The sequence below is a fragment of the Triplophysa rosa genome, linkage group LG10 (assembly GCF_024868665.1).
Source record: "Triplophysa rosa linkage group LG10, Trosa_1v2, whole genome shotgun sequence".
Classification (NCBI taxonomy): Eukaryota; Metazoa; Chordata; class Actinopteri; order Cypriniformes; family Nemacheilidae; genus Triplophysa; species Triplophysa rosa.
The window spans coordinates 9,508,133-9,580,221 of NC_079899.1; the positions used below are offsets into that span (position 1 = coordinate 9,508,133).

The following is a 72,089-nucleotide window of genomic DNA, read 5'->3' on the forward strand; positions in this document are numbered from 1 at the left end:
AAGTGACCAAACAAACCCCCAAAATACTTAAAGATAAACATAAAACACACAAACAGAATGTGACCATCTCCCTAAACACATGGAAAATGTTGGTATTTGGAATACCAGTTGGACATTTTGGAAACTTTTTAGTTCTTATTTGTTTAAATCAAATAAAAACAATTCACAACTTTATGTAGGACATGATGTGTAAATCAGATAAAATGGAAAACTCCAAGGGGGGTGAATGCTTTCACAAGGTACTGTATATTTTGCTTTTATTAGCAAATGGTTATGTCTGGACAAGTTGATACATGTTATTATATACTTCTGTACAACAAAAATAGCTGTTTTATTGAATTAACCCAATTTGCTGCAATCTGTTATTACTGCATGGATTTTGGATGTAGTCAACCATTAAAAGTATGCATGTCATCTTAAAAAACAAACAGCATTAGTTAGAAGTCATCCTGAAGCTTTAATTGTTCGCTCTAGAGAGGGATCTCGGATACTTAACATATGAGGCTTAGTAACTATAAGAATTGTACAGTGTTTTTTTTCAAATACTTGATTTTGGGGCATGTTGTCACAAAAGGTCTATTAGATTTAAATGACCTGCATCTTTTTCAGCTAATTTCAAGCCAAGACTTTGAGGTTACCAAGACAGAAATTGACTTTCAAAAATAAATCTGATATATTCACTGGAGTAAAAAGTGTGACAACTGGCCCCAGTGTCCCCAATCTGTGTTATAATAAGTCTGCTGAATGTACTGTACAATGGACAGACAAATGTTTTCACCCACTAAAGTATTTTTTTTCTTGATACTGGAATTGGTTTTCATCAAAATGAAACTTATTTTTGAACTGTTTACTGTTCGTGTTTACTGTTATGCCAAGAATTAGTGAGACTTCCCGAATTGTCGTGAGTGGTTTCACATTCTGCTAGTACAGAGAGGGGACCTGTCTGAGCCCACAAGAGCCGGAGAGACACACTGAGGCGCTAAGCCTGGATTGAAGATGGCAGCTCTTCCCGATTTGATGAGAAACATACGGTCTGGATGCCATTACAACAGACATCAGGCACACACACACACAAACTACAAGATTGGGCAAGTTCTCAGTTGGGACACTGCCCTGGGCAGACAAACCAAATATGTATAAAATATTTTCCTCTTTGATAGACACAGTTGTCCCTTGAGAGCATTCAAAGACAAATCCTAAATTTGACTGATTTTCCACAAATAGAATTTACAAATAATTAAATTCACAATATTCACAATTAATTCCAAAGTGCAAAAGTGCACTTTTTTTTTATCCCAGATCAATTCTTTATTGACTAGGCGTGTCCAGTCCTGTTCCTAGAGGGCTACAGTACTGCAGAGTTTAACTCCAACCCTAATCAAACCTGCCCGAATCAATGTTTTCAAGATTGTATTTGATTTGGGTTGGAGTGAAACTATATAAAAAGTCTAGAAAGTTTTATTTTCAGGAGAACTTGGAAGGTCTGTGTGGGTTTGTCTAATTAGCTCCTATCAGAAAACACATTATACTGAAAGTAGTGTCATTTGTCATGAATGTATGCAAAAATAGCTTCTAGCTTCCTATATTTTGGTATATACAAGAATATATTATCATAGATGACAGGCTAATAAAGCATTCAAAAAATTCAGAAATAATAGAGAAGATGGTTTTGTAGAAAATCTCAGTAACGTTTTTATGAAGATGATGTGCTGGGACGGAGATTACGTGGTAAAGATAAAACAATGTTAGGTTATACAATGTACTAGCCTATGTGGATGGTAAAACTGAACAGAAAAACACATAGAGAGAATATTTCCACACCTAAACGCATACTCCGGAACTCAGGGGTGCTGTGGGTGTTTTTAAAAAATCTGTTCAGCATTTTTCTTTATCTTCTTCTCTCACTAAGTGTAACTGTATAATTAGCATACCTCTGTCAAATATGTGTAAATATCTTTTTACTTCTGCATGTGAAATGAACAAATTGCTTTGCTTCACTTTGCGTGCTGTGGGTATGATGTCGAGTTTAATCATGTTTATATTGTCCCAGTAGTTGCACTCTGCAAAATCTGTATAATGTTGCACTTTTTTTTTATTATGTAATCTTTACCTACCCTCTTGTCATTTTAAACCTTTATGACTTTCTTCCGCACACAAAATATATTTTGAAGAAAGTTGGTAACCGAACAGCACTGGACTCCATTCACTTTTATTGTGTGGACCAGGGGCATCTAGACCCTTTTTACTGGGGCACGTGCCCCAGTATAAATCTGCTGTATTTTTAACAATTAACAACAGTGAAATCATTTACATTGATAATAGCTGCAAAAAAAACAAATATATATATGCAACGTAGTAACCTAATTCATGCTTGTAAAAGTCGCGCATTTTAATGGGTCCGAAAACACAAACTCGTGCCGTACTTTCACGCAGAAATCCATGTCCGCGCACGTTTGTGTGTTTCCTTGCCACAACTGCAGCACAAAGCTGCGCAATGCGCACGCAAGTGCACAAGGGTGAGGACACGCGACTGAGGTAGACTATGAAAACATGATTAAACTAAAGTAAGTTTCTAAATAATATCGATCATCGTAATCTGACTCGATCATTTATAGCCCCTGCAGATGGACAACAAAATTTGTTTGTGCAAAGCAGGGAAATGGAAGCAGAAAGGAGATGATGAGTTTGAGGGTGGTAAGACTTGATAAACAAACTACTGTACATCCCCGGCAGTCAGGTCTCAGACAGAGTAAAATGTCTCAGGAAAACCTTTGTCAAGTCTGTAAGATTGTATTGTTACTTAGAAAAACATTTGTGTTCTGTACCTTCAGAAATGAAATTAATATTTAATTCACTAGCTCTAGTTTAGGACAATACATAAAAAGTTGAGATAACTATGTGATATTATAGGCAGTACAGTTCAATGCAGTACAGTTGGTTCAAAAAAATGAAGCAACTTTCTTTGGACTTGGCTGTGAAACCAAAACATTTTTTTTTAGATAAAACGACTGGTTTCTTGACATGTTGTAATTGTAAATTCTTAATGTAAAATTCTTAATTGTTGTCATTGTGTAATGAATGCAGATGTGCAAGAACAATTTCTCTCTGCTTTGATTATTTCCATACAGTGCATGCAAACATGTTAATTAATAAAGTTTATGTTAAGTATATTGACGACACTTAAATATTTTTAAATACATAAATGTTTACCTTCCCCAGTTTTGTTGCACTGAAGGAATAGTGGTTTAAGCAGGGAAGTTTGTTTAGTGCAGTGTTGCACATTTCTTGCAAGGTTTTCAAGAAAAAAGTGGATGGTAAGCCCCAGTGGAGCTTTAGGTCTAGCAACGCCGCTGGTGTGGACACAAAAGCGATGCAAGTGAATGGGGTCCAGTTAACAACATTTTCTAAAATATCTTGCTTTGTGTCGTGCGGAGGAAAGAAAGTCATACAGGTTTGAAATGACAAAAGGTTGAGTAAATTAATTTTCATTTACTTTTCCTGTAAGTATCATATATCTAGACTAGACAAGAATGATGAATTGATTCAACCTGATAAAGTTCAGGGGAGAATGTTTGTGAAATCAGTCTGCCTTTGTAATATCAATATCAATTTTTAAATATTGGTGATAAAACTTCTTTTATAAAAAGTATAAAGCTATTAACATGTTTTTTACAAGGTCATAAATCTGTCATATACACTCGCCCTCTCCAGCGTCAACCTTCAGCTTTTTGTTTAGGAATCTCATTCATATTCATCTTTCTTACTGCATATTCCCTTTTTTTGGCTACGCACAAAAACACACATTTCCCCACAGAATGATCTCTTGTCATTCACACCCTCAGCTGAAGGAGCTATACACTTTGAGTACGGCGATAGCACACAAAATGTTCCAAATCATAAAGAACACGAAATGGCACAATCATCACAGCATGGATGCTCAAGCATACCATAAAAAGCAAGCGAACCTTTAGCAATTACATACTCCTCAAACATGCTCTCTCCCAATTAATGATAACTGTGGTATCTCAACAGCCTCCGCATTCTCAATTATAAACAGTCATAACAAAGCCACACTGTGGTAAATGGAACCCAGTCGGGCGTGCGCGAGGCATAATTGTTACAATGTTGAAAGTCACAGTTAATTAAAGGTCACCTAAGCTGCTGCAAACATGCCGGAATAGTGATGAATGGTACAAATTCGGGGCGGCGGTGTCCAGGAGAGGCTGTGATGTCATGCTATGTGTCAGAAGAGCAGTGCGGGACAGCGGGTTGATAATTTACTATGAAGTCTTTGCCTCGTACTAATGGATAATTCCTAGCTTCTGCAATGAGCGTATTTTAATGAGCTTCTGGAATGATAGGGGTAAATTACGCTGCGTTGGCCATTGTGATGCCAGGTCGGGTTTTGCTGGCTCATCATCACAGTCTGTTCATCCACTCGATGCGTGCCTCTTAAATACCCTTGCACACCTCATCCCGGAAGACTTATTCATACTGGACCGATTGTCGTGGCATCTGATAAGATCTGCTCAGGCCTGTTGTGTCGCTCTCAGGAGGGCTGTCCTTCAGATGCAATCAATTGAAAGTTTATAGCAACAATTACCTGATAAGGGTTTCTTGATGAAATGTATAGACTTTAATCTCCATTTCATAGACATGCCCCTTTGTGCTCTGACCTGACAGGTACCTAAATTAAAAAAAGAGAAATGTGAAGTACAGAGATTGCATTCATAAAACAGTGGTAGATTGAGAAAGACATTTTGAACTTCACGTTGATGTATTGCAGTATGGCTTCGATGTTAAAGAACTGTAGTAGCATTTTAATTTGATTTTTTTGCTGGAATGTAAAGGTAATGTTCATGTTGCATTTTCAAATATCAACAATTTCATGTAAAATTATCGAATACAATCCTCCCTACAAATATGCGTTTGCTTCTAAGTGAGCTGAAATTTCTATGAACTTAACATTGCTGAAGTCTGTGTCAGAATCTAAATCTAAGTTATTGTCTCTCGCAAACATTCAAAGAAGAGAAGTAAATCTATTTTATTTCTCTTCAAATCTAGTTAATTCTTTTCCAAAGTCTGTTTTTATGTCTTAATAATCTGAATTCGGTGTTTTCCATTTTTAATATACAATAGTAATTGAATTGTCCATGAATTTTTTTTACTATATCCTACTGTAAATACTGTACTGTTTTTCAACCTTGCTGTAGTAAATAAGTATAATAAAGTATTTCCTACAGTATACAGTATCAATTTACTATAGTGCAGAATGCAATACTATCTGTATAGTACATCTATTTTATGTACTCTATGTAAATGCTATAGTATAATTACGGTAATATACTACAGAATACTAAAATGTTCCATAGTAAATAATATAGTATACTACAGTATTTATTACTACTATAGTGTACTGTAAATTCACGTGTGTGTGATCTTTTAAGTTATCATTATATTTTGTTTTAGTTTGAAGGATTCTGTGATCCTGTCCACGTTCAAGGAAACGATGAATGGCAAACGGTTTCAAGTAAAAGATAACATTGGGCTAAACTTCACTGCGTACAAATGAGCGTGATTACAATATAAATTGTATGATTCTATTTATATTCAAGTCAAGAGAGTAAACGGTGTGAATCAATGTTATTTGACAAGATTGTACTGTACAATAAACTTGTACAGTGTACTGTACAATAAACTTAAAGTACTGTATGTGATATTTTAGTAAGTTATAAGCTGATCCAAAAGGGCCACTAGTTTAGATGACCTTCATCTTTTAAATTATATAAAAAAATAAGCTGAGAAGTTCGAAAAATCCCATGAGAAAGATTTACAATTTTAAACTTTTGACATTTTATATATGGTGACTTAAATACATGTGAGTTTGTTCCGAGGGTTTTGAGCTGGTAACTACATATCTAGTTCTAATAACACTATGTGACCTAAGAGTTGCTCGTGAGTATTTATTTGTCACAGATACTAATGCATTTGTCAGCACCGCTCAAGGCCAGATTATGATTTGGGAGTGAGAGCTTCCCCGGAGCTGATTCTCCACAAAATAAATTGTATTTGTCACACACTCGATGCCACCTAGTATGCGACACCAACATCACAGCAACATCACCAGCCGGGGGCATCTTTGTATCTCCTACCAAAATTTCACAAACTAATGCTTCGTCCCTCCAGGAATTGCACCCTTTTACTTAGAGCCATCATTAAAAGTTTTCTTTGAGGTTGAGTGAATCTGAGCCATTGGTTTTGCCCTCATAAGTATTCTGGAGCCTCTCTAATGCATGCAGGGCGAGGCCACGGCAGTTAAACTACTCCTCTGCATGTGAAAATGGATGATGGAGCCCGTGTCGTCGGCGCGTGGAGGAAAATGACATCGCTTTTCTGAACGCGCCCAGCAGGAGAACACCTCTTGCTTTTCTCCCCATGTCTGACTAATGGCCTGTGGTAAAGACATATCAGACCACAGAGGCCTCTGAGCTTTATTTCCTTTGATCTCTAAAAACAGATTTTATTTTCTTTCTTGCCTTTTTCACTCAGCCAGGGAATTCTTTAGTACCTGATGCACGGAAACCCAGTTCACTTTACACATGGGTTTACCATGGTGTAAAACAGTTGATGTGACTCTTTATGACAGGTCTATTTCACACATTTGACAGAATTAAACTGTTGGCTTTTAGGTTGGAGTTCTTGTATTACTTTTGGTTGCATCAGGTTGACGTTTATAATTAATGAAAAATAACTTAATTGATTAATAATAAATATTTTATGAATTAATTTACTGGAACTTGTTTGAGCAGACCTGTGACTTCAAGTCTCTCCTGCTAACAAGTTCTGTAATTGTAATTACAGTGTGACTTGAACATTTATGCTTTTTCGTGTACTGACAAACACAGGAAGCTTTTTAGTGCTAATGCAACAAAATGAAGAAGCACGTTATGCGTGTAATTGATGCTTTTTCTGTGTAATTTATTATGATGCTTGTGCTTGTGTTGACGTACAGTACAGTAAAAAATGTAATGTCTACGTATATCAAGCTGTTCTTCATCAGCAGAACACAAAATTCAAACAAACTGATTTGTACAGTTAACATACAGATAATTATGACCAATATTAACTTCCACTTGTAACCAACAGACATTGTACATTTCCACTTTGAAAACCATTTAAACAACTTTCAAAAGAACAGTTCATGAAGCACTTTTATTTGACCCATTTGTGTAGCCTAGTCGCTACAAAACAATTCCATGTGACAGCCCTGATCTCCCTTATAGCTTTAGTGCATTAAACATGGTATTAAAAACTCTAGTAACTACTACTACGGCGTTTTAAACAGGAAAAATGTATAATTCATATTATATCAAATACAGTCTCAGTCAGATCCACTCAGGCTAAAACAGCCTCACAGGAGTTCTAATGGTAAATGTTTTAAGTGGTGTTTTTCAATGAATTGAGGTTATGTTAAAGTCACAGATGCCTTATTGACAACTCTGAAAATGAGATGTCTGTTTGAAAAAACACATTTAAACAAATTGCTGTTCTTTTAAATGAATCCACTCAGATATTACATTGTACATTCCATCTGCTCATTCACAGGTCCACGCAAGGTCTCTCATCTTTCACAAAGTGTAATTTATTTAAGATAAGCAGTTCGCTTTGCTCTGGCAGCACATGCTGAGAACATTTACGTTTATTCACTTTGAAGAAGTCTTTATCTGATGCATTAAATAGTATAGTACAATACAAACCCATAAGGAGACATTTTAACATTTTAACATTTGAAATGCTGCAATTTAAAGTTTCATGGGTTATATTTGTATATTTTATTTTGTCAGTTTCCCTGGCTGTTTTGGCACCACTGTGCAGCAAATTCTTGGAAAATCGCCAGTACACAGTATGCTTACAATTATATTGTTCATTGTTAGATCATCTTAGCTAATGCATTAATGTTAACGAATTAGACTGTATCATGCAGTGTTTCTCAATTGTTATCTAAGAGGCTTTGAACTTTTTTCAGTTTGTTTGAGCTCAATCTCTGACTGTATCAGTGGGACATACAATACCAATTTTGGAACATTACTCACGTATTCATATTTTTCAACATTAATTTGATTTTTTTTAACTGTAGAAGAAAGCAAAAAGAAAAAAATCTAAACAAAAAATACAACTTTAAGATGTAAGACTTTAGTCTTGTAAGAATCTTCAGTGTAGTCACTATTTTTGCTTAGAATTCGTTAAATAAAATATTTTTTCAAGCAGCATCTTAGGGTTTCACCCTGAATTGCTTTTTAAACAATTTTATTCAGTCGAAGTCATCCATTTCAAAGATATTTTAGTAAATAACATTTTAATTTGTTATGAAAAAAGTTCATATAGTATATATTTTATTTTTGTCTACGAAACACATTTTAGACACTTATCGGTCCAGTGTGTAATTTTTTGAAGAATCTATTGACAGAAATGCAATATAATATACATAACTATGTCTTTAGAGGTGTATAAAGACCTTAGATAATGAAGTGTTATGTTTTTATTACCTTAAAATGAGCTATTTATACATACACCGCGGGTCCCCTTCCATGAAATCCACCATGTTGTTACTACAGTAGCACTAAATGGACAAATTGCTCTACAGTGCACGTTTCATAAATACGTTATCTCCTTCAGCAAATAAGCAAAAACAGATTACATCTTAGTCCTGTGTCAGCCTCCTTAGTGCTATGAAAGGGGTGAGCGGTGGAGTGAGCCGCTATTCGCGATCTCACCGCTATGCTTGACCGCAACAGTAGATGCCGCTAAATTTCATACACTGGACTTTTAAGCTTACACCTTCAGAATGATCAAAACCTTTTTAAGATCATGAGAAACATTTCACTCAGGTATTCTAAAGATTTTGACCGCTAGCGTATGCTCCACAATTCAACAAAAAGTAATGAGGTTAATTTTAGAAAAGCTAACACCAACCACTCGCGCAGAGTCTGGTCCTTGTCTGTTCGTGTTTGTTTATCAAGTACATGTGCCTGAGTAGAGTGCATCATTTATTGAGCTTCAGCGTGCATGCAGCAGCAAACATCATCGCAGCAGTTCTCAATCCACCCTAAGTGAATTCTAGCCAGTGGTGCTGCCTTAGGCGCCTGCTAAGAAGCTGCGATAGCACCATCCACCCTCCTGCTCTGCACTAACAGGGGCTTAAACATCAAACCGCAATAACGCATGTCATTACTTGCTGGTGTCACCGTAACCAGGTCAATGCGCTCTCTTCAGATCCAGCTTTACCAAAGCTATTGTCATGATCTCAGAAGGTGCCCATGAGTGAAGAAAACAGATTACTACACTCCTGTGGGCAACTACCAAATCCTCCCTCACGTTCAGCCTAACGGCAACAACACAGCTTGAAAGTTTGTGCATGAAAAACTCCTAGATTGGCTGCATTTTAGTTATATATGGTGGCCATCTTTCTATGGTTTCTCAGGAGTTGTGGTATCAATAAATTAGGACTTTTTCTAGATAGCAGTTTTCCCAGGCTTTACGGCACACAACGGCATCGGGACAGCCATGTTTATGGTCAGCATTATTCCAAGCAAACTGAAAAAAGACAAATTTGAGACAGAACAAGGCAACAAGAACTATGAGGTGGGTTTGGTTCTATGAAAAGACGCAAACACTGCTCTCGACTGATAACCCCATAGATGGATTACTTCATCAATCATGTGTCGCCAGGCTTCTATCGGTCTCCATATAGCACAAGGCAGCCATCGCATTTCGCCTTTTCATTCCATTGTCAACAATGAAAAGCAGCATAGCATCTAAGATTACTAGCTCAGCTCTATTTGCATAATATTTACATAGAGATAAAGAACCTTGTGTAATTCAACATTTTCCGAGGCACATTCTCGCGACATGATTGATAACCTGTTTGACTAACAAAAGGAAGAACTTAAAATATACTCATTTTGGTCCACGCAGTTCCGAAACTGTCACCGCAGCCAGAACGGAAAATAATGCTACATTCACATTTGTTTAAGATATCTTTAACGAGAATGTAAAACAGTGGGTATCAATGGTTGGTATGAGGCCAAACAAGTACTGAACAGGACTGTTCTGATAGATTTGTGGATTGCAGGGAAAAATAATGCTACATTCTGCTCTTTATTGTATACTAATTTATAAAATCATGTTATTCCTTTAAATGGATAGTTTATCCAAAAATAAAGGTTCTGGCTTCATTTATTCATCCTCTTGTCAATTTCAAACCTGTATGACTTTCTTCTGCATATGTTTTAAACAGTGTTGGTAACCGTACAACGGTGGTACCCATTGACTTGCATTGGTTTTGTGTCCATACAACATACGTTGTTCGGTTACCAACATTCTTCAAAATATCTTCTTTTGTTCTCTGCAAAAGAAAGAAAGTCATACAGGTTTGAAGTGACAAGAGGTTGAGTGAAGGATGACAGCTATTTTTTATTTTTGGGTGAACTATCCCTTTAATACTCATTAAAATGCCTCACATGGTGAAACCTCAAGAAGTTGCTTTTGATGAAATGCCAGGAGTAAATTTTTGCAAATTCTCAGCCAAGTTTGGCTACATTGAAGATGACACATAGGGCCTATAACTTTTAACATTTGGCAGACACTTTTATCCAAAGCGACTTGCAATGTATTCAATATATTTTCTAATCATGTTTGTTCCTCTGGGATAACAATATATCAAACCTTGTTACATTTATTTTAATTGACATTTGTTGGTTTTAATTTATAAAACAATTAAAATTATATTTATTATGTTTTATTAAACATCTAAAAAGGACCTTAGGACAGTGTCATGGTTCTGCCACAAGCGCAAGAAAGACATGTCGAGAAGAGGCAGAGCCATGACAGAACCCCATGTTTCATGTGGAGGGAGAGTTTTGGCCCTGTTGGCCTTCCATACCCTCTCTCTCCGGTCTCGTCTCTGTTCCCGCCCTTTCCTTGCCTCAATATTGCTTGTAATGATTTCATGCCCCACACCTGTTCCCTCTTGATTTGTCCCCTTATGTAATGCCAATGTGTCCTCTGTCTTGTGCTGGTTCATTGTGTGTGTGACTGTTTGGTGAGTTCCTGTGCTTTGTCAGTCTAGTCCAGTTTAGTTATTTGTAAATTATGTCAAGTGTTAATTTTAGTGTAGGTGTAGTCAGTTTTAGTCCAGTCCTGTCGTGTTTTCGTACTCCCCTGTTTTGTTATGTTACCCCCACGTGGGTCTTTGTTATGTATTTTTATTAATAAATGTCTTGTTAACCCCTTACCTGCTGTCTGTACTTGGGTCCTCAATTACATTCATACATTTTAAATGTGACTGCAGGATATCTCTTGTCATTTATTTATATTCATGCATTCGGCATATGCTAAAGTGACCCATCTTATGCAATAGACTGTGGAATACATGCAATATGTTCAGTAAATTCTATCATATAGCCTGTACCTACAGTATTGTCATAATTTTTCTGCACTTTCCCTGCCCTTTACTTCTGAGAATCAAACCCATGACCCTTCCATCACCTGCACTACCAGTTGAGCTACAGGAACACTAGTGCTACCTATGAGGTTTAGACTGTAAAGATATCAAATTTTAACCACAAAAAGAGGCTTTTTCATGAACATGACGACTCTGTACAGTTTGTTAACTTGAGTAGAGAGGTTGTCGTTTTTCTAGCTGCGGTGTAGGGAGCACATTAAAGTCAGCTCGAAGAGTAATAATGCAAAAACTAGCGCTGTAGGAGAACTCTTTAAAATTCTATGAGATAGATGTCATAATGGGCCAAGAGTCCTTGGTATCAGGAAGTTCTTTTTCATGTTCCCACACAAAACACGAGTCCCTCAGCACGTTTTGATGTTCATCTACATCACTTTAATCCGTACTCCTCTGAAGATGCGTTCTGCCTGCCCACCCCTGTATATTGTCTCTCTGTAACTCATCCTGTCCCATGGAAATTAGTACCAGTCATAATATCTAACATTCCCCCTGGATCATGTTCTCTTTGATATTTTTAACACTGATGCATTTAAACGCACACATTTAAACACATTTTTTTCTTGTTGGTATGCGCATGTCTCTTTAAACAATTTTCAGCATTTATGATAATTATGTGTTCGTGTGTGCAGGAGAACTCCAGGGATTTAAAGAAGTAAAATTTATCTTTTGGGATTTAGTCCTTTAGAGGCACGAATATGTCCAACGCTACAGTAAAAGATAACATAGCAAATGTGTCAGAATTTCAGAAATCATGTCTTGTAAATTTAGATTGATCACATTGATAAGCCGCCTAACTTGTTAAAGTGAAGGGCCCTGTTTTTCTTTTCATGTTTGACTAGCTGCTATTTTTTCTTTCTTTCTTCAAAATTCTGTTATCTGAATCAGTTATTTTATCTAAATCAAATAAAGTCAACACAGAACCTGTAGACTTCAGGCTCTGCTGGGAGATGGGATGTATCTTAGGTGACTATAGACTATGAAGATCATTTGTATGTTCGCTAGATTGAATCACCGTTTAAAATAACATAATAATCAGATGAGAGGGCTATTTTCTACCGACTACAGAGCTCTACAGACATTCTAGGTAACCATAAAAATTTCAACCACTTCCAACATAATTGATCACATCAACTATAGGAGCTAATACAAGCTTTGTATTTCAATTTGTGTGCGTCTGTGTCAGAAAATAATGGCGTGCTCAAGCTAAAACCTTGAGGAAACGGATAAAGCGATGTTTACAAATGTGTACGTATAGTGTAATTAGCCTTAATGTCAAACAATGTATCACCGTGTGGCAGTGACAACATTGCCGTTCTTTTGTTGTTTAATGTGACAAAGACACAAGCACGGTTTCATTAATCTGGCTGCCCTTATGTTTGATTGCCTTTCACCTGCACAGTCCGTGCTTTCCAAATTACCTTTGTGCAGGTACAACAGACAAAATAAGATGGTCTGAAAACTTGATTATTTCATTAAGGAATAGCTCATCCAAAAATTAGATTCAACACCCCTGTGACTTTTTGTCTTAAGTGCAGCACAAAAAGGTCTAGCAAAGTGTTAAGTGGCTTCTTATTCTTCATTATTTGGTGGACATTAATACTGTATGTTGGCACAATTATATATTTCTGCACATCATGAATTTCTGCACATATCCTTTTAGATCAAAAAGTTTCAACTTCAGTCTTGAGACAAATGAGCCTAAACTTATGGACACCTGAAATAGTGTAAGTTTTTATTTACTATTCCATGATATTTTTCTCTTCCATTGCAGCTCTAAAATCTTACTCACACTTTCAATTCTATGTGACATGTGAGAGTCTATGTAATTTTGGTATCATTTATATTGATCTACTCAAATATGAAGGAGATTTAGGGAAACCCCATTCACTTTCAGAAGGGGGAATAACATACACTTAACAGAATATTGAAATACAGAAGATTTACACAATGATACAACACAATAAATCATGGCAATACATACAAGTACATGTCACTTTTTTGTCTGGAGGGTAATTCAAGGTTCTATCTGCATTTGACCTGTTCCAAAAATCCCCATTTACAATTCTGAGAGGATTTATTGATTTGATGAATACTGTAGATTTAGAATACATTCAGGGACTTGCTCTATGAAATGCAAAAATGTTAATAATTATTAGTTTAATATCTCAAAACTGCTCAGAATGCAGATAAAACCTTATAATTCCAAGGTGACGATATTCTGGTTACTGTTCTTCTTTTGTTTTCCATGAAAGCAAGTCAGTTTGGAACAACATGCAGTTGAGTGTATGAATTTTCAATTTGCGTGAAGTAACCCTTTAAGAAGAACATTGCGGTCAAAGTGAAACAGGGAATTGCATCAAGCAGTGTGAGCGGTATAGGCACATCTATTCTATTCTCACTATATAATGTATTGTAAACAAACAGCAGTACATATTGATGTGCAATTGTCCTGAGGTGAACCCTTTGTCACTGTAAATGGCACTTCTCCCTGCTAATATATATTTATTTTTTAATCTTACCTCACACATAGAAATCAGTTAGAAAAAAGTGCAATTTCATGCCTCAAGGCACATGATGTGTAAACAAAATGGATCCCAATATCCTTGTGAAAGACATAACTTGCTGTTCATTCAAGTGGTAAAATCCTGAAGCGAACCAGCTAAAAACCACTGATGTAAGATCATCTCCATCGTAGCTCTCATATCTCTTTTGCGCTCCTGCATATTTGCTCATACCTGCCATGTATCAAACGGTCAAATGCCATAATATCCAATGGCAAATGATTATTAATAAATGTGCTTTTCAGTACCGGGGTGAAACCAAAGCAAGAAATTACATCAACAGTTTAAATTGGAAGATATATCTAGTTACTGATGTATGAAAATCAAACTGCAATACATACTGTACTGTGTTTAGGGCACCTTTAACCTGAGGTAAACCCTTTGCCACAGATAGCTGCAGTCATAATAAAGTCTTGGCAATTCTTCCCGCTAAAATATTCTTTCTGAGTCTATACCTCAATGTTTTATTGTAACCAGAAACATGAGGGAAAAGGCAATTTCATGCACCAAGACACATGATGTATAAACAAAATGGGTCCCGATATCCTTGTGAAAGCTATAATTTTTTGTAAGGTGCTCAGTGTAACTTAATTCTTCAGTGTTGATATGCAGGGAATGCTGAGATTAGCACAGTGCACTGGCTTGGGCAGGTAAACCGTTCTCGCAAGTTTTTCTAAAGAAAAAAACGCTGCCTCAAAATGGAGGGTGTAGAAAAGCTTGAGGGGATGCTATACAGTAGATTACGTTAACAGGCCAGTGATCTGAGCTGCAAAGATACTACACCTCTATTTCACTTGGTGCTCAAACTTTGGTCTCAGCCTCTGTAGGACTATACACAGTATAGGCATTAAAATGTGTATAAATCATGGCCTAAAAAAATGAGAATCATTTTGATTCATAACATACCATAATAAGACCAAAATTAACATACAGCTATTCGTTGATATCCTAGAATGTTCACAGTGTCACAGTTCTAAATGTCATTGCCATCATAATGAATTTTAGCATACCAGTTTAGCATTTCTATGAGTTGGTTTTAACCCTCAACCTTTAATGTCAACCTTTTTATTATTTTATTTTTGACTTCAAGGTCCACCCTAGTGTCCATAACAATATTTCAAGCCCTCTTACACTCACAATTTCTGCCCAATAAAATATTGTAGAGCTTGGCATCTAAACTAGAACAGTGTTTATTTATTATAAAAATATCCAAACGCTAAGTATACTGGTTTTAAGTATCCCCTAGTGAACTACAGTATAGACTTGGTCGGCACAGCTGTGAAAGTAAATGATTTAAAGTGGCTTATGTAAAATATTAATGCTTATATGGCTCATTGCAATACCGAACTGTTATTTTAAAATAAAGTTGATTAAAATAACCCTTATGCATACTTTTGTCTTCCCCACATATGTAAGCAGTTTCGTGGCTTACTACCAAAACAACGACCATGTATAATTATTAAATACATTTCTTTACCACTGATATCAAACATCAACATAATAACAGAAAATTCTGTGTTCTTAGTTTATTGCTGCCTTGAGCCACGTTAAGTTGTTTCCTTATAATGGACTTCTATGTGGGAAAACATTGCGTGCTACAGTCAAAACTGTGCATAAAAGGTATTCATTTAACATGTTAAGACATACTAGTCTTTTATATCATAGCTTTAATGAACATGGGATAAAAAATATAGACGATTGAATGACCCTGGGATACTGATATTACAGTGTCATGATCCCGCCTTCCTAGCAGCTGTATCTCTTGTTCTGGCTGACAGGATCATGACAGCCCCATTTCTTGTTTGTTTTGGAAGCACATGGCCATTGATTGTGCCTTGTGCTCTCCCGTCCTCCGCCTTTGCCCCGACCCCTCGTTTCTTTATTCATTATCCCATTATAAGTTCACGCCCTTCACCTGTTGCCCTCGTTATAAATCTTTTGTTCCTCTCCTATTTAATGCCCTTGTGTTTGCTGCCCTGTGATGGATCGTTTGTCTTTATGCCCGTCTTGTCCTGTTGCCCCTGGTCTCTTTAAGTTAATTTAAGTTTTGTTATGTAAAAGTATTTTGTTCTTGTTTTCCCCCTCGAGGGATTTTTGAGTTATGTTTTGTTCTGTCAATAAAGTATATTTTCTTGAGAGCTGTCTGCACTTGGGTTCTGTTTCATGTCAGTCTCCTGACATACAGTTGTTGCCTAGCTGGAGTCTCAATTAGGTAACAAAAAATTCGGCCATTCCGTTGGGTCGATTTTTTCAGTCACAGATACTGCACGGAGTCTTCCACCCAATACGGCTCAGTTTCTCTATGTATCTTGCTCTGTTGAACTGAAAAAGTGATTTTATGTAGACCATACTGGCTAACGCCATGCATTTCCAATGAGGGGGAAAAGAAAGTTGTTTTCCCCCAAGCCGACTCCGCTCCAGGCCGCGCCCCCAGCTATGACACAACACCGACCAAGTCTATGGCATTCACCATATACTGTAGGAAATATTAATGTGTGAACAAGCAGCAGATTTCAGATGTGGCTTCAACGTCTTTTAGGGGGTGGGATGCTTCAGATTCTAAAGAGCATTTTTGATCAAACACGTTTGAAAATAAACCAATAAATTTAAATGATTTGATTCTCAAGGGAAGTTGTTCACTCAACTGCGTTTTGATGTTGTCAATGTGTCGGTTTGTACATGGAATATGTTAGAAACACACTCGTACATATTAGGGGTTGCACAAACTAGTTGACTAGTTGACACAACATTTATAGCTTGATGTCGACTAGTCACGGGTCATGTGATTTTAAGAAGAGGCTGACTGTTCCAAGAGAGCTTGCGCATACAGATGTTTTTTCCACCGGCTTCAGCGGGAATCTGTCACACTGCCGGCACTAATGCTGCCTTCATGTGCTCTCGGAAATGTGATTATTCCCACTTCTGATGTCATGATTCCACGCTGGTTGTGTTCAGGTGCTTTGTTGTCGGAAAGAATGGAGGATGCCAGATTCATGGTTGCTTGTGTCTTGGGAAAATGTTATATGGTAATAGTTTTCAACCATACATCCTACTGTATAGTTTTACTAGTCAGCTTGCTGCCTATTCTGGAATATTGGTGAAATATTATATTTATATTCTATATATATTATTCATATATGTAAATATGTACTACTTTAACGACAAGACAAGGCAATGAAGATGTGGCGAAAAAAAACGAATAAATCATATCTGTCACAGAAGAAATCCTTCTCCCATCCGCCATGTTGATTGTGTAAGGCCCGCCCATCTCGGGAACTCGGGTACCAAAATTATTTCCCAACTTCCCAGTGGGAAACGCAACATCAAAGGCGTTCATGTGTTCATCAAATTTTACCTCGGAAACTCTTATTTCCGATAATTCCGAGAGCACATGAAGGCAGCATAATATATGTTATCTTGTCCTGCTTCCGCAAGAGTGCGCACACATCATTCACAATGTGTCCTCTTTTCATCCGCAACATTCACGATTTGTTCTGACGCTGCAAAAGCCCGCAGGTAACTTTAAAGCCTGACGTTACATAGATTTCAGTGCGATGTTCTTCTACACGCATATCTTTTAATATTATATTGGCTGCTGTGTCACTGAGGTGCTGCGTTTGTAAGTCCACTATGATAGAGCGTCTTCTGCATATACTGCATATACATAATACATATATTAACGTTGTTCTAAAGTCATAGGCCATCACAAACAATCTCAACACATTTGTCTGTTGTTTCATCTATTAGTGCACATGACCCTTTCAGTTGACTTGTTGTAAATGCAGGGGAAGTTTTTTTTTCTACACACGCTTCAGATCTGAAGTAACGTTAGGCTGCTGACTGTAGAGATCCACGTGCTGCTCTTTTACTGCACAGCCCCGCTACCACCGACCTCGTGCTTTAAAATTGATTTATTTAAAGTTGTTGTTGCTCTTGTGCAATAGATGAACAACAGTTTATTTGTACTTGGACACTATATATTTAGAGGCTATTTTGCGGGAGTGCGCAATTCTCCCTCAACCCGCGCACACGAGTTACTGCCCACACCCATCAAAGCTTGTTACAATACATTCCCTAGCTCTTATTTTATTTATTAATGACGCCATCGACGCGACTTTTATCACATTATAGTCGACTTCAAAAAATCTGAGGTCGTTCAACCCCTAGTAAAATACCTTTGAATACTAATGAGATCATGTTGGTAATCCAGAGAACCTGAGAATCAGTCTCTTTATAGTGCAGTTCAGTTCATTAGTCGTTTTAGTCATCAATCACCTGTTTTGCATTCCATTAGATCAACATAAAGGCTTCAAGGGCTTTGTGTGTCATTTGCATGCCAGAGCGTGTGGACATGTCACATAGCACCAATCATGTTCAAGACATGCCATTTTTCAGTGTGGGATCATGTACATGGCAAGCTCATGACATCATCTGTTCAATTTCTATCGGTGACATCTTAATGTTCTTGCAAGTTGATGTGTTAAAACTCTCAGTGTGTCAAACGATCACATCTGCTATATGAGTGAAATGAATAATTTACAAATTAACTACCTTAGTCAGTATATAGGCTGTGCAGACGAATCAGTCAAGTGAAAAAACATAAATTTGTGGCCTATGTAGCCATTTTTTCCATTCATTTCCATTCATTATCATCAATGACATTATAGAAGGACACTACATTTATGTTATTGGTAGATGTTTCTGTAATAAAATAACTTAGAAAAAAATACAAATGGTTTCTATGACAACTAAGGTTAAAGATCCAATACTTTGACTTACTGTCTCAGTGCTTATATTGTCTCATTAACTCTTCGACTCTATAACAATCTAAATAATTATAATACATTTTCAATGCTATATGAGGTTTTAAATCAAACTACACAGAAGGAACATATTTTTCTAGGAGTAAAACATAAGTATGTTTATATTTTTCACAGAAATTCATTATGATTTCAATCTGGTCTGAACCAAACTGTCTGTTATTGTGCGTATTACTGTAGTAAAAACCCTTCAGATTTACTTTGACCTTTGTTATACTGTAAAGGTTATACTAATTATATTAATTTTATATTTGTGTGCGTGTTTGTGTTTGTGTGCATAACAGAATATTTTTTATACTTCACACTAAAATTTCAATATTAGCATAATTTTGCAATAGCTGCTGGGTGCACAAGTGAACGCAATAGAACTGTAGAACCACACTAGCACAAGTGTTTAGCACCCCGCAATTTTAACTGCTATTTTTTTCTTAATGGAGAAAATAAAGCAAATGCTTAATAGCTTTGATTTTAAGGTGTGTGAATATATTTCGCAAATGCTGACTTGATGCAGCTCAGCATTAGCTCTAGTGTGGAGAAGCGAAGGTGAATTGCTCAGCTAAGATGACTTAGTTTTCATTCAACTGCTGGCAACACTTCTGTGACCTTCACATGAGATGGACACAATGAATGGGGGAGGTGTGAAAGAATAGGAAGGTCAGCGTTGTCCTTTACACAGCTGACTGCAGAGCAGAAAATCAAGTGCTGAATAAATGAAGTGTTTATATTATAGTCTCTGATCTATAAGTCATTCACAATTTAAGGCATCATTAGGAAGTCTAATGTGATTCAATTAGAGAGCATCTGCCCTGAGTGAATATCCAGGATGTCATTCTGCTCTCATCAATAAGCTTGATAGTAATTCTCTGCTTGAAACAAAAAAGCTGCAGTTTATTTATGTATGATTTCTCTATCGGTGGGAATTTTGGGTGTCTTTTGCCAATGTTTAATGATTTGCTATATACAAGCTCAAAATTTGTTAAAAGTTGCCCAATGCAACCCACAAATACAGCTAAAGCTACAGTCTAATTTATCACTTGGCTAGTTATCACTGGCTGAATGAAATAGGCAATTATGAAAGTCAGACTGAAACAATAAATTCTAGACGCGGCACAGTAAGGCCAGCAGATATATGAAGCGTAACGTATGAGAGTCTAAGCTGTACATGTTTATCCAGTGCTACTAGTGCTAGTTAATAAACTAACACTATTTTTGCATGTGTTTCTTAGTGGGCCTTTTTATGCAGAATTTGTATTTTTTTATTTAAATAGTTGTGTTATTAATAGATTTATATACTCACATTGCCATTACACAGGTCAATGGTTTTAAGTGGGTTAATAGAATATTAAATCCATATAACTAACCCATTAGTTTCTTGTTTATTGCATTGTTTTTACTCTTAAATTTAGTCTGTCTGGTTTATAATACGCTATTTGACAATTTTTCTATTGTGGTTTTAGTTTCTTAATTAAAATGAGTCCGTAAATAAAATCTCTAAGGTCATGTTTTTATTTTACAAATGTGGTTACAATAATCCTAAAAGTAAATATTTTCTGATTGTACCAACATTTTACACTCATCAGACGTAATTAACACTCATAATTAATTATGATTATCTAATTATTTTAAATATGCAAAAAAATGTGGAAAGTCATTCTGTTTTGCCATGAAAAAGTCACCAAGAAAATACATTTCTATGATAATAGCATGAAAATATGAAAATAAAAGTTATGTTTTCACTTTTCATATATTTTCGTATTTCATATTCATCTGTGCTTACCACTTCTAGATCTAGAGCTTGAATGGTGTGAGGTGTTTTTCTTTTGTATTGTGTTATGTTTTCTATTTGTTTTGTTTTGTTTTAAGCATCTATGACAATCAGCAAATTGGGGTTTCTGCAGGAACTCAATTCAGAGAACTCAGCAATCAAATGTACAAATTAAATATTTACAAATTAAAAAGTTATGCTTTGTCCTAATATTTTATTTCAATTATTTTAAAAATAAGTATGTGAGTAAAAAAGCAAATAACAATTTAAATGTGAGTAATTTATCATATATTATGATAAATAGTGTATGTGTGGTCACTATAACCCCACACGTTAATTCATTGCTAAAATGTGCACATAACAGGAGGGTTAATACACATCGTCCCCTATTAGTACAGATTTTTTTAGGTTATAGTGATGTATTACAGTATGTGTCCCTTTCATTGCTTGACATACAATGAAATGCATTGTAAATGCTTATACGTCAATAGTTTGTTTTATCAGTTTTCATAACCCTACTGTATATTTATTCAATACTAGTGCTGTCAGTTTAAGTACTGTATAGAAATGTATTGTATGGCTCTGCTTCAAACAGAGGAGTGTTATGGGAAGTTCTTTAAAATTACAAACCATGTGTCTTTTTTGCTGTCCATCTGAAGTCCATCTGAAGCATGTTATAAAACACTTCGAGATGAAAGCGATGAATTACATGTCAGGCATGATTGTCTTGAGTTTCTGGGTGTCAAGGTGGCAAAATTCTTCCTTCATTTCTCTCGCTTAGTTCTCTATAGCTCACTCTCTCCCTCTCTTCCGCCCTTCAGATTCAGAGGTATGATGGTAAATGCCTCACACAAGTATTTGATTTAATTCAGGGCCAAGGGGCCACAGCTTGAAGACTCTTTATGTGTTTGGCATTGGGGGAGAAAGTTTGAGCTGTACAGTATTAACCGTATGAATGCCTCCTCTGGAGAGAATCTGTTAACAACATTTCCAGTGGATTTCTTACCATGTGTGTAATGCTATTACTGACAACACACCAGGTCTTGAGAAAATTATTGGGAAATCGGTAGCGAACAAGTATAGTATAATAGCTCCACTTGCTTCAGATGCTTAAACTGTCTACTGCCATAACAGAAAGACATTTGAGGCTTAAAAACAACTACCCGATTAAATCATATATACTGTGGTACAGTATTTGTTTTTATGCCAGTTTTGGCCATGATTTTGCTGTCTGAAACAGTTTTCAGGAATCACAAAAGATTCTTTTGTTCTGGGGCTAAGTGTTCAGACCTAGATCACTGAGTGTGACACACTCAAAGATTAATAACGTTTGAAACGAATCAAAGTTCTGACAGTGTCTGAAATTGTGGGTCACAGAAGTGTGAGTGCTGTCATGATGGCTGAGCCAATAAGAGCACAACCACTGTGAGAGAGAGAGAGAGAGAGAGAGAGAGAGAGAGAGAGAGAGAGAGAGAGAGAGAGAGAGAGAGACAACTAAACATCAGCTTTGTAATATAGGATATATGGCACCTAAAACGAATGATGCTTTTCATTTTTTCGTTTATAAATTAGCCTATTTTTAATTCCTTTTAGCCAAATGGTGTCAAAGTGAGTTTGTGGTGTCAAAGTAGATGTGTGAAATCACTTCTGTATCATTACTGTATTGTGTTGTATGTTGTTTTGTAAAGGCCAACACTATAATTCTGTGATTCCAGATGAACAGTGTCATGATCAGAGCCAGGTGGGAAATGCCCCCCATACCTAGTCCTTGGGCCCCTCCAAAAACTGACATTTAAAATGTTTTTATATTTTTGCAATTTCTTTAAAAAAGTATAAATTTTTTTATGTATTTTTAATTGAATAAATTTTCTTATTTGTATTTTCTTGGGTGGTTGAATGATTAATCATGATTAATCGCATCCAGAATAACAGTTTGTGTTTACATAATATATGCCTGTGTACTGTGCATATTAATTTATTATTTATAAACACATACACACATACATGCATATATTTAAGAAAAATATAAAAATGAATAGATGTTTATATATGATTTTGGTAAATTTTGGTAAAAAAATACTAGATATTATATATATATATATATATATATATACACATGTATGTGTACATACATCGTTTGACAGCCCTAGTATTTTCTAATAAATAATGATCTGTCAGTTTAATCACAGAAAAATGTAAAATGTATGCAACTATGATTTTTTATTGGAAATCTTATGTATCACACAATTACAACATAAACCTCTTTTTAACTTTAGACAAACTTCAAAACAGCACTTTTCAATCTCTATGTTTTGACAAACACTATTGGCACAGAAACCTCCTGCGGTCAGCACTCCGGTGGTCAGTGATGCAATAAAGCTGTGCACGGTGTTCTGAACTTCCATCCAGTCATGCGGAATTGTATTGATCAGAGTAGCAATTAGGGAGAACTATAGAAAAATAATTTTCTATTCTTATACATAGATATTGCATTGAGAGATGCGTAGAGATTGAATGGGTTTTTCGACCGCTCCAGAATGTATGCCAGGCAATTAATGGCTTCTTTTATTTCTCATTACTGTGGATGTCAGCACCATCTTTACCCTGCGGCTCAAGGGCAGTTCAGTCTCCTGAAACACAAACAGAGAGCTTGGAGACCGGCGTTCTGCCCTGGGTTTATGATGTGTACATGCCAGTGGAGTGATTACCTTGGAAGTACAAAAAAACAGCGACTGAAAATAGAAGCTTTCACAATTCCAGTATGAATGGCTTTTGGAGGATGGCTTTGTCCAGTTGTTCAGTTTGAGCGTTTACTGAAACGGTCTTGATAAGTGTATCAGTCGGATAATTTAAATACAACGCAATTTAATTTTAGTCACGCTGCAGTGCAATGATTGGATTGATCTTGCTAGCGCTTGCATTAGATATACCAATGATAATTACAACTGATGGGAACCATTTACGCTGTGTGTATATCAGTGAGAGAGTGTGTGTGGCGGCTGCTAACAATTTTCATTTGTAATGAGATTCATTATGGGCGATGGTAGTTTGGGGAGCCATCGTCCTCTTACTGCTCGTATGCATTTAAGTGTGTGCATTGTTTGTGCGAATGTGGTAATGTGTGCATAGATGCGATCGCATGTGTCCAAGCATCTATGAGGCAGGAGGAAGCACAGCTGTTTAGGGGGCTTCCCAATTCTCCAACCAATCCCAATCAGACAATCAATATGAAGCACCCGCAAGACGACATTTTGCATCGTAACGCATGTTGTCTCTCTAGATCCCACTCATGATTACCAGAAAACAAGTCGATGAATTTTAAACGAGAAGAGATCAAAGAAATCAATCACCAAAAAATGAGTTACCTTTTGGTTCCTTCTGCTCACATTGTGTGGGAAAGAGCAGCATGGACCTTCTTCAAAACAACTTCTTATATGTTTCATGGAAAAGCAATATTATAAGGTTGGCAAATTATGACAGAATTCATTCTGATTAGTTTCGTGGAAAATGAATAATAAATAATTGTTTTTCATTATAAATTGACTTAAACATGAAATTAAAATGTACTGTTGTTGGTAGTCTTGCTGTGCGTGACTCATTGGCACACATTACTCTGTTGAAAACTGTGGTAATTATTCATCCCCATCACCATCCATCGTGGTATAACCTATTTCACTCTCATATGTCAAATTATGAAATAAAATAGGTTGCAAACAGTTTCATGTTGACAGGGTTGAATGCCAATGGAGCTGTGTTATAAACTTGTGTTATCTCTCTTGACACCCATTTCAAGTAAATATTTTGGGAGCGAGCTATGCATCGTTCCAAAAATTCCTAAGACAACTTCCCATTTAATCGTTTCTTCTATATTTAGGTTCTTCCCCAACAGACTACCTTTGATTGAAGTGTTGTGGTAGACTTCAGAGCCCATATGGTTTTCTGTCACTGAGATCTGAGATGAGGAGCTACAGAGAGGGATGTCTGTTGGCCCAGTTAATGGAGGATATGCTTTTAACGTACCTCTGCTTTCCATGATGGCATGCAGCGTATTTAATTTAAGAACCATTCCAGCATTCTTTTATGAAAGCCAAGAAGCTGTTGCGGTCTAATTGTGGTGAACGGCTTATCGGGAAGAACAATTTAAAGCAGCAATTCTCAATTACTTCCTCCAGTTCCGGAGCTGACCTTTCACCATTCTAATTTTATTAAGGGGTTATTAATTCTACCCTCCACACACCCAGTCAGACCGCAATCTATTTGAAAACATTGCCACTGAGCTCTGCTGTGTACTTCGACACGTTTATCTTAGACGGTGCCTCAGGCATTATACAATAACAGTCATTACATGATATGGTTCTGTAGTTTGGTATTTATTTAGAGGTACTTACATATATTACAAGAAATTGGTTTAAAGTGCATCTGGCAATTTCAACTGCATTCAATTTACATTTATGTAGGATCAAAATAAAAAAGGGTAGCTCTAAATTGTGCATTCAGTCTGAAATTATATCGTAAAAGTTGTCCTCAATTCACTTCTGAATGATGCACAACCCTTACGAAAACAACATATTTGGTTTACAAACAGCAGCTCTTAAGGACAAGGACATTTATATTGTGGTTTATACATGCTTATAGAAAACTGTACAATATCCAATTATGGATACACTTTGTACTTGAAGAGTAATCCAGTAGCAGACTATGTACTAAAGCACAAGGCGAGGCAGAGTGGTGGGCATCTCGCTAATCCACCTGTAAGCAAGAACAAAGACGCATGTAACTCACAAAAAGGGCATGTGCCAAAAATTCAAAGCAACTGAAACACTTTCATCACAATATACTTTCCTCTAGCTTTTTAAACAGCCTTTTCCAAGTTATTTAAAGAGATCGTTCAACCAAAAATGAAAATTCTGTCAGTATTTACCCTCAAGTTGTTCCAAACTCCATTCTTCTGCTAAACACAGAATTTTTGTAACCAAACAGTTCTGGGGTACTATTTACTTCCATGGTACAGAAACTATGGAAGAAACAATGGTGCCCCAGAACTGTTTAGTTACCACATTCTTCAAAATATCTTCCAAGAAACCAAGAAATGTATACAGGTTTGGAACAACTTGAGGGTGAGTAAATGATGACAGAACTTTCAATTTTGGGTAAACTATACCTTTAAACATGGTTTTAGTTGCATGCTATTTAAAATACATTTTGAGGGAAGAAATGTATCATTGTGGAAAAATATTATATGAGTAAATCAGGGTAGGCTTAGGAATAGCACCAGACCACCAGGTGTCATAAACAGGCCATTCATTATTCACAGCGAGGTTATGCGATGTCAAGGGCAGACTCGATTCCCTGATAGACCGTCCATCCTCTGCGGCCAAAACTGATATAAGTTTACTTTAGTATTTTACAATAGCTCCTGTGCAATTCTACCTCCATTCTAATAGTATCACCACAAAAACCCTTAATATTCCATTAGATTTAGATTTGACATTTCATTAATAACATAATGAAACTTTTTATGTTTTATATTCTAAATCGAATGTATGTGAAGTACTAACTGTTATATAATGTTTGTAAAGAAACGTATGACTGAAAAATGTATGTCGTCGCTGTTCTACTGAAACCTTGGATGTAGTTAAGTTTGGGCCACACAACGTGTCATGATTCTGCCTCATCATGTCATGTCTTTCTTGGTCTAGTGGCAGGATCATGACAGAGCCTCATGTTTAGTGTGAGAGAGACATGATATTGTTGTTATGCTGTACCATGCGCTCTCTCAGGTCTTGTCTTTATGTGCCTGGGTCCTCTGTCCCCTCACACCCCGATCATGACACAACGTTTGTTTAAGTTGCTGCCGCTAAAACCACCTATGCCGGTTAGAACAACCGGTGACTTCCACATTTAAAAAAATTATGTTTCACACTTTTATAAAAAAAAGATTTCACCAGTCTGATATATTCTGCATATTCAGTGCAATTCATAGCAACACCTGTCACATGTTAACATTATACTTTTATTGTAAATTCATTGATACTGACAATTCCTAAGCTAAATTTTACACTTTTATTCCAATTGTTGTTAGAGATATAGAGCATTTGCCAGAAAAATGCTTGATTGCTTTCAGTTTTACCTCATATAAAACTGTCACGACTTCATTTACTCACACTTTTTACTTTGTGTAGCCTTTTGAGTCAGTTCACTAATGTGAAAGAATTTGTTGTTGAATTTGTTATTCTGTGAAATTGCAGAGAACTGTTGAATAATGTTATTTATAATGAGCGGATCTGATTTGCCATGGTTCTGAATGTCTGCGTTCCTTAGAGGCTGTTGATTGAGTTTAACCTAAATCGAATCCAAATACTTTTGACAACAGCTTACGGAATTTGTCAGTTCCTTTATGCAAATCCATAATGAAGAGCCTTCTCAAATTCTGAGACACATTAATCCAATTCGATCTCAATTTCCAGCTAAAGTAGCCTATAGGTTTTCCAGACATGAGCGTATGAGACAGTTGAAAATAAATATTCTAAGCCATTCCCTCTGTTTGCGTAATCTCTGAAAGAGACACAATGCAGCCCTTGAATGACACTAATTAAAATGATTCTGCAGAAGGTTTGAGATACTGCAGGACAGCTAATTGTTGTTGTCAGACAGAGTGCAGGTGTATCACACTGCTCAGTCTGAATGCATTTGGCTTTGGCAGACAGTGAGACAGACATTCATTTCCATGCTTAATGATAGAGTACAGGTGCTGAGCAGCATTAGTTGGTCACTTGCATTGCTTTTGTCCTAAAGTTTTACTGAGCATTGCTTTCTGAGTAATGTAGAATCTCTATTTAATGTCAGTAATGACAAAACTGCAACAAAGAATTTCAGTTTCACACATTGGACATTACAAGGGCTCTTTCAATTAGTATGTTTCAATTGATCCTGTAAAAAAAAATTCAAATAGAGAAACATTCTTTTTTTAATTAATTTTAAATGAGTAATAATCATTTAATTTAATTTATTTATATAATATGAATATATATACAGTATATACTGTATATGCATTTGTATGTATAAATGCATACACATACTGTACATTGTATATATATATATATATATATAAAAACAAAAATATATATATACATTTCTATTTAAATATAATCACATTATGTATAAATATTAGGGCTGTCAAATGATTAATCGTGATTAATCGCATCCAGAATAAAAGTTTGTGTTTACATAATATATGCTGGTGTTCTGTGCATATTAATTTTGTATTTATAAACACATAAACATAAATGCATATATTTAAAAAATATATAAAATATAACTATTAATAAACTTTTATTTACAATTTCAATTATTGGTAAATATAAATTAATACATTTAAAATTTATAGACAAGTATGTGTATGTTTTGTCTTTATAAATACAAAATTAATATGCACAGTACACAGATATACTGTATATTATGTAAACACAAACCTTTATTCTGGATGCGATTAATCGCGATTGATCATTTGACAGCCCTAATAAATATATATTACTCATATTTCTTAAATATACACTACTCATATTTCTTAAATATACACATGTATGTTTGTTTCATTATATACATATACATATAAATATACACACAACAATTGCATATACAGTAAACACGAAGATTTATTTTGGAATCGATTAATCGATTTGACAGCACTAAATGAGTGATGTAATGTTCGAAAGATAAAATTGTTATCGTGCATCACTGTGTGTTTATTTCCACCCATCTACATATATCTTAATTACTATGCTGGCTTCACATTTCACTCAGGTTTACAGGTTCAGCCAAGTCACCGTGCCGGCAACTTGTTGTTTTGGCTGAGAAAAGGCATAATTATTCATGGTGAAAATAGAACAAGAGTCTAAACAAACAAACCAAATCTTCAGGGTCTTGCATATTTAAAGGCAGGCATGCAAAAGACCTTCGCTCTACATTCTAAATCTCACATGCCTCATCCTGCGTCTGTTGAATAAAGTCAAGAGAGCCATGAAACATGAATCCTACCAGCAGTTTGCAAAATGAAATGAATTACTGACATGAAAACGGTTGCATTACAAAACGTGAGATGCAGCATTGTGTATTTTGGCCTTGGCTATCACAAATCTCTTTATAATATCCAGACTGGAACGCCTGGTCATTATGGATTCACAGTGCAAACCAAGAGTTATTGTCATGGTGCCACCATGGTAACCAGACACACAATTTCATCTCAACAGTGTACTTCCCTCTAGGCTAACGGCAATAAACATTTCTCATGTAGAGCTGATAAATAAATAAACAATTAAACAAGAGGAATATATTTACTCCATGCACATTTTAGTTTGTTGCTGTACAATCAAGGTCTGGCTGGAGCAACAATAAATCCTGTCTGAATCATCACAGGAGTTTCAACTAAATGCCTACATGTCCAAACTGTCGATCAAATCTACATGAGACTATTTCAGGCTCGTACTGATCAATATTCTGAGCCTTTTTTCATAGGTTCATCAAAAAAGATGTTTATCATGTGCACATCCATCCAACACTTACACCTAGAATGGAACAGAACAGCTTTTTACTGTATGTGTATGTTTGCACATATGCAAGCACATTCATGTGAATGATGCGTGAAAAACCGTTCTCGGTGCACCCCTCTAAAATATGAATGTGAGAAAAACGCTTTCGCTAGTTTTCGCTTGGATGAGCAGCACAACATCTTGAGCAAATGCATAGCCAAATCCAGAATTCTGAATACATTTTACCTGATGTCTTACAATATGGATGGCTTAGAATCCATCTGTGCTACTGCACAGTATTTGCATTTATTCTATATATATATCTAAACTACAGAAAAATCCTTTTTACTTTCAACAGTGAATGTTACCTTCCTTTCCTGCAGCACAACGCTGCTGTTTGTAATATTTATACAATCCAATGTTTTCTCTGCTCTCATCACTACTATCCTCATTTTGCATCCTCATTGTGTCACGTGGCACTAGTTTAAACACTGTGTGTAAATAGTGCAGCTTTAGTTTCTCTGTTTGAGGAGATATGCGACTGGTGGGCAGTCGTGGCCTAATGGTTAGAGTCGGACTCGTGACCATAAGGTTGCCGGTTCGATTCTCAGGGCCGGTGGGTAACGACTGAGGTGCCCTTCAGCAAGGGACCTTACCCCCACTTTCACTTTCAATAACATTTGATAACAAGGCTGGCAATAAAGAGAAAAGGAAGGGGGCCTAAGTGCATAAATACAAGAAAAGAATGTTTGAAGATAGATTTAAAGAGACAACTCCTTCATAGTGGCGATTATTGTCTAGTATAATGAGAGAGGCTTTGATGAATGGATTAAGTCCCATTTTAAGTCTTGAGCCTTCAGCGTCCCTGTGTAAACTCTCATTTGAGTCAGTGGCACCACAGAGGCATGCTGTTATTCTCCAGCCCTGCTCTGTCATTACTTTTCTTTTATTCCCTTTTATTTCTCCTCAGGCACATCAATATTCCATAGGGTCAGGTATCATACACTCTGCAATTCCTTCTGTTTGACTGACATCCCCAGACACACACACACAAATGCACACACAGGAACAATTCACTAAGCAGCGTCACTTTTGCGTATATTGGATTTAAGTGCAAAAATCATCTTTTTCACTAGCCACCACAATACAGCTTAATTTCCAGGTGCTGCAAAGTGTCAGCATTAGCACTGTGACAATTAAAAGCGAGAAGTTAAAAACTAAAATAAAAGAATAATATTTGAAATGAAGTTGATTGTTGAAAGAAGGGCATTATAACAGGGAATTAATCCAAAGGAGTTGATGCACTTTCTGTATTTAAAAGAAATTGTTGCATATTATCGCAGATTAACCAAATATCTTAAAGGGATAGTTCATCCAAAAATTTAAAATTGATTCCGTCATCATTTACTCACCCTCATGTAATTTCATACCTGTATATTTGGTATTCCAAAAGATATTTGGAAGAATGTTAGTAATTTTCAGTTTCGGGACATCATTGACTACCATAGTAGGACAAATTAAATGGAAGTCAGAGGTGCCCCAGAACTGTTTGTTTTCCTAAATTCTTCAAAATATCTCATTTTGTGTTCAACTACAATATTTTTGTCCTACTATGGTAGTGGATGATGTCCTAGAACTGAAAATTGCTAACATTTCTTCCAAATATCTTTCTCTGTGTTCATCGGAACAAAGAAATGTAAACAGGTTTAAAAAAAACCTGAGGGTGAGTAAAAGATGACAGAATCTTTATTTTTGGGTGAACTATCCCTTTAAATGTTTTTCCTAGACAGCAATGATAAATGAAAGTTAATTAAGACTTCTGCTTTAATGTCCTCTTTTTCAGATTTTTTTTATAAGAAATAATACCTTACCTCTGCTTCATCTACATCATAATGTCTCAGAATTGTGCTCAGATGTACAAAATGTCAGAGATTTTGACATATAATTTAAAAAATCTCAGCAATACTTTCATTTACTCATCCTTTTGTCATTTCAAACCTGTATGACTTACTTTCTTCCGCAGACCACAAAAGAAGATATTTTGAAGAATGTTGGTAGCCGAACAACGGCGGTCGCCATTGACTTGCATTGGTTTTGTGTCCATACAATAGAAGAGAATGGGTACCACTGTTGTTCGGTTACCAACTTTCTCAAAATATCTTCTGAAAGAAAGTCATGCAGGTTTTGAAATGACAAGAGGAAGAGTAATGATGACAGGATTTTCATTTTTGGGTGAACTATCACTTTAAGTCTCTATGGAAACTATGGAAGAGCAACTTTCTTCATCTGCACCATTTCTATTGGAATAGTGTGTGTGAATAAACAACAGTGGACACTTGATTCTTGAATTCCTTCCACAGTTTCAATTATTCATAGACTGACTGGACAGAAATTAGACTGACGGCTGAGAAGGTAACATGGTGAGACCCTTGGCACTGATAGCAATGAACAAAACGACATGTACATATAATTTGTTTTCTCTGAAAAGCTTTTTCAGGTCGATTAGAGGGAAAATTCTGTCGAAAGTGAGTGACGGCAGGTTCAAACCCACATACTGCGCAGCTGTTTATCATTGCCGCTACATGACACGCTTAACGTTCACTCAATGCAGATACTGTTCGCATGTCAAAAAGCCAACGTTAAGGGCAGCAATTTGAGCTTTCACACAGCCTGCAATTTCTGATTGGACACGTATCACTTCCCAGCAATATAAGGGATTACATATGGATTAAGTATGTCTTTTTTTCTAAATTGTGCATTTAATTACAGGCTGCTGTGCACATGAAGGAAAGAGGACAAGAATCATGGGAAACTGCGACCCTGAGCGGGCATCGCCTCTGGGAACAGCCCATTAGATCTGTAATTACAGCCTGGGTGTGATAACTATGCTACACTTCACTACCCACCACATAGAGACATTATTGCAGGTGTGCATTACTTAATGCCTTCATTACCAAAGACAATCGCTTAATTATAGTCTGAGGAAGAACATCAAATGCCGTCAGAATCAATTTGAAGACTTGTAATGGAGGCTGGAAAGCCGTTTATTGCCAAACTGACAAGTGCGTCAGTTGGATCAAAGCTTTTCTAGGAATCCCGTGAAAGGCTTATTACTGAGATATTGCCTTATTGTGGATAGCTGCTTATCTTGTTTGATCAATGAACCAAAGATATTAGAGATAAAATGACAATCACATGGATTCAAACAGTAAACTCATATGAGTTTTAATATAGCTTTTGTTGTAAGTCAAGACTATTGACATTTTTGTACTTTTCCGTGACATTTATTTTACTTCTCAAAGGTTTATGAGAGTTGCTTTTTAGAGACAAACTAATTGTGCTTCCACTGGAATATATATTTAATAAAAAATGTGCAGTTATTAATCATTTCTATCCGAAATTACCCTTTGCGGTTTCTTTTGATTGTCATCAGAAATAATCTACAGGCACTCTATTGTTTGTGAATGTGGAAGTTCAGTTGGGGTCACAAAAATGCACATGCGCAGTAACGTTTGTTTATGTTGTTAAGATGAAGCCGTCTAAATAGCTTTGTGTACCGGGTTTAGTTAACTGAGACCAGTTTTACAGCGCTTACTCATTGTTGCCTTTTTGTTGATCTGATTGCTTCCGTTGTTTGCCTTATTATAAAAGTCGCTTTGGATGAAAGCATCTAAATGATTAAATGTAAATGTAGTGTAATCAATCTGATTCAGTTATATTAAATAATATTTTTTATTTGAATATAATTTACATGGTACCAACAGTCTGATGGCCAGATATTTTGAGGCTGATTGTAATGTGTTTGGGTGGACAAAGTTTATTGAGATAATTATGTAAAGAGGCAGGTTATCGGGCATGAAGAGCCATCACCACATATTTGTAATGTAGAAAGTGAAAATGGTCGAGAGAAACTCTACTGTAGACAGCCCTCTAATCTGACAGGTAACAGTATTTGATGATTAATAAAGAGCTATTTAACAGTCAGAGACCCTTACATCAGCAGTTCCACAGTGTTTTAAGAACATATTTTTCTTTTAAAATCCCTCCAAATCAAGCTTAACTTGTTTCAACTAAATTTTAGTCTTAGTTTGACCTAGTGCTGTTGATTATGCAGACAAAGGCTTTAATTCTTTTCAGATTTTACAAACAAACATGTTTCCCTAGTTTTGCATTACGAGTTGCATTTTTAAACACAAGAATGTGCTCTGTTTGAACAGCCCTTCGGGTTAAAAGACCCCAATGTTCTGTTCCATTGTGCTCCGTCTAGATGCTTGTGAATGCAAGAAAGTTGTGTCAATGACTTCAGACTCATTTTATGTTATGACATCAAATAGTTGTGGTTTGCATTGCCTGGAAATACTGTATACTGAGGATTCACAAAAACAAACAAAAAAACACGAAAGTGTCACTTTAAGCTTGAATTGTTCCTAATGAAGGAAAATCCCCTCATTAAAATGTCCCTCATTTTAATACAGTTATTTTTAATGATTATTTTTAGAACTGCACTAGTTTAAACAATGGAAGTGTGTTAAGATCACCAATCTTCCACTGAAAATGATAAAACACTCAAGAGATGGATCAATACCTAATTTGTCATCTTCAGTATTTTTCACTGAGAAATATGTACTTATGCGATACTGTTAGCACACAAAATGTTATGCTCTTCTCCATCCAAAGGAAAATGAAATCAATAGACTTCATAATTACATAGCAATTAAAACTTAAACAATGCCACACTAAATACAGGAGACACTCCCACCACTGTCAGAAAAGTATTTTGAGTTTACATCATTTGTTTACATCAGATTTTTGAAAAACTTTGTAGGTCAGTATATGTTGTAGCTTTTCTGAACAAACGATGCATTCATTTGCTATTACCTTAAAAACAAAAGTTCTAAGCAATTATCCTTAATACCAATGGTGCTATTAACATTAAAATTAGACCATAATTGTATCTCCTCTTGACCAAAAGAGTTACCATGCCAAAAATAATGTCACTATTGGGAATTGTGGAAGTCCTTACATAATCAATTATGATTTTCAATTAAAATATTATAAATTCATGGCAGAGCAGAGGTGGCCACTCTGTCACAGAGTTTTTCCCAAGAAATTCGTGATTGAACTGATAACAAGAATGATAATAGGTAGACCCAATTGCACTGAACAGTAAGTCACTATGAAAAGCGTCTACCTAAAGGTAGCACTTTTTTATTAATATGCTAAGGTAGCACTAACTTTAAAGGGACTTTATTGAAGGAACAGTTCACCCCAAAATAACAATTCTGTCTTCATTTACTCACATTTGAGTTGTTCCAAATCTGTGTAAATTAACAAAGACATTTTTCGTACTATGGTAATTTATACAGATTTGGAACAATTAGAGGGTTTTTGTTAGAACAAAATTGTAAAAAAAAATGCATAAAAATCAATTTTAGTGTAATCAGTTTATTAGTGTTTAAAATGCGTGTTCATTTAAAATAATGATAAACTTACTGTAAAAGAATGAGCACGATAAGCATGAAGGCAGCCATGATGATGAAGGGCATGCCAGGGAAGGTGGACAAGGTCAGAGGGTAGAGGCCATTAAAGATCGTGGAAGCAATAATAATGCAGGTTGCTTCCACTGAGGCAGAGAAAGAGAACATGGCACCTGAGGACATCAAAATTCAGGTCAATGAAAACATGAAACAGACGTACACAGAAATTCAGGTTGAACCAGGTTGAACCTGAAACTAAATATTTGAGTAAATTTATATTTCACAGTGGATTTTAGACATATAAATACCACAAAGCCGTTGTATTGTATTTTATTGTTTTCCATATTGTATTTCAGTTCTTGAGTTCTTTAAAATTGGTTCATCAAAGTAAAATGTAATAACAGAGATAGCAGAAAAAATTATGTTCAACAATGACCCTTAGCATGCATAAATTCAACATGACTGGTATGGTCATGGTATATCAGTTTGTGTTCCCTCGATCAAACCCATGCCCATGACCTTATTAATAACAATATTTCAATCTAAGCCGAGACAAAAATTAAACAACTTCAAATTGATAAAGTAATGCCAAACTTTGTAGGACAAAACTATCGCAGTGTCTTTAATATGCCGTGGCCGCACCTGAAATTCATAACCCGCGATTTTATCTGAATGAAAGAATAATGGCCGTGGAAAAACTGAGGTGTGTGCAGTTGATCGCTGGCATGAATAATGGCTTGATCCACTTTGATAAAATATCTCCCAGAGCTTCTCTGAACTTCGTGACTGCTCTGACTAACTGGAGCAGAATAAGCCAAGGAGCATCAAGGTAGCCGTTAAGGGCCTGAAACATGCAATACTTATTGATCTTAGCTGGATGTGGAAGTCGCCTGAGTGCCCCTGAATGAGTGCAAACAGCAGTACATTTAGTGACACGTGCAATCTGAGACTCAGATTGAGAAAATGGCTGTCGAAATGGAGAAGAAAACGTTGCGTTCACGCTTGGGCATAACCTGTCATCAATATGTCCATTCAGAGGCATGTCACTCTTGAATCAACAAGAAAATAAATAACATAAATGGAGAGAAAGATGCTTGTGTCCTCGAGCAAAGTGGATATTTCCTGTGAGTTTGGCTAACAGCTTCACGCTGTGTGAAAGGAGTCTGTGTGGTCCTGAATATGAAAGTCGTCTCAAGCTGTTGTTAATTTCTCTTGCATTGTTGCTCACTTAGCAGTTTGATAATTCAGTGATTTCTGAAAAGGCCTTCGATTCCCCAGTGAATTATACACTCTGTAACGCCTCTAGTTAAGTGTTTGTGAAAGGACAATGTAGATTAAAAATTTGGGCTTTTGCCTATGTTATCAAGCAGAAACAAATGTCAGAGAAAGTGAAGATTAAGTAGAAAAGCATGACTCAAATCTATTTGTCATAGTGAAGGTCAAAACACTTTGGTGCTTCCTGAAGGTATTTCAGCTCATTTCTGGCCCTGTAGATCAAACAGTAGGACAGTAAGTCATGATGTCATATAAACATTAAAGAATAGAGCACGACCTTCAAGAAACAGCACTGTTGTGGAAGCATGGTACAGTAATGATGTCAGATGTCAGAGCAATACCATAGTATATCAAAATATGCAAAAATACTGAATGCTTTGTATTTATATTCACTGCAGTTTGTACAGTATGTACAGTAAATAACATGGTACTACTATATTCATGGTATCCTTAAAACTCATGGTATTATCCTTGAAATTGATTTTTTAGAACATCATAGTATTACCAAGGAGTCATAACATAACCGTTCTTTGTTTTTCCAACCATTCTTCAGTGGTCCAAAATTGACTTTCTGTCAGAAAGGTCTAAACGTGTCCACGTGCACCAAAGGCAGTTCACCAAAAGTGAATTGTTTATAGAATGGACTGACACTACAGATCCTGGCCTTTGTTATTAGAGAAAAACCATAAATCATCTTTCAGAAATGAATGGCAGGGCTCTCTTCGTCAAGATCTCTGATGCGATTTGAAAGCTGGAGGTGTCACTCTCATCCTCTCTCTGTCACGGTTTTCTGACAGAACCCAGGCGCAGGCAGATGGAAGTAACAGAAAAGCTTCATTGATACAAAAACTGAAACAAAAACCCACGACGGGGAAAAATACTTATGAACACGAAACCAAAAACAAACACTTCCCTCAGGGGAGGGGCAAAACAAAGGAAGTTCAATAATAAACAATATTCCAAAACTGTAGGCAAGACAAGGTTAGGGAAACTAGGACGAAAGGGTAGACTCACTGGATCAATACACAATGGCACGACGAAAGTACAAAACAAACCGGCACTGGACAGAGGGAACTGGGGCTAAATATAGGGGAACACTAACGAGGGTTGATGACGTAATGTCAAATCAAACAGCCACGTGTCTCCACACAAGACATAACACACACAAGACATGGTACTGTCACGACCCTGTCCACCAAACTAGAAAACTCTGGACAAGAGGGACAGGATCATGACACTCTCACTTAAGCATTGCTTTCACTTTCTGTTATAGTATGTTTGAATGTTTTTTTGTTTGTGTGGTTTAATGTTTTACCTTGTTCGTCTGGTCCCACAATAGCAGAAGACAAAGAACGAATCACTGCTTGACTGATCCCAGCTGGAGCCCCAACCAAAGCCACTATAACAACACAGAATACACCACACCCTCAGAAACCCATATGCTGAGTACTACATTATTATAATAGAATATACAATGTGGTCAACTAATGGAAATTTCTATGTTCATTAATACAATTTTGGTTGCCAGCATAACAATTTGAGCAAAATTTAGATTGAAACATTAGCACGAATTTCATCCTTAGACATGCAATTCATGCACTTATAGTTGGCGTAGACTTCACATGCTTGTGTAAAACCTGATAATCCATGCACACTATGGGCCCTATTTTAATGAAATAAGCACATGGTCTAAAGCGCTTGTGCAGGTGCACTTAGCTTGTAACTTTTGGTAGTTAAACGACGGGAAAAATGGTCGGCGTGCCCAGCGCATGGTCTAAATGGGTTGTCCCTATTTTCTTAATGAGTAATGAGTATGTTATGGGCAAAACGTGCAGTAAATCAATCAGTCTCTCATCTCCCATTCCCTTTAAGAGACCGTTGCGTTCGCTCCATGGTCGGATTTGCTATTTACACTGCGGAATTTGCAAGAGCAAAGACTGGACGCTTCTCTAGCGAGGAAACGGCACACGTTATTATTGTGTACAAAAAGATAAAAATCCGACTTGTCCTGTAGATGGTCTGCTCAGGCGCTTTACCCTCGGATTTTTATGTACACAATAATAATATTTTTATTCTTCATATTTTATATCTTTTATCTTTTATATTGTCCTTTTGTTTTTAATATTTGGCTTGTTTGTGTGCTGCGTCCCTCTGTGTTGTATAGGCGCATATTACTAACGAGCTCTTTGAATAACCCCAAAAAATATTGCGCCCTTGACTTTAGACCAGGTTTTAGTTGGTCAATGGCATATTCTATTTCAGTGTCCTCAAAATAGCAAAGCGCCAACAATTGGGCTGAAACTAGCAAAAAAACACTTGCGTCGCGCCTGGTGCCGCATTGTGTCAGATGTATGATAGGGCCCTCGTTGCATCAAACTCCACCTTGATTACACCCGCACCTGCGACATATTGATTACACCCTGCACCTTCAGCTCATCACCCTGGACTGAATGTTGTCAGGTCAAGTTGTCTTTTGTATGTCGCTAGTTCAGACCTTATTTGAATTATCTCTTGCGTGGATGTTATATTTACCTGTGGATGTTATACTTACCTGTGGATGTTATTCTTACCCGTGGATGTTATTCTTATCCGTGGATGTTATTCTTATCCGTGGATGTTATACTTACCCGTGGTTGTTAGACTTACCTGTGGATGTTATATTACCTGTGGATTTATACTCACCCATGGATATTACCTGTTTGTGAATTACGTGGTACCTGAGCCAACAACACCGTGCGTCGCTGTGGGAGTACTGGTGGATATCGAGGGCTTAGAGGGAAGCCCCACCCACACTCCCACCGCTGAGGGTGAGCTGCAACCGGCCTCTGGCTTATTGGACTGTTTGAATGAGGATGATTCCTGCTGCCTGCCACCCCCACTGGTCCCGCCCGGCTCTCCTTTGTCCCCGCTGGTCCCGCCCAGCTGTCCTTTGTTTCCCGAGTCCCCACCGACCCTGCCCAGTTCGCCGTCACCCCCTCTCCAGCCTCCAAGAAGCTCCCGACCACCCTTCCTCTCCCACCTCCTCTATCGAAGCCAGCCTGTTCTTCAACCCTGGGTTCACTGGCATCTGGAGACTCCTCAGCTCACCCTCTAAACGCCAGCGCCGTTGGGTCGGATGAGCTTCTGGATCTCCAGCCGGATTGCACCTCGGCCCTCTGACCCAGAGGCTACACCTTGGCTCCTGCCTCCCTCATCTCCACCATGGCCCATCATCCCACCAGCTCCACCAGGCTCCCTCGTCCCTCCGGCTCCGCCTTGGTCAGTCGTCGACCATCCGCCGCCTTGGGGCTCCAATCCTCTGGCTACGTCTTGTTACTCCGCCCCTTTGGCTCTGTCAGGCTCCTCCTTCCCTCCGGCTCCACCTCCATCCTCGGTTGCTCTGGCTCCGCCATGGTCTTCCGGGTCCCCGCCTCTGCCTCAGTCGCCTGAGCCGTCTGCTTTGCCTTGGCCCTCCGGACCATCGGTGTCACCCGGGCTCTTCGTCTGCTCTGCTCCACCCTGGACTCCTCCCTCATCGGCTCAGTCTCCATCGCTTGTCCCCAGGGTGTCGTTTTTCAGCACTCCACCATGGCGCCTCCCTCCCTTGATGCCGCTCTGGGGCCTCCTCCTGGCTGGTCTCTGGACCATCCTCTGGCTCTTCCTACTGTGGCCTAATCCGTGGCTTCTCCCTCCACCATCACCACCCTGGTCCTATGGACTATCCCCTGCTACCTTCCCTTTGCCTTTTACATCATAGTACTTATTTTACATTTGAAACAGATCAGAATTCTAAAACTTGAAGTTTATTTCCAGGTTTAAATATGATTTAGAATCCCAGATGTGGTCTCAGTTAATTGGCCTACACTGTAAACACATAGCGGTTCAAAAATTAAGAGACCACTCTAAAACTATCTTCAGTGTTTCTAATTTACTGTTTATAGGTATGTTTAAATAAAACGCTATTTTTTGTTTTAGTCTGTGAACTAGTAGAAATATTTCTCCCAAATACCCAAATTTATGTTTAAAAATAAAATACTGTATGATGGAATAGGCCTGATTTTTCTTGAGTCTTTGTATTGTCTCGGTCTTTTACATTGCTTTATGATACAGTTTGCTGACTGGAATTGCCACAATACATGCAAAAATGCTGATTAAAGGCAAAGCTTGAGTGGTCTCTTTTTCCACAGCATGTAAATACATGCATAACACTTTGCCTCTACAAGCCACAATTACCTTAAATCTATGGTGAGAACAGGAATGCTAAGCAATTCTAAAGCGTAAATGAATCCAAAGTGGAATATTCAATAATTCATGGGGGTAATCTGTATGTATGAAATTCTGTAAGGTATTCCGATTAAGGCTTGTTCTAATGGCTTAGAAAGTAAACTCACTCATCTTAGCAGCTTCCCCGTGCACATTCAGAGAGAAGTTCTCTTCCTGATTAGAACAAAAGACATTCTGCCTTTGTGTTGATGACCGTGTTAGCACGTGTGTTGTGGGTGTGCATGTGTGCTGTAAATGGAGGTTATGACTTACGTGCAGGGACGGCCCGTGGCATAGGCGACATAGGCAGTTGCCTAGGGCGCAAAATGACCAGAGGGGCGCCAGACGAGAGCGCGCAAAAATGCAACATGTGAACAGCTTCTTGCATCATGACGCAATTATGATTAACTATGATTGATAATCCTTATGCATTAATTATGCATGTGTAACGGAGACCAGCTAGTGTGGTCTGTGCAGGTAAACTTCACTCCCCGACTTCAAAAAATGCCCCCATAACTTGTGTTAGATTGTGGCCATGTGGTTAAGGCGCTTGCTTCCCATTGAGAACTCATTGCCTGTTCTAAGTTTGAATCCCTCTCGGAGCAGCTTGCTTATTTAGAACCGTTTTACTGGTAACACTGACACTGCGTGCTGTTTTTGACTGCTTTCAACTAAGTGAACGGCAAAAAGTGTTTACTGGCACAGTGACTAGGTCATGCCATTTATTTAAGAAAATCCAAAACAATACAATAAGCTTTTATTTGTGTCCCTACAGCATTTGCGCAGAGCTTTACAAAATGTTAAAAAAACGTTTTCATTGACTTTTATCTAAATAATAATAATAATAATAATAATAATAAAATATTCATTTTATGAGCTCTAATTTTCAACTACAGTATTATTAAAAAAGTTTTATTTTATTTCCAGCGTTATTTTCAAACAATGAGTATGTAATTTGAAACATTTTTATTACAAATATTTTTAAGTTGTTATTTCTTTACTTCCTATTAATGTTAATCACAATTCATGTTATATTAAAATAAATATGAATTTTGCTTTAAAAAAAGTTACTTTTCTGATATTTTATTTATTTTGTATAGTAGGGGCGCAATCTAAAATCTTGCCTAGGGCACCAACAGAGGCTGGGCCAGCCCTGCTCCCGTGTGCTGCCGCTGTGCCCCTTATTATCGCAGCCAACAGAACGCCAGCATGCAAATTCCACCCTCGCAGTGGGCGCTCATCTCCATTTAAAAGGCTTCGGTTCGCCACATCGATTAAAATAACAATTTCCACCACCATTTATTTAATTAACGGTATTAATGCCAATCTGTGTCTCTCTTTAAAGAGTGTCCGTCTATGGCTACCGACACAATGTTATCATTACTTACCACTCTCAGAACTCTCCTTCAGAGGTGCAGCCCTCCTGGAACAAGGTAGAGACTTCAGACAGCTGTAAGGATGTGAGCCATAAAAAGTCTGGTCAGGTAGACTTTTTTGGAGAACATTTACGCATTTGACTGGCTTGTTAGACAGTCTTCTAAAGTGTAAACGGTCGGCCTCGAGTGGGAAAAAAGTTTGTTGCGTGCACGTCACGTACTGACACCAGAAATCCACATTTTTTTAGGGAAGAAAAACGCGCTTTGATATATCCTCTGGCAGTTTTGAAACGGGGTCAGTTGTGCTGTTTCGAACTGTTGTTTGAAAGTCTCCCATGCTGTGAGCAATTGCGTGGTGAAAACAACACATCACAACATCCCTTCAGCAACACTAGGGGCCCTATTTTCACGATCTAAGCGCATGGTTTAAAGCGCGCGGCGCAGGTGCACTCAGGGCGTGTCCGAATCCACTTTTGCTAATTTAACGACGGGAAAACGGTCGGCGCGCCCGGGCGCATGGTCTAAATGGGTTGTCCCGATTCTCTTAATGAGTAATGGGTGTTTTTTAAGTGTAACGTGCAGAGTCTCATCTCTCATTCCCTTTAAGAGCCAGTTGAGCTGGCGCCATGGCGGATTCGTTACTTACACGGCGGAATTTGCAAGAGCAAAGACTGGATGCTTCTCTAGAGAGGAAACGCTTCTGCTCGTGCCTGAGGTTAAAGCGCGCGAGCAGATCATTTACATGACAAGCCGGATTTTTATCTTTATGTACACAATAATAATCTTTTACATTGTAATACATTTATTTTTATATTTTGCATGTTTGTGTGAAAGCGTGGACCCGCCCAGAGGCGCATTTTCTACTAATGCGCTCTTTTTTAAACAAAAAAAAATATTGCGCCATTGACTTTAGACGAGGTTTGAGTTGATATATGGCGCAGTTTATTTTCAGTTCCTCAAAATAGCAACGCGCCAACAATGAGCACACCTTTTTTTTAGACCAACACGCCCATGGGTGCACAAATGAGCGCAAATGCATTTGCTATTTAAACAACGCGGCGCAGGACGGGAAAATGAGAACTGCATCGGGCAGAAACTAGCAAAAACACTTGCCGGGTCTACAATAGGGCCCTAAGGGGATAGTTTACCCAAATATTCTGTCATCATTTACTCATCGGCATGTTGTTTCACCCCAAATCATTTTTATTCTTTTGGAGACCCCAAAATACATACAGTTGTCTTTTTCCACACAGTTCTGTTCCATACAATGAAGGTGAATGGTGACAAGGGGCTTTTCACAAAAAGCATCATAAACAGAAGTCTAATCCCCCACTGCATTATATTCTTTAAAAGATAAGTCTTCTAAAGTAATACAATTGTTTTGTGTGAGGATCACACAATAGGTGGAGTAAATGATGACAGAATTATATAAAGAATTTAATAACACACCTTTAACATACACAATACCTTTGTACATGTAAATAAATCATGATATGTTTTATCATATAAGTCATGGAATCTTACCGAGGAAGACCATCCATGTGTTGTTGGAGAGGGCGAGTAGGACGTAAGAAGCGCTTCTGAAGACAGCACTGAGTTTTGCTAGAGTCATCTCCTTCATACACCTCATCAGCACAGGAAATAGACCCAGTAGACCAAAGCCCTACCAGGGATCAGGATAGAGATTAATACATCTGGCTCTGAGGGGATCGTGTGCTATATTTTTTTACAGTAAAATGAAAAGTGTCTGGAACAAGATGAAACCATTTCTTTTGATTTTTTGAAGTATCTTCTTCAGACGCTATTGTTCCTGTAGCTCAACTGGAAGAACATGGAAAGTTCATAGATTTGATTCCCCTGTAAGCATGCTGACATAATGTTTAGCTTCAATTCATTGTAAATCACTGTTGGATAAAATAGAAATGAGGTTTGCCTGTGTGAGACTCACCACGACTATGCTTAGTGCTTATGAGCATTTTGATGATGTTGTTGTGTGGTTGCTAGGGTGTAAAATAACATTCAAAAACATGTAATTTCACTTTACAACAATGTTACTTTGTTTTTTTTCTGATGCCCTAGCTGCCAGAATATTACCGTTTTTTTACAGGAAACCCCCACAGTCCTAAACTTTATCTCCATAACAAAATCCCAGATGGCCGGACAGCAATGCATTTTTTATGAATTATTAAAATATTGATATCTGTGATTCTTTGAGCCTGGAGATCGTGAATTTCTAAAAATGTTGCTTAAATGTGTGCTTAAATGCTCATAAATGGCTGTTAAAATAGTAGCCCCATTCAAAACGAGTGGAGGCTTGGACCCGGAAACAGTATTCCTTACGTCACTTAAAGGGACAGTTCAACCAAAACTAAAAATTCTGTCATCATTTACTTAGCCTCGAGTTGTTCCAAATCTGTGTAAATTTCTTCGAAAGATATTTGGAAGAATGCTTGTAACCAAAAAGTTCTTGGCCACCATTGACTAGCACAGTAAGCAAAATGACAATGGTAGTCAAAAGTGCCCCAGAACTTGTTGCTGTCCTACATTCTTCAAAACATCTTCTTTTGTGTTCAACAGAACAAAGACATTTAAAAAGCAATCTTTCTACGGTAGTCAATGTTGGCCAAGAAGTGTTTGGTTACAAGCATTCTTCCAAATACAGTATATTTCTCTGTGTTTATCAGAACAAAGAATTTATACAGATTTGGAACAACCTGAGGGTGAGTAAATGAAGACAGAATTTTAATTTTTGTGTGAACTGTTCCTTTAACAAGCGGATAGACCTACAGCTCAGCATGTGAACTATCACAGTCTATAGTCCGCAAAATTTTGTTTAAAAGTGTTGATGTAGAAATAATAAAATGCTCATAAACTATCTAAAATACACATCACTGAAATTGGTAGGCACTAGAACGTTCTTCAGTTCAGCTTTTGATTCATATAAAAAAGGCCAGAAATATTTAGATTCTCTCAGACGCATTATAAACCTAATCAGTAATGAAATAACCTTCAATGCGTGAACCTGATGAGGCAGCTTCCAACACGGTCAGCGTCTCACTCAGAACGTTGGAGAGCACTTGAAAGCGAACACACTTGCGTCGGCATTTGCGTGGAAACACGTGTGAAGGTGTGTGCGTGTGAGACGCATCGTGACTCATTTGCCCTGCCCGCTCATGCAAACAGTTCTGATTTAATTACCCCCTCGCCCGGTGAGTGCCCCGTGTCAACAGACTTAGCCACCGACTCTGATTTGCAGCAGAAAACATAATGCGAATGCATAAACATTCCACGGAAAAGGTCACCTCTCCGTGTTTTTACATTCATCAACTCATTAGAGCCTGGAGTGTTTAATAATTCCTCACCAACTCCACGCCAGCCTAATAACAAGTCAATTCCAGCCCTTCAGCCATTTACAAAAACTGTTCACCGCAGCCTCTAGATCTGCCAAGATTTTGATGCCTCAGATCTTTAGGAGTCTGTTCACCTCTGCTATACTTTTTTCAAGTTTCGTGTTCTGTCCTTTCACTCCTTTTTTCCAATTGACTTATTCAGTTGTAGTTAATTAAAACTTTTTAAGGCTTTGTGTATTGGGTGGCAGCCTGCCAGGTGACATCCCCTGCAGATAGAATGTATAATAGGCTCAATCGGGATCGATAGAGTCAGGTTCCACACAAAAGGCAGATGAGCGTTTGGTGCCTCAGCGGTGCATTGTGGAATAAATGGAGAGCCATCACCTCTCCAATCAGGAAGACGCTTCTTAACTGGCGGTCTTTGTTTAAGTGTCACTGTAAGACACGGCATCGACCTGCTCACGTCAGTGAGAGGCATGGGTTCTCTTGACCGACAGCAAAAACAAAGCTGCCTTCAGCCTGTTTTGAATCACTGTAGCCGTACAAATGACCTCAAGCCGCACGCCTATTCTGCTGATGTCAGGGTGTGGGAAAGACTTTTATGAAAGTGTACTCAATAATAAAACCCCAAATTTCAGTACAAATAATTAAGTTTGTACTTGTGTCACAAAACAAAACATTTCAAATAGGTTTTCTGAACACTATGCCTCTCTTCGGCACATGTCTGAGAGTTCTGCCCCAATTCAAATCATTGCTGAGCCAGTGTTTCTCTGTCAAGCAGGTCAGAATACAGTGATTTGATAGTGCCAAAGTTTATATTTCATTCTTATGACTCGTAATTCAGTCATAAGAACATTGCAAATACAATCACATTGTATTTATAGACTTACAAACAAGAACATTGCTGACATTAACCTACATTCCTGTTATAGTAGGTAAAGGTGTACTTGCAATTGTGCTACAACACATAGGATCACACAGCTGATGTGAATGAATTGATGTTATTCTCAAATTCAATACATTTTCAAATTCTTTAATATTGTTTGTTTGCAATTAAACATTTATATTGATTGCAGAAATATGCATTTTTGGTTATGACTAACCCGGTTGTGTTTTACTTATGCGTACCAGTGTATTGTATCGAAAATGGGCAGAAATACACACACAGCTGTGTAAGTCTATGGCCATTTTGCTGTGCCACTGCTGTTTGCAGACGCAGAGGCTGAAATTGAAAGATCTCTTGGAATTTCAAGGACATTCACAGAGCTCTCCTCAATAATAGTAATAAGATGCAGTAAGCCATGAGTCATTAGAGGAAGCATTACTACATTAAACAAGACCACTTACCAGCAAAAGCATCCTTGCAGAGTTAAATACCCCAAACAGGGCAGTTGTAAACTCTCTGGGCTCATATTTCAGATACAGCAGCAAGATGGACTGATCCCCTGTGGAGACATAAACACACAAAAGCACACATTATTTATGTCTTCTCTCTCTCCACCCCTTATTGGCATGACTTACCAGACTCACTGTTTTTCAAAGCAATATGAAGTGTAATTCATGTGCCATATAAGATTATAAGGAAATTATCAGTTATAATTCAACGAAATTAAAGTAGGTTTTTTAAGAGCAGAAGTGAATACTGTTAGTGACATTATCAATCTAAACAGAAGACTTGGCTAGCGGGCACATATTAGCCATACTGATAACCTTTAACAAAGCTTTATCTGAGATTTAATAAAGATTATCTGGTTAGCATATACAAAGGAATGTTTATGCATTGCTATAACTGTTATATAACTGTTTTTGTTGCTTAATTTGCAGAACGAGCAATGCCAAGGTCATCAGATCCTTATAAAATATAGCTTGATCGCTACAAAATTGCCTATGAAACTGTCTGACAAATGCAGATGTAATGTAAATATTTGTGATTTATTGGCAATAACTTCAGATTTACATGAGTGAATCTCCTAAACCTGTTAAGAACATGTCCAGATCATGTAAAAAGAATATGTGGAGATGAGCTTTATTAATAGGTGTTTCAATAATAACTTTGTTGTCCCCAATTATAAATACAGGTATGTATTCATATGGACCACTTTGCAAGATATAAACACTGGTCCAGAAGCACTGGTTTGTATTTATTATATATATACTGTATATGCATATGTATTTATGTATATAATTATATACGATTATATACAATTTACAATTTAAATATTAAACAAATAGCTTTAATATATATATATATATATATAATATTATATATATATATACAGTATATATATATACATTTATATCATATTATAATAGGTTATAATAGGTTATTAATGTTCTATTGGATTTAATTTGTTCAAACGTTTGTTTAGTAATAATTAACATCTTAATGTTCTCTTAAACCTACCAATAAAAAACCATCCCTAAAAACCATCCCAATATTCCTAAAAAGTTTAGGCTTTATTGTCTTAAACCAAAGCCGGTATTTTGGGGCTTAAATGTGTTCTGTAAATTGTTTGTGACAGCAACATACTTTTACAATTTACTGAACATATAAGCTATTTGTGTGTATGTGTGAGAGATAGTCTGTGTATACTGACCAACAGCTACCAGGTTATTTAGAAAGGTGCAGAGAATGAGAAAGTGCAATTTCAGTCTGTCCTGCCCTGGTCTCCTCTTAAAAACTGCTTTGAAAGAAAGCTTGGCGTACTTTAGGATAAACACTCCAGACTGGTCTGCTTGGGCTCCCTCCTTAACCGTATCCTCTTTAGAGGGAACAGTAAATGTACTTTTTACTGACATAGGGTCTCTAAGCCATAGGACGATATAATGAAGTACCAGAACATGGCAACCAATATAAGCCCCGAACGCTGCCTTCAGCCCATATTCCTGCTCTAGGAATCCACCTAGAAGAAAGCCAATCATCCCTCCCACAAAGATCATGGACTCGGCCACTGCCATACGTAACGTGCGACTTGAGTTGGAGCCCATGGTCAAGTCGGCCAGGTAACTGAAACAGCTAAGGAAGATGGAAACGTGGCCACCGGTCAGGCCTACTAGGGCAGCAGCCATCAAGGTCCAGTAAACATTGATGTTGTCCAGTAGGTCTATAGCCAGTAACAACCCCCCACTCAGCAGAGACAGCACAGATGGGAACGCCATGACCATACGGCGGCCAGCGCGGTCCGACCAGGAGCCCAGTAGTATTGCAGGAGGGATGGAGACCAGGCTGAGGGTGGCGTTGAAGAGGAGGAGGATGTAGGATGCCTTCACTTGAACCTCCTCGTCATCTTTGTGGTGCGCAGGATTATTGCAGATAGTATCATTCTTGAGTAATTGATGACAAACCTGCAACACACAGAAGAGCAGGTAAATTCCCTGTTTAACTCTTGGTTATCACCGGTAGCTTTACAGAATATCCTTGAGTAATGAACTGTACACAGCCCAATTTTCAGGTACAAAAATGTATTACGTGCATTGGAATGTGTGACATTGCAAAGCAGTTTTTTTTTTTCATTTTTAAAGTAATAGTGAAAACTAAAATTCTGAAGAAAAGAGAACTCAAAAAGAGCAACAGCTTGTCAAATAATAAAGTGGAGAGCAACAGTTGCTAAGGTAAAATTGGTTGCTAACGTTTTAATACAAGGCTTAGCAAAGCTTCAATTGATTTCTGTCATCACATTGGCCACACTAAGGCCTTGACATTTAACGCTCTTTTTCCAGTTAATTCAGATGATACCTGAAAATCAGGTTTTACTTCTCATGTCAGCTTTGAGGATTTTTCCGCTCTCTATTTTATTTCTCTATCGGTGTCAGTAATGATCCTCTGAGGCATTGTGGGATTGATGCAGAACCCACTAACTCATCTCGCCAGGGGACTCCCTCAGTTATCGTAAGAACAAGTCATAGAGAAGATCACGAGCCGCAACCTCACAAATATGATGATATCGAGAAGTAAATGGTGAGAATCAAGGCCATTAAGAGTGGCATAAGTGAGCACTTTGCAATAAATGATCGGACCCTTTTTAATCTTTAAACAGTTTTCATGGCGCAGAGCTGTGCTCATTCATATGATATATTTATCCTCTTTTTTTTTTTTGCGAGCTGTTATGTGTAGATCCACAGAGTTCATTGGAAGGGTAAGAGAATTTAAAGAGAGAGAAAGGTAAGGACGCTTGCTTAGAAAAAATGCAATGTGAGGAACTAAAAGCAGAGTGATTTGGTGAGTAATCTAATATAAACATTGACAGGAGTTTTTAAATTCATAAAATATTTCTCTGCATTTTGAAAACATTTACTCTTACTGCTGTTTCACATTCGTTCAATTCATGGTTTGACATGTATAATATATATATACTTATTATATATCACGTACAGCCGCAGAAAATGTTTATTTTTCGAAATTTACTATTTATGGGCATGTGTTTAGGTAAAACTGTCATTTTTGTTTAATTCTATAAACTACTAACAATATTTCTCCCAGATTTTAAATAAAAGTATAGTTTCTATTTGCAGAAAATGAAAACTTGAGAAAGGTACAACCGTAATATTTCTGCATGTATTTAGGAAAAGTTCAAACTTATTTTTTTGTGTTAACCTGTCTTTTTATCTGTTTTTATGTGTCTTGTCACATTGTGTCTTTCACGTTGCTGTTGGATTACTTTATGTCACTCACTCCTGAGGTTTGATTTTGTTGAAATTTAACAGACACTGGATTGGAATGACCACAATACATCTAGAAATGCTGATTAAATGACATTTTGGAATATGGTCTCTTAATTTTTTCCACGGCTGTATATTACCATGTTAGATATTATGTTAGATAAAAACATTTTACTGAGCAATGTCAGTGAAGTTTTTTTTTAAACCAAGGAGTCTACACCCCTGAGGCATTTTCATTCTACAGAGCATCTAAGTGGACAAAAGGTTGGATACACCTTTGAGTTCAGGACGAGTCATTTTGGTCCATTTTGCTTTTTTGAAGTACACTAAAATAACTGGGTTCAAAACTACGAACACAGACTTAAGACCACAATACTTTCACTAGTTCACCTGAAAAGGACATTATTCCTCAACAATCTTGATTTAACAAATAATCTCTAAATTATCCTAAAAGTGCATACATGGTCATTTGAAAAGAATTAGTAAAATGCTGTTTTTTGTATTATCTATGCACATACACAAAACACAAGGTTAAAACAAAGACATTGAATTATCTCAACCACTACCAACATTTAAGTTCAGCAACAAGAATCTAGACTAATGACTGTCAGTGTTTGTTTAATCTGCTGCATGAGTGATAGCGGAGCCTGTTGTTTTGCTCTGGGACTGTCATGGCCGGTTCGGCGTGATTAATGCCTGCTGTAGTTTTGGGTTTTGAGTACATCTTGAGCTCCACTGCAATTCTCCAAGCGCTCGTGGTTTCGCTTCGGGCATTTCCGTTTTGTGTACGAGAACTGTACCCTGCTGACCTGTTTTTCAGGGCACAGAACACAACACTGACTCACTCGGACAAACTTGATTAATGCTTCCCTTTTCCATTATCTCCCTCTGTACTTTGCGAATTCGCAAAATCAGCCGCTGTGATATGAAGTACCAGTTCTCTTACCTTTGTGATAATCATCTGTTGATATGCAGGTGTCACGATGAAAGTACTGGTCATATAGAGGAATATTACCGGCTCCACTGTAACTGTTCTCCTCAGTTTCTCTTTCCATGTCGACATATTCAGTTTAGCAGTGAAGGCCGCAGTAACAAGGAAGGAAATGGGGCCCAATCTCAGTGTTACAGCTGTGTTATGTTGAGTAAATCCATGTCAAGCGTTTATATTGTCCAGACGGAAATAATGAACAGGGGAGTTGCATTTTCTTGTTAAAACGATTTCTGAGGCTAGTCACATGTGTGTCAGGTGCAACACACAAAAAAACTGTCTGACTCGACGCTCTCTTATCAGGAATTGTACTTTCGTGGTTGTAAAAGTGGCTTGGCCTTTATTTGCACTGAGGACATCCCCCACAGATTCACATTTCTCCAGCATTTGAATAAAAACTGACAGAATAGCTCTTTTTTTCTAGAGGGTGTGCTTTTAGAATACTAAGCTTGCAAAAGGCAATCAAAATTTCCCAGCTGCCGAAAAATGTCTGTTTTTAATGGGAATTTTTTACAGTCTATTTTTGAAATATGGTCAAAAAAAGTCAAATTACAGGAAAACACCGCAAATTTACAAGAAAAACAGAGGTAAAACCATGTAATTTTACTGGAAGAAAATATAATTTTACTAATTACAAAATAAAGATTTCTGTATTTTTTACAGTGTAGTCAGGTCAATAAATTGCATGCTTCATTTTAAAAAATCTACCACAGCTATTTTTGTTTCTAATAATTTTGTTTTAAATAACTACTTGTTGAAATGTTAAATTAGCCTATTGACCAGACATTGGACCTTTTTACGTCAAATGCCTTTTTTCTTGGCATTCATTCAACAAGATATAAACATTCGTCAGAGATTTTGGTCCATTTTGACATTGACAGCATCACAGAGTTGCTGCAGATTTTTTGGCTGCACGTTCGTAATGCAAATCAACCACAAAACCATGTCCCAGATGTGCTTTTTTGATTTGAGGTCTGGTGACTGTTTGTGATGTTCAAGAAATAGTTATTTGATGTGTTATGTATCTGCTAGTTGCCTTTAGAAGATGGGTATACAGTGGTCATTAAGGAAAGAAAATGGTTATCAACAGCACTCAAGTAGACATTTGGTAGCAAGGGACCCATGGTGTGCCAAGAAAATATCACTGAGACTCATCAGACTAGGGAACATTTATTGATAATGAATAGGATGAACATTCATGAAAACATTCTGATGTTTTATTAATACAACCATGAACTCTGATCACTGATCATTTTATCAATTTTTTCTTGTAAATTTATTCCACATGTAAAATTGCATTTTCCCTCCATTTTCTAAATATGGTTTCTAAGAAAAAGTATTTTGTTATTTTGTTCCCTTTCACAAACCTCACTAAACCTATTATTTCCTATTTTCTAACAAGCTTTCAGCGCAGATACCACATGCAGAGCACTGCCTTATAAATCCTTTTAATCCAATTATAGCAAAACATAGTAATCTTTAAACACAAAAATACAAACTCGGGTTTTACAAAAATGTCATACTGTAAAAACAAAATTACCACTCAGAAGTGACTCTTCAGTTTCAATAGGCGATGACTAAAAAATAACGTCTTGGTTACGTATGTAACCTCAGTTCCCTGATGGAGGGAACGAGACGCTGTATTGAACCGACAGATTGGGGTTTGCTCTTGAGAACCTATCATCTTCTGAGTATTTTTAAAAAGGCCAATGAAAATTGGCGAATGAAATTTGCATGCCGGACTCCTCCCCGGATGTCCGGGTATAAAAGGAAGCCGGCATGCTGCATTCATTCACCTTATGGTCTGAGGAGCCTGAGAGCATCCCTTGACCGCTGCGGCGGGCGGCCAGCATTGTGGCATAAAGGACACAACGTCTCGTTCCCTCCATCAGGGAACTGAGGTTACATACGTAACCAAGACGTTCCCTTTCTGTCGGTCTCTCGACGTTGTGTCGAACCGACAGATTGGGGTTCTTATGGAAAACGCCACAGCGCTGAGCCACGTCACAATCTCTAGCGGAGCGACGCTGACTGGCCTGGGCGAGTCAGATGTGAGCGCCAGCACGAAATTGTAACTGTCCAGTGAAGAGGTAGGGGGTCCCAGAGCTTTTACGAAAAGGTGGGAAGCCCCTGCCACCGGCCGTCACGGGCGGAGGCCTTAATTCTCTAACAGCGAGAAGCCGCCCGGCACCGTAAGGGCCACTGGGTAAGCTTTATTCCCCCCTGGGGGAAAAACGCTGCAGAGACCACTACCTGCCGTAGGGAGGAGTTAGTGGAGACACCACATGGTCTCACCATCAGGGGAGAACTCATGGGAAAATGTGCGGCTAAACGAGTTAACCACAAGGTGGAAGTCCACCTATGGAGGTCATGGGTTGCCGAGGTGGGAACCATTCATGAGGATACATCAGACGGAACCGCCCACGGGGGGGGGGGGTTACCACGTCTGGAGCACTAGGTCCGGTTAGAGCTATGCAGATGGCTCAACTGTTCCCCTGCCTAAGGGGGCAGGGCTGCTCTGCCCAGCCTGCCACCAGGAAGGTGCTTAGTGATGGATGGAATGCCTGTTCTTTACCCAGTGGGGAAAGAAGGGAGGCGGAAATAGCCGCTGACCCACCTAAGGAAGGGGGGAAGGGCTTTCGCAGGCGTATAGGCCTACCGGCTGCCGGTACCCACACGTTGCCCTGCAAGACGCGGGCTGACACCGGTTCCACGCGTAGGTATTAGAACGTCTCGAAGGTGTTGGGTGTAGCCCAACCCTCAGCTCTGCAGATGCCTGCCAGAGAGGTGCCCTGAGCCAGTGCCCATGAGGAGTGTGCCCTCACTCCTAACGGACAGGGGCGATCTTGAGATCGGTATGCCGTAGCGACGGCATCCACGATCCAGTGCGCCAGCCTCTGTTTGGAGACAGCCCTCCCCTTCTGCTGATCTCCAAAACAGACAAAGAGCTGCTCAGAGCTTCTGAAGCTCTGTGTGCGGTCCAAGTAGAGGCGCAGTGCGCGTACTGGACACAACACGGATGGGGTTGGGTCTTCCTCCCCGGAGGGGAGCGCCTGCAGGTTCACCACCTGGTCTCTAGGGAAAGTGGTGGAAACTTTGGGCACGTAGCCGGGCCGGGGTCTCAGGATAACGTGAGAATCACCGGGCCCGAGTTCTAGGCAATCTGTGGACATGGAGGGTGCTTGTAGGTCCACTACCCTCTTGGAGGTGAGCGCCATCAGGAGAGCCGTCTTTATCGTGAGGTGAGAAAGAGCGGCAGCTCCGAGGGGCTCGAAGGGGGGGGCCTCTTGAGGCCCGCCGCCTAGGTCGTAAGAGGGTACGGAGCGCGGACGAGGCGGTAGCCTTCTCGCGCCCCTTAGGAACCTAATGACCAGGTCGTGCTGTACCAGAGGCTTCTCGGCCAGAGGCCGTAGCAGCTACATACACTCCCAGTGTGGAGGGGGGAGAGGTTACTCTCCAGTCTCTCTTGAGAAAGGGACAGCCCATTCCCAATCGAGCAACTCCGCGGGTCTTCTCTCCGAGAAGAGCACCAGGATGAGAAGAGGCGCCACTTATGGGCGTATAGCCGCCTAGTGGCCGAGGCCCTAGCCTGAGTGATGTCCCAACCACCGCAGGGGGTGGGCCACTCAAGATCTCCTCGTCCCGTCCAGACATGGAGGTTCCAGGGGTCTGCCTGGGATGCCGTAACGTGCCCCTTCCCCTGGGAAAGCAGGTCCTTCGCCAGGGGGAGCTGCCAGGGGTGAGTTGTTGTCAAGAGCCTTAGCTCCGAGAACCAAATCCGGTTAGGCCAATAGGGCATAACTAGTACCACTTGATGCTCCTCTTCCCTGGCCTTGCACAAGACCTGTGCAATGAGGCTCACTGGGGGGAAGGCGTACTTCCGCTTACCCTGCAGCCAGCTGTGCGCTAGGGTATCCATGCCAAGGGGTCCCTCGGTTAGGAAGTACCAAATGCGGAAATGGGAGGAGTCCAGGGAGGCAACAGGTCCACCTGCGCCTGGCCGAACTGCTCCCATATGAGCTGGACTGTGCGGGGATGGAGTCGCCACTCTCCGCGAGGCGTCGACTGACGAGAGAGCACGTCGGCTGTCTGGTTCAGGTCGCCTGGGATGTGTGTGGCTCGCAGGGAGCTGATCACCTGCTGACTCCAGAGGAGGAGGCGTCGGGTGAGTCGTGTTAGCTGCCGTGAGCGAATGCCACCCTGACGATTACTAACGCCATGGCAGCTGTGCTGTCCTGACTGGACCAGCATGTGCTTGCCCTGCACGAGAGGTTTCCACCTCTTCAGTGCAAGTAGCACAGCCAACAACTCTAGGCAGTTGATATGCCAACGCAGGCGGGGGCCCGTCCACCGCCCCGAAACTGCGTGCCTGTTGCACACTGCACCCCAACCTTGCAGGGAGGCATCCGTCATCACCACGACGTGCCTTGCCCCTGCCCTAGGGGGACCCTGTCCGCAAGAAGGTCATTGAAGACCAGGGGGTCAGGGTGCGTCGGCAGAAAGGCATGATGACCATACGCCTGCTGCCGGTGTGCCACGCTCTCCAGGGAACCCGTCTCTGTAGCCAGTGTTGGAGCGGTCGCATGTGCATCGACCCGAGGGGGACCACCCCCACTGAGGATGCCATGTGCCCAGGAGCCTCTGAAAGTTTCAGGGGGACCGCTGACTGCCTGAAGTGTTTCAGGCAGTTCAACACTGACTGAGCGTGCTCTGAGTCAGTCACGCTGTCATGGAGACAGAGTCGAGTTCCATACCGAGAAAGAGGATGCTCTGCACAGGGGAGAGCTTGCTCTTTTCTCTGTTGACCTGTAGTCCCAACCGATCTAGGTGCCGGAGCACTAGGTCCCTGTGTGTACACAACAGATCTCGCGAGTGTGCCCAGATGAGTCAGTCGTCGAGATAGTTAGTACCCGCACACCTCTCTCCCCGAGGGGAGTGAGGGCGGCTTCCACGATCTTCGTGAAGACTCGTGGGGAAAGGGACAGACCGAAAGGGAGGACTCTGTACTGATACGCCCGCCCGAAAGCGAGACATGAAAGTAAGCGTCCCTCAGGTCGATTGCCATGAACCAATCTTGACATCTGGTAGACGTCAGGATGCGCTTCTGCATGAGCATCCTAAACGGCAGCTTGAGTAGGTGCCTGTTCAGGGTACGCAGATCTAGCAACCCCCTTTTTGGGGACGATGAAGTACGGGCTGCAGAACCCGTTGAACATCTCGGCCAGAGGGACGAGCATGATCGCTTGCCAGAGGGGTGGTGACCCTGGCCTGAAACACAGGAGCATCCTTGCCTCTGACTGAGGTAAGAGGATGTCCCGAACTTGAGCGGGCGTCTGGTAAGTTGTATCGCGTAGCTGAGACGGATCGTATCCCGTAGCCACCCTGACGGTTAGGGGGCTCTAGTCAGGCTCCCAGGGACCGAGACCCGGGGCTAGGGGTACGATCTGCTTCATCGACCTCCCAGGGGGTGGTTCGATGGCTGGCAGTGTGGATTCCTTGCCGTGGGGAAGCCCCCGGGGAGGAAATCGGCTCTGCTGACTTACCTGCCTGGCGATGATGTAGCACAACGCACTGTCGACTGAGAGTGCTGAGGGCTACTGATTATCCTCTACATTGGGTCTCGCCTTGACGCTACGTCGAGTTGCCGAACACCGTCGTGTAGAGGGTGAGAGCGGCTGTGATATACACCCAGAGAGAGAGAACTCTTAAGAGAGTGGGCCGTTGGGGGCCGGGCAGGAACCGTCCCGGAGCGACCACCCAGCGTGGAATGGCTGGGGTCGGGCCCGATGGTATTCTCGATCTCCCCGGTGTCTTCCCATGAGGGCCGCCTGAGTGGGGGGGCGCCAGAGCCGGAGGGCGTCGAAGAGGACCAGGGCTGCTAGGAAGCAGAAGGTGCACGGGACTCGATGGCCGAGGCGGCCGAGTCGCGGCGCGGGAGGATATGCTTGATATCCTCTGTCTGCTTCTTTACTGTCGAGAACTGCGGGTCGACAGAATCACCAAACAGCCCCCCCCCTTGCAAGATGGGTGCATAGAGAAAGCAGACCTTCTCGGCGTTACTCATCTGTGCAAGGTTCGGCCAGAGGAGTTTCTCATGGACCACAAGTGTGGACATCGCCCGACCCAGGGCCCGCGCGGTCACCTTGGTCGCCCATAGAGCGAGGTCGGAGGCGGCGCGGAGTTCCTGCATAAGCGCTGGGACGGTCTTACCCTCGTGGAGCTCTCACGACGCCTTGGCCTGGCAGGAGCCATAGCGTGGAGAGGAGGCCGCTTGGCCCGCAGCAATGCAAGCTCTCGACACGAAAGATGCCGAGACCCTACATGCTTTGGACGGGAATCTAGGTCGAGCCCCCCCAGGTGGCCGCCGCCTGCAGGCACGAGTGCACCACGGCGGCACGCTCCACCTGGGGAACCTCGACGTATCCTCTAGCTGCCTCACCCTCGAGGGAAGAAAGGGTGACAGAACTTGTTAGACGTGAACGTGCCGGAGAGGGGGCGTTCCAGGTCTTACTAAGTTCCACATGCACTTCCGGAAAAACACGGCACTGGGGGTGTGACAGCCCGAGGCACCATGTATCCAGCCGCGAGTGCCGGGAGAGGCAGTGTGGGCACTGCAACCCAACGCTCACGGCGGCCCGGGAAAGCATGGCTGACATTTCGATGTCCGCTTCTTCCTGGGCTCGACCCCCCCCCGAGGGAGGGAGCTCAGAGGAATCGCCGGAGTCGGGTGGCAGTACGTCACCCCCCGATGCTGCAAGGGACATCTCATCATTATCACGCACCGTTTCCAAATACGTGGTTGAGGAACAAGACGGTGGGACCATCTCCTGGGGAACAGTCAGATGAGCGAGACGAGGTGCGAACGGTCCGTGAGCCAGTGGCTGGCGGATTAACGCTCACAGTGATCCTCATATCACCCTCGCTGCTTGCCGTAGTGGATGGCAGGGTCGTAGTCCTGCCGTCACGGAACGGGGAGCAGACGAGGTGGTGGCTGAGTCCCGTGGGAACACAGCCACCCGTGACGCAACGTCTAAATCGTCAACCGCCCGCAGTGTGGGTAGGATACGCCACAACGTCTTCCCCAGCGTACTGGAAGCAGACATCGTGTCCATCGCCATCCTCGATGAGTGTGTAGCACCCATGAGAACAGCAGGACATGCCACGCTGGAGAAATTTGCTCTTTTAGAGAAAAAAACTCGAACTCTTCTAGCACTGCCGAGACGCCCAGGGGAAGTCGCTGAAGGAAGGGACAGTCCGCTGCATCACGTCATAAGTTTCCAGCAGTAATTCGACATCCGGGGAGGAGTCCGGCATGCAAATTTAATTTGCCAATTTTCATTAGCCTTTTCAAAAATACTCAGAAGATGATAGGTACTCAAGAGCAAATCCCAATCTGTCGGTTCGACACAACATCGAGAGACCGACAGAAAGGGAACTAACATTTCTTACACCACGCATTTCAATCTGGTTTTAAGTATTTTTGTGCAGATGCCTTAAATTCTTTCTCTCGTACAGACTGGATATCCAGAGTGAACATGAAGACATGAGCCACAGGAAAACATCAGATATAGCAGACGAGCAGTATGGGAATAAGCCCTTTCTCACCTGGTATATAGCGTCAGACTCCCTAGAGACCTTGATATCTGCTGGGCAGAGCTCAAATATTTACACAGGCTAGCTGTCTGAGGAGATGTATTTGTGTCTGAACACTGGACTGGTCTATCACACCACACTCTCATAGATTTGTCAATATCGTCTTCATCCCTCATCAAATGGTACATTTTGTTTATCATGTTGCATACAGCTTAAAAAGCTTAAAAAAGTGCAAGAATGTTGTAACATATTATTTATACTGAAGCTGTACAATACTATACATAGAGTATGTGTACATATACAGTATATACGATGTAGTTCAGAGTAATATTTCTAGTGTATACATTAGTGTGAACAACAGCGGTACCCATTGTCTTGCATTGGGTTTGTGCCTGTACAATAGAAGTGAATGGGTACCACCAATGTTTGGTTAGCAACATTCTTCAAAATATCTTCTTTTGCGTTCTGCAGAAAAAAGAAAGTCATACAGGTTTGAAATGACAAGAGAGTGAGTAAATGATGACAGAATTTTCATTTTTGGGTGAACTATTACTTAAACTACTCAATGTTCCAATAACAACTCAATCTTTAAAATGGTTCAGCAATTTTCTATTTGTGAAATGTTTTACTTGAAAAGTGTGCTTGTTCTATATTTCCTTATAACAAATACTTCTTGGTTTTTTTAGTGTCTTTTTAATAGCTGTTGGGTCTACAGTAAATGTCACACCTAGAAACCTGGCAATGATAATAACTGTTATGTCCCTCCACCTACAAATTTGATGTCCATCTCTGAACTTGGAAGATAAATATCACTCATAATGTTTTTTCCCTCTTTTCAAATCATTCCGATACCATTCGATAGAATACCGTATATAAAATGGCAAGAATTTGCCTAGACAGGCATGAATAATGAACGCATATTCCAGTAGATGAAAACTGTAATTGTTTCAAATTACCTCATAAAATAGCAAACACAAAGCTCTGTGCAGTTTTTTATCTTGGAACTCCGCCACACTATACATTAAGCCTGTGTGATCACGTGTGAAGCGCTGTTCACTGTGGCTGTTCTGAAGGCTGAGATAAATGCTTTGACCTTCACTGAACGGCCAACGCATTTAGCACAAAGTCTGTAATAGTGCTACAGCAGTAGGTCAGAATAGTGCTGCTTCTCTGATGAAAATGTCGCAAACTGTTTAGCCATTATGATCCAGCCACAGACACACAGGCACATCCACTCCCACCTACAGAAAAGTTTTGATTATCTCTCCTAGTGACCGATGAGCTTAAATACAGAGCAAAAAGACTCCCTACTGAGACACTTGTACTAAATAAAGGCAAGTTCTAAAAAAAATGAAGTTCTTTCGAAACTGATTTAATGATGAGACTTAATGGTGTGTTCACACCAAAAGCGAAGCATCTCGTTCCTTTCTTTAAATTACTCACGGGATTACTTGTTTTCACGTAATTTGCGTGAATAAAAACATCACTTGATAGGGAGTACCTTCAGGCATGTGGAGGTCTCAAACCGTATCTGTCAATTAACTCTTCGCATGAATTTCCTGCTCAAGTTAGAATTTTTCAAATTCCGTGTTTAAGGTGAATATACTCATTGAGGTGAATTTGAGTCTATTTTTATCTTCTTTTATCTTTTATCTTATCTACTTTATATGTAATCTACTTGTGCAAATAATTAAATTTGCTTTTGGTTTGCACACAGAATTACTGCAGCATGTCAACAGTTAAAGGCACAATATGTAATTTCCTCCCTCTAGAGGTCACAAAACAATAACAAAGGTGTATAGTTTGTTGACACTGTAAATGTGCATTGAATGTGGTTGCTGTCATTATCTCCGCTACCAATAGAAATCAATCCATTCGAATTCACAAACCAAGTTCATAAAGCTTTATTATCGTTACATTTCAAACAGAGTGGTTTGCTACAACTAGAGGCTACAACTACCACCTCTGCTTTTTTCATGAAACTGTTTTACTATGTGGTGTGTTTTATCACGTGAGCGGCTCGACAGAAACTGTTTTCAAATCACTCTGAAGATACTTTGGTGTCCTACTGTATGCCAGTCTACGCAGTGTCGAAGTCGAACACACCTACAGTACATGACAGTAAAAATGGAAGTCGAGGATAACATGGTAATGACACCATTGACAGGCGACACTAAAGAGGGTATGCACTGATGTCAATTTCCCACCTGAACATGCTGGAACACGCCTCCTTGGGTGGCAAAATGGCTGCTTTCAATAGGAGAAACAAAGAAACCGGAACTAAAATGACTGAAATTAAAAGCAGTTGGACTCGACAGTGATCCTTACGACTTGCATAGGAATTGCGTTTCCTGATATTTATTTTGTACCTGATTTCAACGCCGGGGGAAATACACAAAGCAAAGAAGTAAACATGTTCTACTCAAGCAAAACATGTTTAGTAGTTTAACAAACTGAATCTTACAAGATTTACACTGCTCTTCTAAATGTTTACGGGGATGACAATACGTTAATCTTAAAGTTTGAATGAAATACATATGCCTAGAATGTTAAAAGAAATTCCAACACTGTTTAATTTATCTGAGGTTACAAAACGCTGGGGAAACTTTACATTTACACAACATATAAAGGTGTAGAAAGTAGGTACAGTATGTAACGCTACTTTGTATGGTTCAACAAAAACAAGTCTAATATGAAATAGCTAACAAACATCCACGTTTCAGTATTCCATTTGTCTCAGCTAATTGCAGTGATTCATTCGTTTTTTAAGGTCAGTCTATTAAAGTAATCTCTGATTCCGTGCTCAATCTGTTTGTACAAGCAATCGCACAACAAGTTTTCCCCTTTCTAAATAGAGAACAGATAGCGGTAAACACTTCTGCATTCAGTCTTTCTGCTACTCAGTGGGCGTATCTCGCTTGACTTTCAAGTGCGGAGATGTCACACTGGTTAGAATTGCAAATTTTGCTGTGCTTGTGGTTTTTGGATATTTTAATGCAAAATTATTACATACTGTGCCTTTAACTACAGTGATTTGTGTGCATTTTAATTTCTCCTCAGGAAGGTTTGAGAGCATGAGGGCCAGGCAAACAATGGAAGTGTTGTTCAGGAAACTCTCTCAGTAAACAGACCAACAAGAAACATTGACGTATGTGCCCTTTATGAGATAAATAGATTTTTATTATTAAACCTTTCTCTCTCCTTTTTTCCTGATGGGCAATGAATCATGCGTCATCACGCTGGTTTTAGTTCGCTCATTTTGTTAAGAATTCATTACGGGTTTCTTTTCATGCAGAAAATGGTATTCTCACCATTACTGTAGGTTTCCTGTCACGCTACAGTACGTACGGTGTGATTTCTTATTCTGGGTTGCCATTTCCTATGAGGTTACAAAAACCTCCAAAATCTCCATTCTTTACTGTATTGCTTTCAATATATCTGCAGGTTTGAATAAAAAAAAACATCATTAGCTCTAAATGTGGTAATTACTTCGTACTATATGCTAATTAAATGAGTCCATCAGTCAAGGTCTTTGATCTGGCAATGATCTTTTTGCTCAAATACCTTCTCTATTTATCTTTTTTTGTGCTGTAATTCAGAAAGGGTGGTGAAGAGATAAAGCGTTTCTGAAGTGTTGGTGCAGTAAGCATTGTACCAGGTCTCTCTCTCTTTCTCCATTTCTCTCTCTCATCATAATTCCCTCTGATCTATCTCTTGGGATCCGGCTTCACAAAACAGATCTCGTGTGTCTCTCTCCTAACCACATTAACTCAGGTACATTCTGTGGCTGAATCAAGAGTTCAGGCATGCACATATACTTATTTGTGAGTGTGTTTGTTAATACCGGTAGGTAAATAGGTAAGAATTCCCACGAGACAAGGCTCTAGTGGAGCTTAACAGTGTTGATTAAATCTGAAAGGCAAAAGTAAATAAATCCCATTGTTTGAGACATGCTTACGTGTACCATTTAAGTTTTTAACTCGCGTAGGAAAGAAAAATCACAAAGACATTTCATTCATTCATCAATTGTTTCTTATAGAGAGCCATGAGATTAAATGGAAATTAAATGGAGGCGGTTTGTCTTAAAAAAGGCCCCATTCGTATCTTAATTCTAAAAAGTAAAAAAAAAAACCATCTCAGTAATAGCTTAAACTGCGGTCAGAATTGGAAATGCATAAGTCAAAATCCAGTGATTTCCATGTAAGACTCAAATCTTTCTCTATAAGTTCTTCCAACACTGAACTATCTGAGTTATGCTATCAAAGGAGATCAGACCCCATTGGCTGGTTATCTCAAAGAGGTACCTGGAGGGCAAACACGATTTTCCAAGTTCTGCATGTTCCTCTTCTGACATCTTTGTTGATCAGTTACATGACACTTACAGTTCAGGTCAAAAAAATATTTCTTGAACTTATTGCCCATGAGACAAAGATGAAAGCATGCACCGAGCAAGAAACTGCTATAACTGTAAAAGGATGGTTCCCTTAAAATAAAACAAAATCTGTCACCATTTAATCAACTTCATGTCATTCAAAACCTGTAGATGACTCGTTCTTCTGCGAAACACAAAAGAAGATATTTAGAGAAATGTCTCCGTGCTTTCGTGTCATACAATGTAAGTCAATAGGGGGCAATGTTGTTTGTCGAACATCCTTCAAAATATCTTCTTTTGTGTTCTGCAGACAGAAAGTCATATAGGTTTGGAATAACATGAAGCTGAGTAAATGATCCGAATCATTTTTGGGTGAACTATCCCTTTAAGATGCATGCGAATGTTGTTCACACCGAAACATGAGAATAGTTTAACATTTTCACACAAACTTTATAGCACAATACTTTTACCTCATATTAATTTATTTTACCATTTGTTGGAAATTTAAACAAAATCATCTGAGATAATTAAGAATAACTGAGACCACTGTCTCCCGAGCTCAATATCCACGCAATAACGTTTCCCTCATTGTTCCCTGCCATTTTTAATTAAAGTGACAACGGTGTTTTTATGACTTATAAATCAGTTCTTTCTCAAGCAACTAAACTGTTTACAGCAGCAGATAAATAATGATGATCTTCAGTTTGGAACAAGACTATGCACTCAGTCACATTTTATTACCCTCATTTTCAAGCGCTTACTGTTAAATTCAGTAGAAATGTGCCTTAATGCCAGCAAATTGATGTCTTATGGTGTTGGCCTCATCCTCAAAGGCTTTTAACATTTTTATTACTGTCATTAGCTTCACAAAGCACATATTGTAATTATTTCTACCGATGAATTTTTGTAACTTCATCACTATAGCGATTGTTTAAACTGCATGCACATTGTCAATTTATAACACTTTCAAGGCACGCAAACCATTTTCGCAGCCTCGGAATACCTAAAGACCATAGCATGCGCACAATGTTTTCTGTTTAGATAAAGATAAATCTGAGTTGTGTGAAGGGATTGTAAGATGTTTTTACAGTATATGAGGCGTAGGTTCTCTGTAACACTTCGATGCGTTTGATTAAGAGGAATGCTTTTCAAACAAAGAATGTTGTAAATGAGCATTGGGACGAAAACAACAAAGGATTCAAAACACATTTGCCTAATGTTCTCGGTTTATTCTCAGCCACACAGATATCACTTATGTGTAATCCAACAAATAATATCTGTCTAGTAGGTGTATCATTTGATAATGATGTCCAAAAGAACTGAAAGCCTGCATTTATGCATGAGCGAAACCCAAATGCACTGCAAGGTCAGACGCAGAGCGAGCAGTTCGCCGTAGCAGCTCTTATTACACATGTGGGTCACGTCCGACAGGGTCCGGAACCTGCCCAACACACACATCTCATGACATCATGACAGAAAAACATATATCAAAACACATTAGGGACCCACTTGAAAGTGAAAATTAGCAACAAAAAAAACATGGTGCACAGAAAATTGAGACTGAAATGAAATTACTGCTGTGCAGTATACAGTATGTATAGGACCTATTTGAACTGCACGTGTGTATGATTTGTACTCTGAAGGTATACCCTGAAACATTCATTTAAATGTGCGTGTGTGTCAGGGGACCAATGTGCAACATCTAACAGAGCCATCACAAACCCTGCTGTGCACGACGAGGCTCACATGAAGGTGGGGTGACCTGTTCTTCTGGGAGGCCAGTCAGGACTCAGGAGCATGAAATCCTTTTATTTATCCAAGCTTTGTCACGCTACACACAGTTGAGAATTTGAGCCAAAATTTAGTAGATTTCCACCAGCTGAATAATCCACTGGCAATTTCTTTAAAAAGATTATAAGCAACATTTTGTTCAGGTAACCAAAATGGGCTTCACGTGGTATAGCTTTTTTATTCAAGGCTAATGGAATTAACTTTTTAAATGTCATTGTCACTTTGGAGGAACTCTTTAAAATGTGAAGTTAAATCTATGTCTGTGACACTCTATAAAAATGCAGTTTATAGTAAACAGTTTATTATAATATAAATTATGTTGAAAAAGTAATTGGTCTAAAATAACAGATTTTTTGGTCAGCAAATATCTTCTTTCATAAGAGACCAAATGAAGGTCTGTATTCTAAAGCATTACAACCATTTGGCAAGTTTTGATTGTAAATTTTTTTAATGTGTATATGAAGAGTTTGGTTCCAAAATGAGATAACTTTTTATTGTGTTATTTTTTATTGTGTTAGTTAGCTGTATTTTTTTGTTATTATGGCTCAGGCCTATATCAAAACAAACCAACTGCAGTTTGATTGATGTTAATTGGAATGCACAATTAAAAAAATATGATTTTTGAAACACGAGTTATCTCAACCAAACTCTTCATATATTTAGTAACCGTTAAATGTGTAACTTGACTACATTACGTTACATACATGAAATTAATTTTAAGGATCATATGAGGTAGAAGTATTACACAATTTTACTTTTAGCAGTGTCATTTTTAACCCTAGTCTCACTCTTCATTGATAGAGGCAGAATCAGATAATGCCAAATAAAAAAGAAATGAGGGATGGCAAAGAGTCTTTGAGAGGATCTGACTATAGGGAGAGTTCTTCAAGAATAAATGATACTCACTGATAGTTGTCTATGCTGTTTTAGCACCTGATTCACTAAAGAAATTATGCAAAAAAGGTAGCGGACGAAAAGCTCCCACAAAATCTGCTTAAAGCAATTTGCATGGCACAATTGCCAATCTTGCAGCTCAGTTCTTAGAAGCTGTGACGTGAAATGTGGTGGACAAGAAAAAATGTGTCCGTTTCACGCTTTTAAGAGCTCTCCAAAGGTAAAAGTCAGGTACTGTAAAAATCTAATATTATTATTCAATTATTTCAATGTTTCAATTATCTGTACTGTACATTATGTTGCTTGGGGGAAAATCTGTTAGCATACTTTATATTTTAATTAACTTTTAAATGGCTGTCAGTTCAGAACCTCTGTGAATACTGTGAATTAGGTAAAGAATTTACTTCTAGACCATCAGTACATTCATTTTATCTAAGGAATACCGTTCTTAGTATCTACATCAGTCACACTTTAAAAGAGCCATCCAGCTCACAGTTTTCTGGTATATTTAATTTATTCTTATTTTATTATATTTTTTGTGCTTTCTTGGCTTCATAAAATGATACATGGTTATAAATTCCATCAGAAGCAGTAGATAATCCTGGTACTATATTCTTACATGTTTTTTCAAACTGGCTTTTAAGGCATACTTCCATTTTATATGTACACTATATAGTCATACTAAAATGCAAAAAATCGCTCTACAAAATATTTTCTAAAATAACCAAAGACTGCATTGAATTAACTCAGTGGTTCTCAACTCCATGCAGTCCTTGTGGCCCACTTGACTGAATATTTAAGATGTCTCCCTATTGAACACATTAACAAGCCAATGAGATAATGAAGTGATTCAGTCATTAATGATGAACACCTGCTCTTAACAGACACAATCACTGAAGTAAACTATCTGACGTCAACATCACCTGATTCCAGCTGCAACAAACACATTAGGCTTGTTCGGCGCAGCATCTCAGGAGCGTCTGCAACAGGCTGCGATGACGACATAGCTTTTCATAATTGGCTAGACAACGATCACGTGCGTTTCGGGTTTATCATAACACCTTCAGTTCAACTAATACTTATTAATGCATGTTTTTAAAACAGCTAAAACTCTGTTCGTACAAATATAATAAACATGTTCTTTTGTGTTGTTTAATAAAATAAAAATGAAATGAATACAGACTCCGTTGGTAATTGAATAATATGTGCTAGGGCTGAACGATTAATCGAAATCGAATCGCAATCGCGATGTGAGACGTTGCGATTTGCTAATCGCAAGAGGCTGCGATGTGGAAGCGATGTGAAAAATAGGAAACGCGTCTGTTCCAAGCCCGCTTTGAGTGGCATTCTTGCTAACCAACTGAGTGAGCGCACCTCCGTTATGCCTAATCAGCACTGCCCCAGCCAACTGCATAAACGTCCGTCATTAAAAAACAAACATACAGAAGGCAGGAGAGAGAGAGTGTGTGTTATTATGGCATCTGCAGAGTCAGATCGATCATTAGGCAAATAAATACTAAAGAACCTTCCAATTCAGAAGTCCGCACACACAGCCTGTGTCATACTCGCGCGACTCTTCCCCGCGTTGTGCGTCTCGCGGACGAGCCGTTTAAACTTGACGCGCACACACAGCCTGTTTCATACTCGCGCGACTCTTCCCCGCGTTGCGCGTCTCGCGGACGAGCCGTTTAAACTTGACGCGCACACACAGCCTGTCATACTCGCGCGTCTCTGCCCCGCGTTGCGCGTCTCGCGGACGAGCCGTTTAAACTTGACGCGCATACACAGCCTGTTTCGTAATGACGTTTATAGTACTTGAGTCCGGCTCCACATGGGCATCTGGCAATATGGACGAGGCTTGACGCACGCGCGCACCCTGTGTAAACTCACGCCTAGCTCCGCGTTTCAAACAAATGTAAATTCTATCTAACTGTTTTGCTAATTTCACTTGGATGAAATTAAACATTCAGCACATTTTTTACTTGTTTTAAAAAATCCCACATACTTAAACAATAATAAATCAGTCTATGTAAACTATGAACTATTTTAATAATTCACTAACACAATAGAAAATGTTATGGATTTAAGGGTTACAATGGGAGTTGTATTTGTTTTAATGGAAACTATAATAGTGTACACTGGTATTTGGATTCTATTGGTGTGATGTAATCTGGAAGTTGGGAACCAATTGAACAACAGTAAGTCCTATTTGAATAATGCCCAAAGCACACTACAAAAATTAATTTTGTAATGGTTTTAATGGAAACAATTAAATGTTTCTATTTTTGTTGTTTTCTTTCAGGGTAACTATACCCATACTGTGCTCCACACAACAATATTGAATTGAAGCTTGAATTAGAAAAGTTAAAATCGCAAATCAAATCGCAATCGCAATGTCTGTCAAAAATATCGCAATTAGATATTTTCCCCAAATCGCACAGCCCTAATATGTGCTTATGTTTACCATGAGTTTTAGGCACACAGTGTTCAGCTGCACATAACATTTGCAATATGAAGAGTTTATGGTTGCTACTTTTTAATTTAAACGTTTGTTTATTGGACAAATCCACTATTCTAATCCACTTCAATCGCACTTTGAAAAGGAAACACGGTGCGAACGTCACTACGGCAAGCAGCAGGTGTCTGACTTGACTGCTCCTTTTCAACTCCTCCCTCTACTGCAAGAAGCGGCTAATCTCGCCGATCGGTCTGCAAAGCGCCGCATGAGCTCGAACATGCCTACTATCGCGGCTGGCCAGAACATAATCTAACATAAGAAATTAAGGGCCGGTTTCCCGGACAAGGATTATTTTAAAACAGGACAAGGGCTTAGTTAAATTAGGACATTTAAGCAGTTTTTACAATCATGCCTTACAAAAAAGCTTAACTGGTGTGCATTTTGAGACAAAACAAGAGCACTTATGTGTTTTATAATAATGTCATTGCAAGCTATTTTAATTTTAGACAGCTCTAACATTTGTTTTAGTCTAAGACTAGTGTTAGACCCTGTCCGGGAAACCGCACCCATGAGCTAAGATGTCAACTGAATGAAACACTAAACACCATTATGGTGACTTCTAATTGTTCATGTTTTCTTCAGTGATTGTGTTTGTTAAGAGCAGGTGTTCATCATTTCTGACTGAATCATCACTTCATTATCTCATTAGCTTGTTTATGTGTTTAGGGAGACATCTAAAATACCTGTCAGGAGGGCCCCGTGGACTGGAGTTGAGAATCACTGAATTAACCCAAATACACTATACACAAACAAAGGAAATGTAAGAGTTTTGAGCGACAGAGATACAGTATCTGGAATGACAATTGAGGTTTTTGAAATCTAAACCTGTTTAGGGAAAAACAGGTTCATACGTAGAAAGAGTACAAAGGTGTACGTCTAGAGAGAGCATGTCTAATTATGTCACTTTGACAATGCAATATCCAGCAAACATAATTTTGCTGTTCTAAAATGTGACAAGTAACATGTCAAAATAAATAGAAAATGATGCATACTAAATATGCTGAACCAGATAGCGGTGTGGATGTTATAATGTACCAACTGTGTGTCACAACAATTTACAGTCTGTTAGTGAAGGTTAGGAGGTTGAGGTTCTAGCCTTCATTAAAAAAAAAAGAAAAATATACTGCATGACTGATATGAACCCTTCTATTCCCTCTGGGTCTTCTTTAACCCACTTTCCATAAAGACAATATAATTTGGTATAAAGAAATATCTAAATAAGCATATTAAAAGTATAATAACAACAGAACAAAACAGTTGTTAAAAACATTTTAAAATGCCAAATTAACCAGGAAAAAAGGACAGTTTGCCATCATTGTGTTCAGAAGCTTTTTCACACAAATTGTGTTATTTGAATTTTTTTACTAAAAACAATGGCAATTATTTAACTAAAACAATCTTTAGGTTCAGTCATCTGACTCTCCGTCTCCATAATGTAGAATTTATTCATTTTTGATAGTTTTAGTGTTGGACTCATTTTAAATCCGACGAAGGTAACAGGAGTGTTAAAAGTGCAATAATATTATTATATATTGTAAAAACAAACATTTAAGTGTTTGGAGAACATATTGGTTTTACTACAATTCTCTTTCTAATAGGTATTAGAAAATGGATCAGAAAGTCAGAGGGTTTTTTTTGGCTCAAGTGTTCTGTGAAAATTGAAACCCAATCTTGTATTAAAAGATCATTTAAAAGTATTTTACAAGGATGCGTAAAGTGAATTAGGCCGAGATTGTATGAGATCTCCCTCCTTGACTTTACCAGGCCAGAAACAAACATCATCTATGTCCATATTGTTTTTGTGCTGTGAAGCTGCACAGCACCGTGCACATGCTAAAAGAAAGGGCAAACGCATCATTATGGCATAGCTGCCCAGTGAAGCTTGCTATGAGGGTCCAAACACATTAGCAGATTATGGGTTTGCGTCTGGTTGCCGCTGTTCATTAAGGGCCAAAAAAGACAGAGCCCATGTGACTTCTTTATAGCATCTCATCCCATTTGGTTCAATTCTTCCTTCGCAGACATCCTGAGCACTTTGACTTGTTTTGATTCCCTCAGTGCTCCGAGCTTCAACAAGAATCAGACATCACACTTGAAGAGAAGGTGGAGCAGCAGTCCAATGCAATAAAGAAAGAAGCGAAAGCTGGGCCACTATGTCTTTCGGACTTTCGGTTTACGCTTTACCGCTCTGTAGAGTGGTTTCTAAGAAGGTTAACCCAAGAGGACCACAGAAATGAAAAGATGGTGCATTGGTTCAAATCCAAGTAAAATTTTTTTTGATGTAATACAGAATAGTATTACGCATTAAAACGACAAAAATATGATAGCCTCCAAAAGAGGATATTAATGCATTTTAAGACTACTACAATATGTCATGACACGTCTGATATTACCAAGGGCATACTACTAGAAGCTTCTCCCTCTGCACACATTTAAAGACCCAAGGTTGCTTTCAGGTCGATGTGCACTTTACATTCTCACAATCAGCTTGTGCACTGCACTTTCTTCACAATATGGCAACAAACATACAGTATATTATATGATGGGTGTCTAAGGGTCTGATGCAGTCCAAATAACCTTGGAGCTTGGATGCCACAATTGTTCTCCTGTCAAAGTTCACTATGTCACTGTAAAAAAAAATGCATTCCGGCAGCTGGGGTGCCAGTAAGATACCGTAAAATAACAGTTTTGTCACATGTTTTTCTTGTAATCTTTTCTTGTTTTTTTCTGTAATTTGACATTTTTACCGTATTTCGAAAATACGTGAAAAATCTGTAAAAACAGTAAAATTCCGTAAAATTACAGTTTTTAACAGTGTATACATATGCATAGTTTATGTCGTTTGGATTGACTTTTTGTTTTAACCTCTTATACTCTGCCACACTCCAATATTGGAGTGGGTCCAATATTGCATCATCAAATCTATAAATTGTGGAAAACAAAACTATACATACCTTTAAAAAGCTTAGAACCTCTGCTTACCTACCAGTCCCATCAATATTGGTATTCATGTTAAATAAACATAATAAGGTCTGAATTTGTCTTCCCAAAACCCACACCCTCCCCCCGTGAATATTACTATATGAATAAAAATCAATTTCATATTTGTGTTTGTATCACACAAAGTCACAACACATTGATGAGTCACATATCAAATGAAAGCTCTCACAGAATTTAAGGCATTTGGGTTAACTTTTTGTTTTAAAAAATGTTTTGTTTAAACATTATTTTCGTTGCTATTGTTTCTTTTTTTCTGGCTGATTCATTAAGTTAGCTCATTTATTATTTAGTTTGCTTACATTTTTTAAATAACTGAAGCAATTATGTGAATAACCACAATATGTCAAGTACATGTCAAATATTCAGTAAAAGGACGATGACCTTGTTAAAAAACTAGACTGCTTTCTATGCATGTCAGTTTGCGCCAAAGCAGGGAAGTATATCATTTTCCACTGGTGAATTTGAAAAGATCAAATAATGGCAAAATGTGCTTTGAATTTTATCCGGCGAGAACGTAAAATTCAATTTAATCTTCTTTTAGAGTATCTCAATGAAGCGCTATCCATGTCTTAGATAGAGTAGCACACATTACCACAGGGGCGACTTTGGATTTAGCAGCATGAATCTCACATAAGATAATGGCTGACCTTGGAACTATTTATGAAATGGGCACCTTTGTGATCCCAGTCTCATTTCAATCACTGTGGCATCTTAGACAGTTTTCCTTGGTATTAATAGATTGCTAACTAATAGATTGGCTCATGACTGAGGATACACTTAAAACTAATGTATTGGGATGTTTGCTATAGGCAATGCTGTTATTTCACCTTCATCAAGTTACAAAGCACATATTAAAAAAACAAATGATTCTGTTTCTAGATTTTGATTGGTCAATACAACATGCAAGTCATGCTGTATGATGTAAAACACCTGTACACATGTGTTGCACTCATGGAGGCCAAATTTAAACCTTAGTCTATGTCAAGGACTTAAGGTCGACATGAAACATCTTTCGCAACCCATTTTGTTTCAGTTATGTGATGTATTTCTGGATGAAACAAGATAACAAGCAAAATTGTAGGATGGCACTTAGTTAACAATAGTGAGCCAAGTGGTGAGCAAATAAGGTGACATGAGTTTGAAAAATAAGAGGCAATTGTGATGGACAAGAAAACCTTTTTACTTAATTACAATTCCTAAGTGCCAGGAAAGTAAATAGGCTCAATTTAGATTTCATATTGACAAATCCTAATTATAGCAGTTTTTTATTATGATGTAAACCATTTCCTAAAAGCATTACGACATTTAGGGTCTATATTGGCATATATATTGTGAACATTAGCTTTGATCCTATTCACA

The 72,089-nt window shown here is 38.8% G+C and overlaps 1 protein-coding gene across 1 annotated transcript; it reads right to left on the reverse strand.

Annotated features, from left to right (window-relative positions):
• Window positions 1–25,126: 25,126 nt before the first annotated feature.
• On the reverse strand, window positions 25,127–50,637 carry zgc:174356 (uncharacterized protein LOC100137120 homolog). The gene is made up of 7 exons (XM_057344756.1): window positions 50,521–50,637; window positions 47,513–48,260; window positions 46,263–46,360; window positions 43,090–43,228; window positions 37,263–37,346; window positions 34,689–34,845; window positions 25,127–25,416 (listed from the first exon to the last, which is right to left on the reverse strand). Exons 1-7 carry the CDS (start codon window positions 50,635–50,637, stop codon window positions 25,371–25,373), a joined length of 1,389 nt encoding a protein of 462 aa, XP_057200739.1. The 3' UTR covers window positions 25,127–25,370.
• Between the last annotated feature and the right edge of the window lie 21,452 nt (window positions 50,638–72,089).

Bases quoted from the DNA above. Each gene is read 5' to 3' on its own strand.
- zgc:174356 (XM_057344756.1), bottom strand. From the start codon at position 50,637: ATGTCGACATGGAAAGAGAAACTGAGGAGAACAGTTACAGTGGAGCCG. The intron at 48,261-50,520 runs GTAAGAGAACTG...TGTGTGTTGCAG, and splicing joins AACAGATGATTATCACAAAG to GTTTGTCATCAATTACTCAA. The intron at 34,846-37,262 runs GTAAAACATTAA...TGATGTCCTCAG, and splicing joins TGTGGGACCAGACGAACAAG to GTGCCATGTTCTCTTTCTCT.